General features: G+C 41.9%; 1 protein-coding gene across 7 annotated transcripts; it reads right to left on the reverse strand.

Annotated features, from left to right (window-relative positions):
- Positions 1-8358: 8358 nt before the first annotated feature.
- mrtfab (myocardin related transcription factor Ab) lies at positions 8359-46303 on the reverse strand. 7 transcript variants are annotated; one of them, XM_042397433.1, is made up of 18 exons: positions 46121-46303; positions 24925-24990; positions 20301-20356; positions 19605-19680; positions 18679-18840; positions 17420-17583; positions 17170-17310; positions 16900-16968; positions 16139-16323; positions 14359-14530; positions 13431-13826; positions 12316-13335; positions 11927-12133; positions 11749-11841; positions 11207-11347; positions 10981-11073; positions 9982-10042; positions 8359-9874 (listed from the first exon to the last, which is right to left on the reverse strand). In XM_042397433.1, the coding sequence occupies exons 1-18, from the start codon at positions 46242-46244 to the stop codon at positions 9288-9290; spliced, it is 3813 nt and encodes a 1270-aa protein (XP_042253367.1). In that variant the 5' UTR covers positions 46245-46303; the 3' UTR covers positions 8359-9287. The 7 variants fall into 7 exon arrangements, with proteins under 7 accessions (XP_042253367.1, XP_042253366.1, XP_042253361.1 ...); XM_042397432.1 differs by having other exon boundaries at positions 9982-10045; XM_042397427.1 differs by lacking the exon at positions 46121-46303 and adding an exon at positions 31030-31708 and having other exon boundaries at positions 16900-16971.
- Positions 46304-52530: the final 6227 nt, after the last annotated feature.

Consider the following 52530-nt stretch of genomic DNA (forward strand, 5'->3'; position numbering starts at 1 on the left):
TACTAGTCCAATGATAAATTGGTGCATACTCTTTTAGAGATCAGGCACGTTCAGTCTCTCACTGGAACAAGGACAAACTCTCTGTGCATCAAGCATCCTATGGATGAAGTAATGTACCATCTTGTCGTGTACATTTGCAATGCTAAGCAGCAGCCAGGTGAGTGGCAGTCGCAGTAGTTATTTTAATAAGGAGCAGCTATTTCAGTAAGTCCTCCAGCAGGCTTCTTTCTCTGGAGTTAATCACACTGAACAACACAGCTCCTCCTTCCTCTCTCCTCTCTGGGGCCTCCACTGGTTCTGCCGTTTCTTCTGGCTTCACTCTCGTCTTCTCCCTCCCTCGCTCTCACTGCTGCTCCTTGTTTTTATTTATATCTACATCTGTATCGCCTTCCCCTCATCTCGTTTACATCTCTCACCCCTCTCTGCGTTCCCAGTTAATCACCCAGAGTCTCACAGGGATGTTGGGGCTGAATGTCATTATATTGGGTGTGTTGTAATAATAACCATTACCCACATCACTCCCTGGCCACCAATCCAGTTTCACCCAGAACTGTCTTTTTAAAGATCTGTCCCTCCTCCACTAATCCTGAAACAATCAGTTTTACACAAACATCAGCAGCCAGTAATTAGATTAACTCTGTCCATCATCAGTGCTTTGAACCTATTTATGCAGCAGCAATTTTGAACACATGACGTGAGGAACTTACAGTCCAAATATCAAATATAACAAATATCAGTGATGAAATATTTATCATTCAAATATTTTTAAACATAAAGGATAATTCCATTTACAACATGGGTCTAATAGTTTTGTAGTTTTGCTTATCGATTCTATTGGTTAAGACTCCAAATGTCATTTTTATTCATCAGTTCCTACTGAAATGTGTCAATTTCAACATTTTTGAAATAAAACTTCATAAAACATAAAACTGACGACCCTTGAAGGTAACATTTTATTACTCAAAGTGAAGATGACTGCACACTAAGCTCCAATGATTTTATAATAAGACCAACATGATTGGGGTGAATATATGAACATTTTTATGTTACATTTTCAGTATTTTGTTGCTTATGACACTCTGCATGATCTTCACCATTACTCAAAAAGACCAGCCACTAGCTCCAAAAGGCCACCAGATAATACAGCACAACCTGTGTGTATGTGTGCGTTTTGGTGGGTGGGTGAAGAGGGCTTGTCTCCTTGAGACACTGTGTGTCTTGAGTTTTGTGATTTGAAAGTCAGCCATCAACAGAAACTCCAACCTCATCAAGTGAAAATGAAAAGATGTGAGAATCACCCACTCTGTTTGATTGACAGATGATATTGAAGATATCTTCCCCACTTTTACAATAGAATAATATTCAATTTTATTGTCCATCAAGGTGGAAAATTGTCATTGGCATCTGGCAGTTCATTCATACAGCATAAAAAAAAAGTGCACATACACACACATCCTTTGAAGACGTCCTGTACCGCTACTGTACCCACAATCCCACTAATACCACTGTACTAATTAATGTAACTGACTTCCAGTACAATCGGTCTGATCACGTCTCTGTTCTCTCACTCTTATCAAGTGTCTGTACTAAAGTTTCGCTCCAATTAAACTGAGATCTCTGGGCTGTTTGGATTGAACCAGTCAATTAATTGACGCTTCCATTGTGATGAACCTACTTTCATATTGTCCTCTCATTATGTCCATTCAGCGTTATGCACTGATTCCATATCAGTTCGCTGACACAGTGTCCCTCTGGGTTTGTGTGTAAATGTACTGTGTGGAGGAGAGCGTATTTCAGTTCTTAAAAGTATTGTACTGTTGAACTGAAACGTGAAATACCAACCATGTAATTCATTATTTGAATGATATTTCATTGATAAATTTAGATTTTACATTTGCTCATTCATTATGAATTTGTTTGCCATATATGTATCTGATATGTTTCTCTATTTTTGTGGACAAACTGATCAAACTTCTGTAGAAAAACCACTTGTCCCATATCAACGATTTGACCCAATTAGCTCCAATGGACACAGGCAACATGTGTCAAACTGTCTGACACCTCCTCTATGCTAATGAAGATCTATTGATCTGGAGTAGAATTAACAGAGCAGACGATTGTTAACTAGACATTCATGCTTCATCGTTCAGAGTCAAATATCTTTTTCCACACACAAACCTCTTCTGCAGTCTGTGATTCATCTGAAATAGAAAATGTATCCAGAATATTCCACTTTCTTTAAAAAAAAGAGTTAAACCAACATATCATTACTCTCCCTCCCTCCTCTCAAACATCTGTGGAGTTCAGTATAAATACCCCTAAACCAGGCCAACGTTACGTAACTCTGCCTCACACAGTTTAGCTGTCCCAAGGTTATGTTAAAAGACACAGACCTCGACTGGTCAGCTGTGAGCGCAGCCTGGCTACTCAGATCCCACCCAATTAGTCATGTCGATTTCATTCTTATTACAGAATGGAGTAAAATCCAGTTATTTTCTGTTGTCGAGTTTGATTTAGAATTTAAAATACATTTTAGATTTCAAAAATGTAGCTCAAGAAAAAAAAAAAAACATCAAATAGACTTTTTTATTGTTAATGCTGTTTTTGCATCTATTTTTACAGCAATCCTTTGGCCTCAGGGCAACAAACCAGCACACGCATCTCTTAACAATGACACAACATGGAGAAAATGTTGGTGCTCTAACCTTTTTATGTCAAACAAGCAGGGTGCAGGATGCTTTAAAGAGCTCATCTGCTGCTTGACTTCACTAATTGTTGTAGTTTGTCACACTGATGAAGGCACTCACATTACAATGAAATTACTTAAAAAACAGCTTGTTTATTCGTGACTTTAAATGAAAACAAAGCTTTTGCATACAGAAATATGCAACAGGTGCGTCAGAGGGAAGCACAATTTGAATAAAAATGAGAAAAACTCCTGCACACTGCTGGAATATTTATTAGTTTACGACATTTTGGTTCAACCTTCATCAAGTATATTGACATATGGTAAATGCTAAATCGGATGAGCCAGAGGGGCGAACTCTTGCGAATGCGGTTAGGGTTAGGGTTAAGGTTAGGGTTAAGGTTAGGGTTAAATTAAGGTTAAGGTTAGCATACAAATCTCGTGAGAGTTTCACAAATTGTCCCTCTGGCCTATCCGATCTAGCACCAACCTTGCCATATCTGATATTAATACACCTGAAACATTGTAAACTGATAAATATTCCGAGATAGTGTGTGGGAGTTTTTCTCATTTTCATTCAATTTATGCTTGACTTTAAAATCTTGAATGAAAATATTGATTGAAATGACTGCAGCTGTGCCAGCGACTTTAAAAAACCATGTGTGAGAAGCAGTTTATAGCAACAAGCTAAGCTATTTTTTTCCAATATGACATGAAAGCAGCACCAGTTTTAACTCTGCAAAGTCTATTTTTTTATGTTGACTGTCTGAAGTGAACAATGCCCCCAAGGACAGCTTATGTTATACCTCCCCCTATACAGTTCACACACCACATCACACAACTGCCACAAATTGCCATCACCACTTAGTAGGTGGTTGTAATTAGGTAACTGAGTGGATCAGAGGAATCCACACTCAGTCAGCGAGCTCAGAGTGACTGTTTTGACTGCTCTGTTTGCACGTCCTCCTCTGCGACTGTCTCGCTGTCTCTCTGTTTTGCCCACGTACCTCTTGTCTTTCAAACAAACAGGTGTAGAACAAAACACCGCTGCTATTCTCTCAGTGCTCATCTCCCTCTTTGCCTCCCACTTCCTTCCCTGATCCCCCCTCAGTCTCCCCCCGCCTGTGCAAATGTCAGCCTTCACATCCTCTGCTATCAAAGGCTCCGCAGTCTCAGCAGGATCCACCCAAACCTGACTTCTCCTCTCACATCATACAACTTCACACCAAAAGGAGACGGAGGCACGACGAGAAACCTTCGCTCTCCCCTGAAACACCGAAAGGTTCAGCTGAACAAACACATTGGTTTTGTGCAACTTTTCTCTCAATAATGCTGCAGCCCAGAATCTGAACCTACAAGCAAGATTAACACATGATACACACATCACGCTTCACCTTCCATCATCTCTACATTTTGTAACACATAAACGTTAACAAAGGACAAACTATTGTCACTGTGAATATCAAAGTCATGATAGCCCAAAAACCGACATCTGACAAAGTAACAACGCACAGGGAGTTTAAATCTAAAACCTTTAGTGTCTTCAGTTACTAGATCAGTTGATGAGTCATAAGGAGTGTTATTCAGCCTGAGAAAATGGTTGTATAATCTGGTTCTGGAAGAGCTTTACTATAACTGAGACAGATTTGTAATGGAAATCCTGTTGCAAACTGGGGGGCTTGGAGTTTGAAAGGTGTGAGTGTTTACCAGCCAAGGAGGGTCTAACAATAAGTGTGTTTTCATACTTGTGCTGTTTAATCTGGTTGATTCGGAGTCTGGTTGGTTTTCTGCCTTGGTGAGATTTGTTTTGGCACATCTGAACACAGTAATCACACTCGGCGGCAGACCAAAACAACTGTACCGAAACCCTTTGAGAAGGTGGTCTTGGTCCAGTCCCAAATGAACTCTGGAGCGGTTTGTTTGTGGTGGGAACGTGATCCGACCTCGATCCAAACCAACTGGCGTACTCTGCAAGTTTGAGGTTAACGGCTCTGTAATTAGAAGCTATCATTGAGGTTTCAGGTCAAATTTCAGCTTTGGTTCTGAGAAATGACGCTTTGTTCCCAAGTTTCTTGAGAAATAGTTTACTTGACCGCAAGCTTTAGCAAGTCCACTAGAATCAGAGACATAACTGTTAAATTAGCAAGTCTAACCACAAACCTGTTAGCATTTATTTGGTGAATTGCAGGTCACGAAATCTCTGAGTTAAACCTGGGATAAATTAACCTGTATTGTATTTCTATGTAATACTTGGCCCCAGATTGTCTGTGTGCTCATTTTTATTAATCAAAAATAACTTAACGAAAATGAACCATGTAAGCACAAGACTGTCTGAAAACCCTGTTTTTTTACAAACAGGGTGGTCTCATGTCAAGGCATGTCATGTCAGTTGATAGTGTGCTTTAGTGGTCCATGCAATGCACCCAATCAAATTCTTTAATTGATTAAATGACCACAAGGAGTTCACACAGTGTACTTGGGGTTTTTGGGGCCGCAAGGGGTTCCCAGTTGCCCGCTTTGCCTGTTTAGTTATCCAGTGTCTAGGTTAGATATACAGTCACTGCTGCAGCAACATATAAATGACTGTATTTCGAAGTGTAGTTAGAATCTGCCTCACGTTTGAAATATTTTAATCCTGTTGAAACTACAGTCATATGTATACACTGTATAGATAACCCAGACATATAACAATTTTTACTTTACAACATAATTTACCCTGGTTTTTGATGTACAAGTCACAAAATGAGTGCTCACTGGTAGAAGTAGAGGTAGAAGAAGAAAATCACCACAGATCACTAATCTGGATCCATGTCTGGATCAGTAAAAGTCTTCCCCAGTAACCTCTTTGACACCCATGACATGATTTCATAGCTATGATGGCGGTCAGTGTGAGCAGAGGGGTGCCACTTTTCTTTCATTCTTGCAGCCTTCACATTTTGGTGATAAAATTTTTCCGTGCACGTGTGATTAAAAATCCTGCGTGACTGCTGGCTGCGAGGTGGTGTTCTCCTGTCAGCGGGATGTGGAATACAGAGGAGATCTTTAGCCCTCGTGGCGCTGCGGCCCTTTGGAGCTCACTGTAGTTAATTAGTGGCAAGGCCTCGGGACTTTTATCTGCTCTGTGTATAGGACTGCACTGGGGAACTGCTGTGACCTGTGTGTCTGTGTTTGAAGTGCGTTTGTAAGAGTGTGCTGAGCTGGTTACATGTTTGCGTGCTGTGCATTGAAAATCTGTGTGTGTGTGCGTGTGTGTATGTTGGATTCAGTGTGTTCGAGAGCTACAGAAGGCTCATCAGGCTCTTTGAGAGATGATAAGGGCCTGGCTGAGTGACGCTTGAAGAACTGGAAAGAGGACGTGAACGAGTCAAACAAGGCATTAGAGCTCGATTCAGTCCGGTGGCGTAAAGAAAGGGAAGAGGAGGAGATGAAGGAGAGGTCACTTCACTCTCTCTGTTCAAAACAAGAGCTCCCTAATTACTAACACTTTTCTCCTTAATTCTGCTCTATTGAGGCTTCTGTGGGTAGAAATTAGTCTCTCTTCACTGATGGTTTTCTCCCTGTAAGAGACGCCCTCGTTTGAGTCCAACCCTACATTTACCTGTGATTTTCTTGCTATTAAACTCTGCTGCACCTGCATAGAACAACTAAACATGACAACCTGGTTAATGTTTTGCCACTTATCTGCAAGAAAACAACAAAAAAAGACAGTTTCCAGAATTGGACCGTACACCAGTAGCTGTTTTGAAAAGTGTTTATATGATAGCATTGGGGTTTAGGTTTCTGTCTTTATTATTATAATGAAGAAAACACCATGTGTGATTCTCTCCTTTTCTGCTGCTCTCCCATTTTGTGATTTATGTTAATATGATGAGTGGAACTTTAAAAAAAAAACTTGAAAAAAAGTAAACCTTGCTGCATTTTGCACTAACAAACCAACTACCCCGCAAAAAAATATATCAGTGAAGTAAACTGTGTGCATTTACTCACCCTTGAGTCTCTGTTTCATTCTCTGAGTTAGAGGTTAAGCGTTAAACGTTTCATCTTGAAACCAGTAAATAACATTCTGCAGTTCTGGTGTGAAAAAAAGAAAGATTAAATATTGCAGTACAACAACAGTGAGAGAGGAAACCATGTAAGGTAATAGCATAAATACACACTGTGTGTGTGTCAGGCAGAAGATATCAATTTCTTCCCACAGATTGTTTTACATGACAATTAAGTATAAGAGCTGCCAGTGGAAAGAAAATATCAGTCACAGGTTTTAGTGTAGCTGACACTGAATCACTTTTTGAGGACCATTACTGTGTTGCTGTGTGTTTAGTACAACAGATCACTTTCAAAGTCATTATTACTGTGTACAAATGGAGCATTAATGATGACTAACCAGATAACATAAGACAATCAAAGTGTAAAAGAGTAAACTGACTTGATTTACTTGTTTTACACAGTTTTCTACTTATAAAGACTTACACTGCACTGAGTGATCAGGGAAATTAAAAAAAACAAAAACAAACACCTGACAACTGAAAATTTTAATGTCTGGGACACTCAAACCCCAAACTGGAGAGTCAGACAGACAAGTGGACAGGACTCTCCATACGGCAGGAGCAAACATGTAGAAGTTTATTGGGGGTCGATAGGTCGTAATGCGCAATATCAAACTATCAATACTAGATGGAAATTGTTGCAGTATAAATGGATCATTCACATATATATATTACACCCTACTGTCTTACATCAATTTAATAAAAATAATTCAGACACTTGTATATAATGTGGCTCAGAGGATATTAACACATTGTATGTGGAAGTGCCAGAGGATGACTAATAAACCACAAGTAATTATTACAGATCTAATCGGATATTGTTTCCTTTTATCATTTCCTTTCTGCCACTGACATTGTAAATAATATGGGGGCGCTTTATGCACTACCTGGAAACCAACTTACCCTGCAAACTTTTCTGATGAAGTGATGAAGAAATGTAGTTTATATATGACAGTATGGTGAACTATACATTCCCCTCATATATTAGTTTGTTTTCCTTCTGTTTTGCTTTACTTTTTATGTCCTTATTTCATGTGGAAAATGTGAAAACTTAATTGTAATAAATATCTTCAAGCAATCATGTAGACACATATCAGATTAAAGAGCAAATACTTGAGGAATTTTCCCACATGGCTGAACAAAAATAAAGTTAAAGGTCTCTACAATAAACTATCAAGGACTAAATGCCAACAATAAACTAAAGAAAGGGAAACATTCAGTTTTTGCATGAAGTCCACTGTCAATCAATCTATGTGTTTGGCACTGCCAAAAATCTGTATCATGTTAAGCACAACTAAAATTTGAACTAGAAAACAGCCATGACACTTGTTGGTATCCTTGTTGGCAGCTGATTTCTTTACAATGGCGCCCTCTTGTGACTGTTCCCTTTATCACCAGGATTATTTTTCCACAGATAGTGAAGAGCAGGTTACTAATGATTTGATAAATGATGAAGTTATCAATAATAACACTAATAAAGCAAGCTCAGATTTCTCTTTTTATAAAGTGACTATATTTGGACACTGTATTCATTTTATAATTTCATTTTACTCATTTGTTGCGAACATGTAAAATAAAAACAGACACATCTTTGAGTTTTTATAGTATGTTTATTTTTTAAACTTTTTTTCTTTAAAAAATGACAAGGTCCAAGTGTTTTGGAAGCCCCGCCCTCACCCTATGTTCCCCAGCCGGCCAGCTCGACTCTAAGCAACCAGCAAAGAAAAATAAGTCATATGGACAATTGATAATATACACCCCATATACAGCAATACATAGTGGTCTACCATGTTACCAATAATACGCAACCTCCAATGAGGCTTCAATTCAAACTGTTGCCAATGATATGGTTCATTTCAATAGCAACTCTCAACCAATGACGGTTGTGTTTTTGACTAGTGTGGGCGGGGTTCAGGTTGCCACGGTAAGGCGGCGAGGCCACCGGCAGCTGCCTTTCTTTTTCACACCATCCGTTGACGGCTCAGCTGATCAATAATATAACACAAGGTGGCTTTCAGTCTGCCTCACCAGACAGCGCTAAGATTGACCTGAACGCCCTCTTTAAACCAATCAGATTCAGCATAAGTGCAAAGTTTAGGAGGCACTGGCACACACACGATGCTATCTCGAGAGAAGCCCGAGTTAACGTCATTGACGGCCCCTCCTCGGCTCTCATCTGTCGAACCGTTTCCGAGGGTTGAAATGACGTTGCGGTGAACAACGACCGCCTGTTGATTCACTTTGACCTGGTTAATGCAGGACAGAAAAGACGGGATTTTATCAGCTTGTCTGAACAGTCTGCTGTTTGGATCCCCATAGAATTACAATTCTATGAATTTCATTTCTATGTTTCTTTCTCATTTTCACCTCATCCTGAATAAAGTAACAGCCAGTGAAAGACAGGGCAAACTGTGTGTGTGTATGTGTGTGTGTTTGCATGTGCCAGTGACTCCTGCAGTGGTAGAGACAGCATAGAGAAGGTATCTGTATGTGCATAAAATAAAGACGGAGCCTGTACACAGTGTGAGCGAGCGCGCGTCCCTCAGTGGGCGGGGCTACAGACACGACTCCCAGTGCAGCTGCAGGTCTGTGCTGTCCAGAAAATCGGCCGAGAAGACGCTCGGCGGAGTGTGCGGCGCCAGCGGGGCCAGGCTCGTCCCCCCGTCTCCTACCCCCGCTCCACCTCCTCCTCCTCCTCTCCCTCCTCCGCTGCCCCCGTTCCCTCCGCCTGCGCTCCCCACCATGGAGATATCCAGCCAGTCCATGCTGTCCAGGGTGGGGTCGCCAAAGTCTAGCCCCGTAGAATGGGGGGAGAAGCCCAGGTCGGACGTGTCCATGGGGGAGGGAGGGTGGTCCAGGATGCTGGCGGTGCTCAGCATTTGGCTGTGGAGGTCGTCGATCAGCGTCAGGCCGCCGTCCGGCTCCACGCCCAGCAGCGGGGCGCCGGTGGTGCTCTCCAAGAAGTCTTCCAGGCGTCCGCTGCCTGTGCAGGGCTCTCCTATGGAAGGCTGGGGGGAGATTAGGGGAGAGGTGGGGGTGGGAGGGGAAAGGTGGAGTGGGGACGGGGGAGAAGATGGGGAGGGCGGGTCAGAGTGGAGCGGGGCGAGGGAAGGGTCGGGGTTGGCCTTGAAGCCGGGGATTTCTAAATGGAGACGAGAGAGAGAGAAAACAAGAAAATTCTCATCATTACACATAATGACAGACTCATATCGTCCTTATGTCATCAATGTTTGTGTCACAGTTTCTCACCTCCGCTCTTCAGCAGGATGTCAAACAGGTCGTCCATCTGCTGACTGTTCACACCATTCTCCTGCTAACAGAGAGCAACACGGTGTTATCCATCAGCTGACAAGAACACACACACACAGCTTCACTAGACAGAAAACAAAAATTACATCCTAAAACACAACAATTTTAACAGAACTTTAAAACTTGATTTATCGTTTCCTCTAGAAAATGTTAATTTGGTCTGAACAACAGTCCAAACACAAAAACCTTCAGTTTACAACACTAACCAGTAAATATCTACATTTGAGTTAAATCAATTATCAAAATTATTGCCAGCTAATTGATCAATTTACTAATTTCAGCTCTTATTAAAAGTTTCTGGGCCCATTTTGTTGTCTATTTAAGTGGATCACATATTATAGCAGATCTTTACCTCTCCTACGCAAGGTGCAGCATTTTCCTTTAATCTAAAACTTTAAATGGTTCAATTTGGTCACATTTAGAATCTAAAGCCAGGAGAGGAGGAAATGCTTTATGAAGTCTTAACGAACCAGAATACAATATTCAAGCGACAAGTGTGATTTTTACTTTCTCTTGTCTGGAAACACTTGACTGACCAACGTTTCACTTTTTCTACCTCCAGATATGTCACATCTGAATGAAACAAGTTTAAACCCACTCTCTGGGGATCCCCTAAGGCATTATGGAAAACAGTAGACAGTAGCTAAATTAAGAAGTAGAGGTGATAGACTGAGACAAGTCGGCAACACAAAAAAACACACATGAGAAAAGGGAAGAAAATAAAAACCCCTAAATAAAAACAGACTGATGACATTAAACAGCAGCAGACAAATGGAGAGCAGCTTTACAGTCGAGCACTATCACAACACTGCTGTACTCATTTTTACCCAAAATTCATTCAGTAAAACAAATGTGAGGAACTAAGATGGAAAAATGGAGGGACAGACAGAAAAAGGACAATACCAAAGGAAAGACGGAAAGAAAGTCTGGAGGACATACTTTGGAACGCTGAGTAGGAAGGGAGGTGTTGGGTTTGGGAGAGGGAGGGGTAAACAGTGTGTGCCGGTCGTAAGGCGGACACACCTCCTCTCTCTGCCAGGATGGAGTGATGAAGTGATGAAATGAGAAAAGAAAGAGAAACAAGGAGAAAAAAAGGTCAATGAAGTTTAGCAGCAGAGATGAAATGATGATGGGAAACTATCGGCGGCGGAGGCGGTGCTGTTACCTTGAGGGACGAGATTATGTTGCTTTGGCTTTCGCTGTCGGACATGTCGTCGAAGAAAGGCTGCAGATTGGGCGGAGCGGTGACTGACTGGCCGGGTTGTGGAACACCACTGGTGTCCAAGTGCAGTGCTGCCTTCTGTCCCTGAGAGAAGAGAGTGGAAATATTTAGACTTTACGACAGCGGACATCAAACTTGTTGGATACTCAGCTGATTGATCAAGTCTTATTGCTGAATGTCATGGCTCTCATCAGCCCAGTAGATGATTTTAAACTGTGTTAATGGTGACATCTTGTGGAAGAAAGAAGCAACTCCTTGGAAGATGCAGACAGTCCTGCTGCACTTTGTTAAATTACATTCATTAGCAGATGCTATTGTCCAAAGCTCCCTCATTTTACAACTATTTTATAAGAAACGGCAAATATATTTGGTGAGTAGTCAAGTAATAAGTTGGGTAACATGCAAAAACATACACATACACATGCACAATGAACAAAATTAATTAAAATTCATGTTGTATAGTGACATATTCTGAGTTGTCGTACCTTTTTGATTGGCTGGCTCACAGGCTCGGCCTCTTTCTGCTCTTTTGATTGGCTGTCAGTGCTGGGGAGTTTACTAGGAGTCGACTGCAATCTCTGAAAGACGACAACAAGGGTATGACTGATGATGGTCTATCCTGGAGTGGATACATGTTACATCACAGATGAAGTTTGGCTGTACCTGCAGCGTGATGCGTCCGTTGGTTTTGGCCAATGAGGACACTCCGTTCTGTCCGTCCGTGGTGTGACTGGTCAGAGCGATCAAGTAGTGGTTGCCGTTGCTGTCGGTGACCAGTGTCGGCGTTCCGTTGGCCTTGAGGAGGTCTAACGAAATAGCCTGAGTGTGGAACTGAGTGCCGTTCTGTTGGTTGATGAAGACTGGAGTCACCTGGAAACAGAAAGGACAGTTATTTCATCCATTTTACTGTCATTAAAACTTATTAGCATTAGTTATTTCTTGAATGTGTTGATGTTGCGGTTGTATTTCAGTTGATATGTGAAACTGAAATGACAATATAAGATGGCAGATGATGTTGGTGATGAATATGTCTGAGTATTTGTGGTCATTACCTGTTGTGTGGTGACAGCTGGCGTCTGCTGTTTCTGCCTCTGCTGAGCCTTCAGCTGCCTCCTTTGTTGAGTTTGGTTCGCTGCAGGCTTCTGAGTTGCCACTGTCTGATTCTGAATCTGCACCTGAACCTGCTTCAGCTGAACCTGGTTCTTCTGCTGAGCTTGGACCTGCCCTTGTGTTTGCTTCAGCTGGTTCTGCTGCACCAGCTTCTGCTGACTGAGTTTCTGCTGGGCCAGTTTCTGCTGTGCTAACTTCTGCTGGGCCTGGAGCTGCTTCTGTTGGGTTTGCTGTATGATGAGCTGCTGCAGTTGCTGCTGCTGGTGGAGCAAGATTTGAGCTTCTTTCTTCTGCTGTTGTTGTTTTTGAGGGTTTGACTTGACCTCTGCCACTTTCTGCAGCTGCGTTTGACTCTGCTGCAGCTGTTTCTGTTGTTCGGCTTGTTGGACTTGCAGCCGATGAATCTGCTGCAGCCTGAGCAGAGTCTCCTGAGAGCACTGCATGGGTTGGGCCAGTTTTTTTATCTGGGCCTCCTCTGTTACTCCCTCCATCCCCTCCTCAGACTCCAACTCCTTCTTCACCTTCACCACGAGGCCGTTGGGGAGCGTAGGGGGCTGAATGGCTGAGGCTTTTATCAGAGTTTGATGTTTAACCTCTGGGGATGTCGTTCTGCTCTTCTCACTTCCTTCTTTCTCCACCACTATTCCACCCGCCATCTTGCCCTGCTCCAGCTGGGATCTGAGCGTCTCCACCAACCTCTGCTTCTGCCTCAGCATCCGAGTCAACTCCTCGATCTGTTTGTCCTTCTCCTGAAGCATCTGGTCTTTGTCCATGGAGAATGTGTCCATGGCTACCCCAGACAGGGGCTCTGGAGGCTGGCCTGAAGCGGGTGAAGTCCTGGCGAGGCTGCATGAGCTCTGGGTTTCCTCTTTGACCTTGGAGAGTGGCTGTGAGAGCGGAGAGACATTTGGCGGGTGCTGAGGAGAGTGGTGCAGGGTGAGTTGGGTCAGGGGAGAGCTCACCTGAAGGACGAGAAAGTAGGATGTCAGGGAAAAGGCTTGAGGGAAGGAACATTTCATTTAACAACAACCAAAAAAGGTTAAGATGTAGATCTCACCATCTCTCCAAACATGTCTCCATTACAGCTGGTTTCATCTGGACTCATCCCCGCTAACGACCGCTCAGATGGAGTCGGCGACACAGGCGGGCTGGAGTTGGTGCTGCCGAAACGCATGACTCGCCCTGGAACAGTCTGAGCCAATGTGGAAAAAGCTACCTTAAACCCGCCCTCTCCTGATTGGTGTTCAGAGGTGGTAGTTGTGGTTGGAGAGGATGTGTTTGTGTTAGCAACTGAGACCACACCCTGCTGGCTGGGCTGCGATATGCCATTTTTCAAAACCGCTGCGGTGGAGCCATTTTGTTCTTGATAGTTACGAAGCCTCTCAATGAGATCATTCTTGGTGCCTGACACGGTCAAACCACGTAATTTCAGTTCCTGCTTTAACTCAGCGACCTGTAGGATGAGAAACCACACCAGCACTCATACAACAGATAATGACTCAAAGTGAAAAAGAACAAAACAATAGATATGTGAGGGACAAAAAAGTATCAAATTCAGTGGAACATCCTTTAGCCTGACTTTTAAAAAGGTCATATAAGTGGTGTGAAGGGACAGCAAAGCATGACATCATATTTTGAGAATAAACAAATGATGTAATTTTCCCTCATTCAGCAGTTCCTTCATTTTTTGAAATGATAAAATTACCTCACTTGTGGGCGATTTTTAAGTTCACTTATTCTCAAACTTTGAACTTACGTGTCAAAACATGCTTGATCATTTGTATTAGTCAGTGAGAAAGTTTTAAATAAACACAGAGGACCTGATCTCATTCATTAAATGGCATTAAAACAAGTAGCTAACATGACCTCCATTAAAAAGATATTAGTTTTAAAAAAATATTCTGATTAAATTTAGTTTCCAATGGTGTAGCAGATGTGCTACGAGGTTCTATATTTATGACACTGGGTAAAGTTGTTTAAATTACTTTGAACTCATCCAGGTTGGCTGGCAGAGTGCTTGGTTTGACTCCTCCCACTGCCGTTTGGCTCTGCCGAGCAGTCCCGCTCTGATTGGTGGGGGCTGAGGTGGTCGTCGTGGGAACACTGCGGGAGGGGGAAGGGCCGGAGTTGGTTGTGGGAGGCTGCTCGGTTGGTGGCCTGAAGGGAGACAAAAAACAGCTGTATGTAGTATTTCTCTGACAGAGCAGGAATATTTAACAGAGGCCGTATCACAGATTCATGCAAATGCAGAAGTGCAAATTAATAGTTTATTTGGCTTAATTAATGGTTTCGGTGGATTTTTACACTTTCAATTATATCACACTTTTATTTCCATAACCTGATTGCTTGTAATCCTTCAAAATCAACTACCTGTCAAGTGCTAATCACCAATCATTTGCTCGTTGTTTTATTGCATCAATAAATTGTTATTCAAAAACTAAGTATATGTCGTAAGTCACACATTTTACTGTCAAGACACACCTGTTGCTCTGGGATTTACTTTAATTTTAAAATACTAGTGCAGTGCCTGTTCAAAACATGCCTGCTCAGAATGGGCAAACTGCTTGGCCTCCGGCCGCTACTTCAACACAGAAAAATTAATACAGTTGATGTGAGGTGTGAATGAGTATATACACCAACAACATGACAACATGAAAGAAACTAACATTTTATTATACACAGATGTTATAAATAATAAATACTCATAGTAAATAAATGTTCTTTTCTCATTTCAAGTAGCCTAAAATGAGGGCTGCATTTAAAACTAAAATAAAGTGGATCGGTCATATTGGTCTCTTAGATCGTTTATTTTCTGTGCCTTCAGCTCGGATTTGAGTGGGTATGTTTGCTCCAAAAATTTGTGCTGTCTCTGTTGTGGTGCTTCACAATCGCCACAGTCTCGGAACATAAGAGACAAACTGGTTTTGAACTGCCTGAAAGTATTTTCTTCGTTTTACATGTGTAACCACAGTCATTGTGTATTGGGCTCTGACTGCTTCCAAAATGTGGGTGACCTACGTTCAACGATGTGCCTGAATGCCTCCTGTGCAGACACTCACTTACTGCTGCTCTGCTTAACCTGCTGCTAATGCTACGCTTTCTGTCTAGGCACAGGGTAAGATTGTCTATCTATTCTTGATTAAAATCTCTGTTCACTGTATACTTTTCTCTTTTTAGAGCACTTTTCTCTGACTCGTGTCATGCCTCGTCTCTGGTCTCTGTGACATGCTGGAGGTGCCCTGTGCAGGGGCAGGACTCTGCTGTCAGTCAGCAGAGTCCTGCCCCTGCACAGAGCGGAGTGGCTCACTGATCGCTGGTTTATTCAAAGTTTATTAATATTAAACATATTACATGTTCAAATTGCACCAAATTCGACACTGCACTCCCTTGGGTCCCCAGTCATACACCTACAAAGTGTGGAGTTGATCAATTGAACTGTTCAAGAGATATGCGAAGGACATACATACAGTACAGAGATTCCTTCCTTTAGTAGACAGATTACTTCTACTTGGAGCTCTAGGCTCAAAATATTCATCCAAAACCCACTAATGTGGAAAGAACAAGCCACAGCAGAAAGGTTTGGAGAAGACAGTAAGTCATAATGAAAACCGCTACAAGCTGTGCTGCAGAAATGATTTTCATGTGAACCACACTACGTGTTTAATATAGGGAAGAAAAAGGAGGGTGTTCCGTTAAAACCACTGCAATCAGTCATCCTCACTTCCACATCATACACACACATACGCGGTCATGCTTGATACTCACTTGGGAGGGGCGGGCAGGATGGTGTGGTAGTTGTAGTGCTGCTGTTGCTGGCTGAGGATCTGCAGCTGCAGGAAGAGCTGCTGCTGATGGAGGAGCTTCGCATAGGATGAGTCCATCTGAGGCGGACGCTCCTTGTCTGCCTTCTGGTCCGGAGGGATGTACTGGTGGTACTTGAGCTTCTTCACCTTCACCAAGACAACAAAGACAGTTAAAGGACAATTCCACCGTTTAGTACTTGCACACTAATGGATAACATCAATGTCTGACATCTCTGCTTCATCTAGGTCTACTTCAAGTGTCAAGAATTACCATGAGAAAAATGGAGAGCCTAATAGTAAAAGCATAACTACAGCACCTATTCCAAGAAAAGGCAACTATATTCTTGTGTTTTGAGGATACTGCGGTTGACGGAATTGGTATCTCTTCCTCTTCTACTATAGATATCTCCTTGTATGACTGTTATATGTCAAAAACTTGAATTTTGACGTATACAGAGCCCCCCTGCTCTGTGAATCTAAAGGAACCAAAACCACAGCCCTTTAAAAACGGCTCTTCCACATCTGATGAGTCACTTTAAATGAACTCCAGCTCCTTGGCAAAATCTGACAAACACAATCTTCATTCTCAAAAACTGAACTGCAGTCATAAATCACTCTAAAAATGATGTGCTGACAGCTACATCTTCATATTTATTTATACTTCTATTTAGTTTCCTGTGTCAGTGCCTGTTATAATGAAAATGAAACAAAGAGCTTGCTGACCTTGGGTTTGCTGTCCTTTGGTTTCTTAGGTCTCTGTTGAGGGCGGTCTGAACTCGTCTTAGCCTGAGACTGCTGACAGAAACCGTGAGAAATGGGGTCGGGGAGGAGGCGGTAACGAAATGAGGAGAAGAGGGAGGGTTAGACAGTTATAGCTGCTCCACAAATAGAGATTAAGGTCAGATTTAGTCAAAGTCGTCAAAATCTGCAGAATGTTCAGCTCGAAACAAGCTAATGGTTGAAAACACAGTGAAATAACTTGCGTTCCTTCACCTTGATATGTCCAGTAGAGGGGCGGGAATTTGCTGGCGTCCCTGTTGTCCCATTTGTCGCTTTTGGGAGCGGGGAGGAGTCTGACCCATTCACCTGGGGAGGAGGTGGTGGAGGTGGTGGAGGAGGGGGCTGCGTAAGGAACTGAGATAATACAGTATTACTCTGGTTAGTGGTGTGATCATGTTTATAATCACTTTTTGTATTGTTGGAATAATTTCAAGTACAAGTCACTCTCATTCTGCAATGGTACCTGTGTGGGGGAAATGTCCCCATTCTGGGTGAGTCCGTCAGTGGGGGACAGCTGTGGGACAGCACTCAGGGGAGAGTCGTGATTGGTTAGCTGGTCTGGTGACAGTGCATCACTGCTGTCTTCATCTAAAGATGAACTCTCTCCCCCAGCTCCCTTTGGAGAATCTGTGACAGACCAGAATACATACATATATGAATACATCATAATGATATTCACAATCAGAATATGAACCAGCTTAGAAGAAATAAGGCAGTAACTGTGGCATCTTTAGGTGGTCCTACTCTCTGGCCAGTAAAAGACTGACAATAGCTTGTGAATTTGGAAATTCTCACAGTCAGAGTAGCCAGAGGGCCGACCTGTTCATTTCCTGGCCTCATCATGCTGTGTAACACAGTCAAAAAGAAAACTGCTAAAAGGAAATGACTAATTATAGAGAAGTTACACAACACTGTATGTTTCAAAAGACAACTATGTCCAAACATACTGTAGTTGTTGTCCATCCAGTGAGATGATGCAACTGACAGCTGCTAAGCAATGTGCGTGTCATGTGCTTATACACTCACTCTTACAATACTGCATTACAATTTTGTGGAGATACCTGGATGTTGTAATTTCTCAGCTTAAGGTGTGTTCCCACTGAACCTTAATTAAATTTTAGAGGTGACGCAACTGGACACGAGGGCAACTCAGTGATAGAGGGGAACAGATTGCAACCTCAATGCAGTAAACACCTGCGTTCATCCCTGAGCTGTATGGCTCCAATAGATTCAGCAAACATTTGTCAATAAAGTCAACAATTTACTTTGTGTTCAGTCTTAATGCATTTTAAGAAGTCCAGTGTTTTGGTGTTTATAAGTTTAGCTTCATGAATCATACTGCTTGCTTGCGAGTGTTGGTGAATGTTGTCTAAGTGCGTGCGTGTCTCTGCACCAGCATACTTGTTTGAATGTTATAAATGAAGTGTTTTCTTTGCACTGTGTTGTTTTTGCTTCATCTTTACTCTACTGTGTCTCTTTAAATGATTCAATCTGAATAAATGACACTGTTTGAACGTAGGTGCATGTGCAGTATGTGTATTTACATGTGACTGTGCCATGTGTTCATATGCTTTTTGTGTGTGTCTTTACTGACACAACTGTGTACTTATTAGAACGTCCTTATTGAATTTGTCTTTATGTTTTACATATTTCAAAAACACAACAACAGTGTATCGAGATGTATGCAACTGTTTGAATGTTAGGGGGTGTGTGTGTAGTTACCCAGCGGTGAGTGCTGCAGAGGGCAGCTGACAGACAGGATGTTCTTGTGAACCAGTTCGATGGGACCCGGTCGGTGGGAGATCTTGTCGTTGAGGTCGTCGGCCAGTCGAGCTCGCTTCAGCTGCAGCTGCTTGGCCTGCAGGGAGGGCTCTGCAGACGTCTCTGTAGAGGACACAGCAGGATAACATGTAGTCAAACACCCATTGTGACCATATAGATGTACAGCAAAATCAAGATCAGGTTAAGTGGTTTGCGTTCACAGAGTGTTAACATTGCAATGCAACATGTAATCCATTTGAGTATTTTCAGCTGATCCACAAAACAGGAAGTTGGCTTTCTGAAGTACACAGATAATGAGTTTTAAGTCCTGTTTTACCACTTCCTACTTTTGAATTTAAACTCAATATAATTAAAAGAAACCCCAAAAGCAAACCTGCTGCTACCTCAAACTTTGAATGGATAATTATACAAGAAAACAAATAAAGATTATGAAGCATGAAAATACATGACGCAAATAAACATGCCACTAAATGAAGACCTTACACTGCAACAGTTTTCTAAAAACCTGCAGATACCACTGCAGAGCGCTGGTAAGATAGAAACATACTTGTTCTAAATTGATGTTTGTGGCCAAATCAAGTTAATGAGTTTTATAGTGCTGTGTGTGCTATAATACTTTGTTCAGTGCTGTGAAATTATAACAAATTAAAGTTTAACTCAGTGCCCGTATGTATATGAAGGAGGAACTGTGCAATAAATCTTATAACATGGAGCCGGTTCCGTTTTGTTTACCGTATGGTTCCTTTTTAAGTCAAGTTTCATGTATTTTTACGTCACCTTCATTCCCTTATGATATCTCTAAAGAAATGACTTTGAGACTAACGAAGCTGTTCTACCTATTGTGCTTGAAATGATTCAAAACTCACCCTCCAGAATGTGCATCCTAACCAGCTCAGAGCGCTCCGGACGACACCGGATCTTCCTCTTCAGATAGTCCTCAGTCTGGGCGCGACACAAGAGACGGAGGAGGATCAGGCCAGATAGAGAGAAAACATTTGCTATATTGCAATGACCTACTCTGCCATTGTACATCCTTTTTGTTGCATCAAGTGTTAAACCAGTTCTGTGACTTCATTCTTATTTCATTGCTTTGTGTAGCTGCCCCCTTTTTTACCGTTTGTTGGCAGTGATGGCTCTTGTTGCTCATGCTAACTATGCTATAACTAAAAAAACATCTATGAACCAGGTTATTGGTTAAATTACTATTCCAAAACATAAATTAGCTACTTAGTATATTAGACCAGATGAGGATCATTAATTTAAATCTTCACTCAGCAAATTTGCACGTTGGCAGCTCCAGATGGCAGCGAAAGGTGCGTAAATCTGACTAACTCTTTCCATCCCTTTAGGTTTTTGTGGCTTCATACCTAAAGAGTGAGACCTTACTACAGTTTATATTGCACACCGAGTTTCGATTTATAACTTCCTGTCTGCAGATAAGCGCAACAGTAGAATTCAGTCTGAAATACTGCTTTGTTATTCATGCTGTTTATACTTATGCCGTTTAGCCCAAAGCAAATCCTTTAAGAAAGCAGGAGATTCACAGTACTTAAGACACTCACCCTTGCTCGCTCCAGACTCCTCCTCTGTTCGTGAAAGGCTGCTGGGCTCTTCAGTGCTGCATCAACGGAGGGATGAAGAGAGGGGGGAAAAAAAAGAGAGACATAAATGTGACTCACACAGACTCTGATGGGACTTGTGATGCTCCTTTCAGCGAGTGACAATGTGAGAACAGATGCAGCAGTAGAAGAAGACAGACTCAAAGCAGAAGTGGCTGTGAAACGAGAAGGTCAAGAGTGTTATTCTCAACCACATACTCTGACGACTGCTCGGTAGGCCGCTGCAGCATGCAGCATATGCAGGAATGAGGCAGTGCAGTGGGAGCCACATGCATTATCAGAGAGGAAATAATAAATGCAACTGTTTTTCCTTGACCTGTAGCTGTTCATGTTTTCATTGTGCTCACTGTGGCTTTCACACTGAAGCAACTGCAGGAAGTGTTGAGCTGCAATCAGTGGTGGTGACTTAGCTTAGGTAAGGTGGGTTGTACGGAAACAGGTACTCAGTCAACCCACATGGACACACATGACTGTAACCATGACAAAGCTTTTCCTGACCCTTACTCAGCACTTTTATTAGCCAAACCTTAACAACACCTCCCTCCTCTTGGTGCTGAGCTGGTCGCGTTACTTCATACAGTTTTTCTATCTATTCCCTCTCTTGTTGATCGAGGTTAGAAGTTGGTTTGAACTTATGTTTGGACATTTCTTGCAGCTTTTCAGCCAAGATTAAGGTGGAGAAGCACTAATTAAAGTTTAGGTGAATCCCTACCCTCCAAAAACATAGAACCTGCCTGACTTAACCCCATGTCGACCCAGGAAAACCCTGGTTCCTTTTATATTTTAATTTTCAAACGGTGGAGATTTCTAAAGACTTCCGGATGCTTTGTCCTGTGTACGTCAGTAAACAACGGTATTTCACAGAAGAAAAACCTCACTATGTGCTATAGTTTTATTTTCATTTCAAAACAGACGACGTGACTTTAACAGTGAATTTCTGGTGTCATAGACAGCAGACAGCCCAAACTATTTTAAAGGCCGACTGTCTGCGGAAAGTCTGATAGATGGACTGTGGCTGGAAGTCTGAGGGGACATCAATTCTTGATGACCAGTAGTCTGGAGCGGATCTTTAAAAAGTAGCGAGAGAACAGAGGAGACTGTAGACTGATGGATAGACTGCTGCGCGCAAACAAAATCTACATTCATCACGGCACTCAACCATGACCGTCTCTTATGTATTTACTTATGTGTGAGCAGAATCATGTATTTATATATTTTTAGAAAGACTTAAGAGAAGCTCAGATCCTGTAATCTGGAGAAACAGGCAAAAAATAAATTCAGTTCACAACAAACAACGTTCCAAAATTTGGATTATCATTTTAAATCTTAAAATTTTGGTTTATATAATTTTTTTAAATGTTGAATGACACAAGGTAAAATGTGTAACAGGTTTTATTTCATCTTCTTTCTCATAATTTTAAAATAAAATTTTTTGATTGATTTGCACTTTTTTAAAACACAATTATAAGAGGAAAACAAATGTTAAAGACAATAACAAACTGTATTGTCTTTAACATTTAGAAACATTTTAATGTCGAGGTGAGGCTTTAGTAAAGCTAAACAGACATGTTCAGAGATGTTCACTCTCTATTTGGGGAAGGATATTGGGAGGACAGCGGCAGTTACGATGATGTAAGATAGCAATCGTCTGATTGGTCAATAGCTGATGAAATCCCTGCCAAGGGTGTGTGAGTGTGGATGCTTTGGCCACAGTGGGTGTCAGCTGTACATGTGCCAAAGATGACTGGGTGGGGGAAGGCATTCCTAATGTCACAACTCTTTGAGGTTCAGAGAGGACCTACATACCAGTTGTGATATAACCAAGCGGCCAAAATCATAACACAACGGCACAAAACTGAAAACTGCTCAGCTGATCCTGAACATCTGCTGAAACTAAATAACTTGAGATTTATTATTGTGATTTTATACCTGGTGAATGGAGTAAGTTTCTACAAAAATGCACATTTTAACTGCTCAATGTTTTTATAAAGCAATTGTTCATCTAGGGCGTCAACAAATCCTACAGTTTCCCCTGTCACTGCGGTGACAGAATGGTTCATTCTAACTTGAAAATGCTCTTCTGAACAACAGATGAATTTGGAAAACACCGGTCTCATGTTGTTATGTCTGTGGGAAAAAATGAGCGTTTCTTAAAAACTGACCTATAATTGTCAGCTTGTCAATTTCTCAAAAGTACTTCCACTTCGCAGTATGTTAAGTCACCAAATTCCTCTGTCGCCACTGACTCACTCTGTCATTGTCTATAGTGTGTGTCAGTGCAGTCATCTCATAATATTGCTATTGTTGACATTTCTGCACCAGTATCAAAACATAATCCAATTAAGGGTCTCAATACAACACCCAAGGAACTAGTTAATAACAGCTAGCCTTTATTTCATGCAATTGACAGAAACAGACACTTGTACTGAGTGTTAAGCTGAATTGACACATACAGTCCAAGACAACAGAACGGCATCAACTGTCTGGACACTTTTTAAAACGATCTATTGATTTAACGATGCGTCTTACTGTTACTTATTGTTTGACACCCTTAAACAAACTAAAATGATGGGAGAATTAATCTGAATGTGCTCGGTGGGATGGAGAATGTTTAGCATATACACAGCATTTTCAAATCCATCTGCATGAATGACCTGATACTGCACCTGACACTGACCCAACAGTCCTTACATAACAACGCAGGTGTTTATCAAGAAACTGTGTGGTCAAATTTATCAGCCAGCAGCACAGACATACAATAAAATGTTCTTTTGAGTCATTACATTGTACGATTGTAAAAAAAACATGGGTGACCTCCTGACACAAAAGCTTTCTCTTTACTTTATTATTTTATTCCCATTATACATCTATTTATCCAGCTGCGTTTCTTCAGGCAGAGGTCAAGTGCCTTGCTGAAGGACACCTACACAGAACTTACTGAGAGATAGAGGCTGGAAAATTACTCATTCACACCACCTACAGTATCAAAACCAGTGTGATACCACAGAGGGAACTGGTCCCTCATCATGGTCAGCTTTCTCTACGTCCGTTGTTGACAAGAAGTCACAGTCATCTGCAGTCTTCCTATGGGTAATTTACCACGACCGCTTCACTGCTCTTCCAGCTAACTTGCCACCTCATGAGCCAAAATACCCTACTATTTGTTTCACTCTCCCTCCTCTCGTTGCTCCTCATGCAGTTCATATGATCTTTACGGCCCAATAATTCAACAGGGGGGCTTGACGGCTGAACAGCCTTTGCTCTACCTTGCAGAGTCTCCTGGGAACAGTCAAAATAAGGGCTGTTTGTAAAATCCTGTGTTCCAGGAAGACGTCACCCTGGCAGCACATACCATCTTTGATGGATCTCTTATAAACCCCTGCTTTATTTTGTCTCCGTGTCATGACAGTTCTATTTAATTTAATTTAATTCTACCAGTATATGCTGATCCCAGTCCAGCTAACTGCCTGGCATGAGGCCCTGTTGCATAAGCAGGACAAATTTACGGTAGCTACTAAATGGCTGAAAGTAAAACTTCATGCCACCCACTAAAACAAGCCATTAGTCTGAGTGTCCACTCTAGTACGTTCTTTCATGCCTAACCCATTTATGCAAGTGTCCTAGCCAGGTTAGAAATATTAAGTGCCTTTTAGTGAACAGACATGCTAACTAATTCATCCAGGTTTAGATATTAACACCAGCCAACAGTAGTGGTGGTGTACAAGCAGAGTGTGAGTTAAAAACTGCTGAGAATGTACTGACATCAAGCCTGAATGAGGCCTAACATCCACCTTGTCAGATATCCTACCTCACTGTGAACATCTTCTTCTATTCTACAGTCACTTGGTCAAAAAACATTAACTACCATACAGCCTGTATGAGGCTGAACGCTGGGTGCTTAACGAGGAAAAAAAGAAAAAAGTATCTCCGCCTCTTTTAAGTGCGGAAGTCTGAAACAGGAAGTAGATACAGAAGAAGAGGAAGCTGTCCTATTTGATAACACAAAGTGGTGCAAAGACACCACTAAATATGACACATGCACCCATATGCTGATAATACATGTAGATAAGAGCTGACATTTTCAGAGAGCGACGGAGGGAAAAAGCTGAGGCTGATTCTTGTTCTTTGTAAACATATTTTAATATCCTACACAGACAGACGGATACAATTTAGCCACATATCCTGTTAGCAGATGTGGATAATCAGATACGTTATTGTGTAGGCCCGTTTAGCATGTGAATCAATCGACCGTACACATACAGTATAGTTCAGGATTATGTGATGATCTAATTAATCTCTATCAGGGTCCGATGTGCTGTCTGAAGCTTCGGCGTCAGGAAAGGGTTAACGCTTTGACCTCGGCTCAAAGGCACAGAAACACTGCTCTAGTTGTCTGCATCTATAAAGTGCCTGTAAGTAAAAAAAACCTTCAGGTGAATCTGGATCAGCTTGAGCTTTCTCTATAGTGTGTGTGTGTGTGTGTGGGTGTGTAATGAATTAGATTATCAAGTGCACTGCTGTCTGTTGAAGCAACAATACCATCTGTACATGTATATATATTACTTACGTGGCATGATCCCTTGGCTGACCAGTTCCTCTCGTGTGCGTCTCTGCTGGAGTTTGAGTTGGAGGACTGCATGGAGACAGAGGAGAAGAGAGAGTCAGTGCCGGCTGGTGAACAGAAAAAAAAACAAAAAACCCTGCAGCGATGGAGCTTTACAGCCTCTTTATAGTTTCTTTATGTCCACTGATCAGCAGTCCATCCTCCACATTTAGATAAATAAACCTGTACGGGCAGCCAGATGCATTTGGACTGGCATGAAGAGGACCTGCACTCTCTGGCACTCAATTCATCCTCACCATTTCCCCCTTTCTGCCGTGCTTTTTTTTTTGAAGCTACAGTGGAGGCGGGTACAAGAAGGGCGTGAGCAGACTAGTACTACACACTTCCTGTTTCTAGACTTTTTTTTTTTGTTTTTAATTTCAGTGTGAAGATGTGTGTAAAAAAACAGTTTATTAAAAAATAAATGAGGGAGACGACACAAATCAACAAAGGAAGTAAAAAAAAAGAAAAAAAAGAATGTGGAGTTGAGAAAGACCAGCATCGATATGAGGATAGATGAGGGAGAAAAAAAAAAAAAAGCGCATATGGGCTGATTGCGCCGTCATCTCAAAACAGGAAGTACTTGTTACATAACACAGAGGCTGGCAGGGAGAGTGTCAAGGAACACAACGCGGGACAAAAAGGAGCTGGACCATGTCTGACCTTTCTGCACATACAAAGTTTCAGCTGTTATGAACTGTGGAGCCTTGTTGTATCTTTTAGAATCTAACTTGCCTTTGGCTGAAAGCTTATTAGCCCTCATTCTTGCACCATAATCACAACTGAATGCTATATTAGATATCAGTTAATGATGCATTAACAACTTGGTGAGACCCAGATGAAGAATTGGAGAGGAATAAAAAATTCAATTTGTGCAGCTTCGGGATCAAGTGAGTGCATTGTATTTCATCATTGTGCAATGGCCTTTGCTGTGGTATCGGTTTCATTGCAACACAATGATAATTTAGGGAAGTGAGCTGGACCCTTTAGTTAGTCACGACGACTATAAACACATCAGTGTCACAGGTTTGTCACTGCAGACACTTGTTTGTGGTATGACAGCTTTTAGATAAATACAGATACATAACTGATAGTGCGCTTTACTTCCACTTCGCTTCTTAGCAAGACCTGTTTTTTTATTTTAAAACTGATGTCGCAGACATTTACTGTCTGTCTTGTTTTTATACTTCACAGAAATTGATAAAATCAGAGGAAGGACCTAGTATGTTATTACACCAAATACTATTTTCACCAACAGACGTACAGCTCAGCTAAACTCAGCTGAGAGTCTTGTTTTATAAGTACCAGCTGTCCCTGCTAAAAGGGTATGTGTATGTGTGTGTGTGTGTGTGTGTGTGTGTGTGTGTGTGTGTGTGAGTGTGTGTGTGTGTGTGTGTATATGAAGTGGAACACACCACTGAGGCTTCCCAAGCATTTCTGGCCGGGGTTGTGTCTGCTACTTTGAGGACAAGCAGCACCTGTTCCTTCCTACTAACAAAAGTGACATCATTGGTGCTCGACAGGCCAGCTAACAGGTTAGCTGCGCCGCGTAGCTGCTGCTCTGTTATGACAAACAATCCAGGCCTGGACAGCAGCACCGAGAGTCCCATGAATTAATGTCAGAGCCTGTGCAACTAAATGTCATTCCTTGGCTCTAAATCCTAGCTGGCAATCCCAGCTCCCCTCTGTTATATCCACAAGCGTGTATATGCGCTGCGTCTTGGGAGATCAGGCGAGCACTAGAGACTCCCCTCTGGAAGCAATAACATGTCAGTTCACACTCGGCCGTGTAGACACAAAGACCTAAACACAGCAACGCCAGTGCGTGTACTGTGTATGTTGCACCCGTGCCTCGGCTAACAGATACGTTTTCCCTAAGCACCAAACACTTGGGGAGACTCACGTGTTGCCTGAACATGCACACACACACACACACACACAAACACAAAAACACACACTGACCGTGCCATGGCCGAGTGCAGGATAAGAAGCCGCACCGCTCTTCCAGGGAAGAGGTTTATTCTGGGAGAGAGAATCTTACACTTTCCCTCTATCACAGCCTCACATCTCCCTGCTCCCTCCTCGTTCTCCACACACACACACACACACACACACACACACACACACACACACACACACACACACACACACACACACACACACACACACACACACACACACACACTCCAGTTAACTAAGTTATTCTTTGTAGTACTCTCTCTTTCTCATTCCTCTCTTTATCCCTCATCTCTGGCACTAAGTCAACTGGAAGTCCGAGCGTTGGCTGTTTAGTTCAGTGGTCACGGTGCCTTGTAATGGCCTTTATCACCCTTTTATCAACAAAGTCAGTAAAGAATTTAGTATAGAACTCAACTTAAAAGGACAATGTGTCAGCCGTCGTTAAAACCTCTTTGTCGCTGGTTTGAAATAGATTGCTGCAGACGTCTCACGATGACACCTCAAATTTGCTGGTGATCGTTTGAAAAGTGTGAAAAGCAGCATTGGTGTTAAACTGTGGGCTGATGTGGGGAAGCAGATATGAATCATGTTTCATAGGAGAAAAACTAAATCATTGAATAACCGAATGAAAAACAAATATGGAGGCCAGGAATAATTAATTCTGCGTTTTTCTCAGAAGTGTGAGTGAGAGTTTTAGTATCAGTAATGCGTTTACATGAACTTTATGCATTTCTTTTTAAGCATTTCCTTAATAGAGGTTAAGGATAAAGAGAAACCAGGTTAACAGAGTTCGACTTCTGCTGGATGAAACAAATATCTTGACCATATATATATATATATATATGTGTGTAACTGTGTTTGTACAGGGAATGTTACGTGCGCAGGTTAAAGGCTTCAGGCAGGAAAAGTACCGCCGTGGCAACAATGCGTCAGATTAAAAGGAAAGATCACTGCAATCAAATAATTAATTCAATAGTCAGACTAAAACTGAAACAGAAATACATTCAAGTCAGTTTTCCGAGCTGTACGGTAAACTATTTATAAAATCCACAAACATGCACACTCATAGAGAAATACTGAGTATAGTAAAGGTTTTGGGAAGAATCTGATTACCGACAAGCTGCGAGTTATCTTGTATTTTACAGTAAACAGGTTATTGCAGTGCGTGTAAACACGTTCCCTGATTTCTCACTGTAACCTGGTGTGTATGTACACATAGTCAGTGTTGATGCTTATATTTGCAAACTGTGAAAAGCTGAATGCCTTCATGTTACGGAGATGAGGGATTAAATCAGGTTTGAGGGCCATTTCGGGTTAATTTAAGAAAAGGATAAAAAGGCAGGGCATGTTTTATTGGGATACTAGGCCACAGCCAAAACTGGCCTCCGCAGTCATAAAAAAGTTAGAGCGAGAGAGCACGGAGGGAGAGAGGCACAAAGACGGCAGAGACGCCTACATTTACAGCTTTTAGATGAAGCGGAGGGAACAATAGCGAACCACACTACTTAATCAATCAAGCCAGTGATCTTTTGGTAACAGGATGCCGTCTCTAACCTCTGCACCAACCTGCTGGCCCGAGAAAGTCACACCGAAAGTCACAGATAATATAAAGCTAGAGAAAGGCAGCAAAACACAGTTTCAGTTTCAGAAAGAAAATCCTCTTTTCACATCTTAAATTCTTAATTTAAAGATTTGGGTGTGTGTGAGCCTACATCTTAAAATGATTTGAATATCTTCAAGTAAATCATTGACCAACATGCCATTGATATTTCTAACCTAATAAATAAATAACATAAATAATCATTGATGTCTCAACTGCAACTGATAAAGTGTCTGATGATCAAATAACGATGAAGTAATCCTCTCAGATGAGCTCAGTAGTTAAACACAGCCGTCTCACAGCTATAAATCATGAGCTACTACAGTAAAAACCTTTAGTTAGGGGATTCTGTGTGCGCGCACTGACAGAAAGGTCACATACATGATAGTCAACTTCTACAGAAGACCTTTGAAAAAGTAAAATTAGCGGGGGGGAGAGGGATCCGAAGGGTTAGGTTTAGGGTTAGAGAGGCGTCGGATAGGAAGAAGGAAGAGGTCGGTGAGGTTTTGCCAAGATCTTGGCGGCCAACTGGGCTAATCCTGCTCCGCTCATGTGTCGTTAGATCTGATTAAACATGTCTGAGTGCCGTCACTGTCCCAAAAGACTCCCCCACACCTGGCACTGCTAAGCCTACACACACACACACACACCGACTATAGCGACACACATGAAGGCTGAACGCTCCGTGCTCACACAGGGTGAGAAAGTCGGCAAATGAAGACGGAACCAGACGAGCTAGTACTGCCACATACAAATAATTACCCCCCTCCCCTCCCCAGCATGAGTCTCACAGACGCTCTCAACAAAAGGTTACACTTGGCATTGACGTTGGAAATTTGGAAAGCCTGTTGATGCTCTCCTATATGAGCTCATCATTTGCGCACAGTAGCGCAGTTCGATTGCATCTGTTGAACAGAGAGATAAATGCAGCAACTGACCGCAGCAAATGTTTCACATGAGTGGAAATGGAAAGAGGCTAGAGGGCACGAACAATGCAAGGTTACTGCCATTCGCACCTTGGAATCACTCCCGCTGCCTTCGCACTGCCGCACTGTGCTGAAAGCCAGATGACAACAAGAAGAGGTGTGATGAATACTAATCATCTTAAAGTTCAAGGAACAGGAGTCAAGATTTTTAAAGCTTCGAGCGGTTCTTGTCACTCACGCTTTCTTTCAGATTCGAGACATGCCTCCTTTGAAGGATTTAGCAAAAGTCTGTTGTTAGCCAAAAGCAGATCTGGAATAATATATTTCAACTGACAGCTTCATCTTTCGTCTGTAGTCAGTAATCTATGACTAACCCTTGCCTGTAATGCCTGTAATGACGGTAATAAACAAACTAAAGCTTACTTTACTGTTCTACTCACTCAAAACTGATATTTTGGGCTGTATCCCCAGTTTCTGATCTCATGTCATTGTTGGCTGCCTTGTTTTTTACCATTTTTGTGGATATGGACAGTATTTGTTTTAGATCTGAAACATTTAGTCGACGGACGGAAAATGAATCGGCAACCATCGGCACCAAAAAAGTCGAACGTTTGCTTCTTGAGTTAGAGAATTATTATTCTGTTTTGATATCACTGTGAACTGAATGTTTTTGGTACAGAAGACGACATTTGAGGACGTCATCTCGAGCTCTGGGAAACTAACTTTATAGACCAAACAATGAATCGATTAATCAAGAAAATAATTGGCAGATTTTCCTTTGTTTTTTTCTGAAATGTACAAATAACATCAAGATCTAAAGACTCTTGAAAAGATAAAATCAGCTACTTCCAGGCTGAAAATGTCATTTTATAAATATTAAATATTTGCTGGTGGCTCCAGTTGGGTCATAACTTAAAGGTAACATATGGAGTTTTTGACCACTAGCAGCGCTATAGAGCAATGTTTTGATGTGTGGCTCCCAGCTTTGTTTGTTATTGTGCATGCACATGAGCATGCAGGGTGACACCATACACAGTCCTGCTGATGGTTTTACACTATTTGGCTGATCTAAAGGGGGGGCAGAAATGCACCAAGACAGGCAGTAATGTGCCAGAAAAGTCAGGGAAGATTTTTTTTTTTTTAACATTTTCCAAAAATGGGCTTTGGAAGAGTTTTTATGAAGAGGGAAATGCATTCAACATGTTCAGCCAGCCTCAAGGACACACACGATGCATTCTGGTGAGTAAACATTAATTTGTTTAGTTGCAGGGAAACTCCACAGGGCTCCTTTAATATTACGGCAACATGCTATGTGACTTCAGCATCATAGGCTGTAGTCCCCCGCACTTCCTTAATATAACATAGTGGTCATGTTTACTCTGTTGAAAGGGTTTATTAGAGAGACCATCCACTTCCTTCCGTCTTTAAAATGAAACAAAATCGCTTATTTTTAGCAGAGCCCAATTAATTATTCATACGAAGCCATAAAGTACTGTTATGAAGCTGTAGACTGAGGCACACAAACACAAATCATATCAGATATCTTGTGTCTCTACTGACTGTGTGTAGCTCCGGATCGCCCACCTTCTTTCAGGCTGTGATAGACAAGTCTGTCATGATCCATCTTCAGTCCTGCCTTCTCCATGTCTTCTCCCATTGGAGGAGAGCCCCCGGGGGAGGGTTCAAAGGACAGGCAATGGTTGGTGTCCAGCATTATCATTCAGAATGGAGATCAATTAGATGGTAAACATTGAACTTCTCATTCAAAAGTGGTCCTCCTCCCAAATACCAAATGTTGGCTGTTTTGGCTCAAGAGGGGAGGGAGGAAGAGTCCTCGATGTGTCAAAACTGCACCAGCTGTCCCTTCAGTTAGCTGTCCTCTCTTTCCAACGGAAGGACGCGAATCAAATGTTGTAGAAGACTCCCATACAAGTCGAAGATAATCTCCTTTTAAAACAAAGACGACTAGGAAAAAAAAAAACGCCGCTACTGCCTCTCCTCTCCTCTCCCAATACCTCTCTCTCCTCTGTATCAGGATAATCGATTGGTCTGTCTCAGCTTCTCTCGCTTTCTCTACTTCCTCCTACTCTCTCCTTTCCTTTGCAGTGGCAGCCGGCGAGTCACGACAGCGTTGCTCTGCGAAGGTTTCCCGGAGAGACGGGAGGGGAGGAAGAAATCCACAGGGCGAGTCGTGGATGAAAAAGCGCAAGAGAGCCGAGGGAGTGAGCTGAAAAGAGGCCAGTGGCGGAGGAAGAGAGGACAGCAGTGAGCTCAGCGGAGAGTGCCCAGTGAGACTGCTCTGGTTGCAGCTCCTCCTGAATCTCGCAGACACACACACACACACACACACACACACACACACACACACACACACACACACACACACACACACACACACACACACACACACACAAGCAGGGAGTGTTGCCGATAAAGTTCTCCTGCTCAGCTGTTGCCATTCATTCACTGTTACAGGCTGAGGGGGGCTGCCACATGCAGACCTCCACCCTGTTAAACACAAACACAACCTATAGACCAAAATCACAGCGACATCAATGAGACAATCAGTTCTTTAACGCTGTCGGAACAACTCCTGCTACACAGCCTCGCTCTCAAAAAACGGTGACTCAGTCAATCTATAAACAGTTTACTGAACAAGTAGAAACGGCAGTTACTGTTTTCAGTTATGACCTCATCCTGCGTTATCGACCTTTGTCAAGGATGCTCTAGCTTAATCTGATCCCGGCACGAATCACAAGCCATGACTTTTAGAGGGACTGATTGATACCCAATCACCACTGTGATCCTGAAATGTTTTTTTTTTGTTGTTTTATTTATTTATTTATTTTTTACACAGACTGCCCTTGAGGAAAGGCAGTGCACTCATACAGGGATTTAAAGCTGACGCACCGTAATCCCATCAACAAAAAAAAAAACTCTTTTGCAGTCCAGTCCCACCACCAAACTCTCTCTGGCTCCTGCAGAATGCTGATGGTAAACGCCGTCGCTGGCCGCAGCCCCCCCTCCCCATCCCCCTCCCCCTCCCCCCCTTCTCTGTTTTAAATAGCAGGGCCAGCTGGCCATAAGGGGGCTATATTCAGCTTGGTATCACCTGTGCACTCACAGGGTAAGGTTACTTTGAGGCACACACATGCAAACTTTAAGCCCCATTTTCTCGGACTAAATCAATTTTTCATGAGGCATGACACAAGGGGAGATACATTACTTTCATACCTTCCATTTCACTGTATATATATATATATATATATATATATATATACACAGCACAGAGAGGAGTCGGCCTATTAATAAAACAATGGCCAAACATCCGATATGAAAACTCAGCACGCTGTGTGACAACATGGCTGCTCAGTACAGTCCGCCTCTCTCATACAGGTGACACAGACGCGACCACAGAAAAGTCAGACGACACCTTGAACAAACGGTGGCTGCTGTCTACAATAACTGTCTGTTATGAGTGTATGATTAAAGTCCACCTGCTGGCATGATTCACAGTCTGGGCAGGAAACACACAGATGACAACACATACTGGGATTAGGATGTTGCTGTGTGGGTTGAGCTGATCTCAGTGACACACACGCCCCGCGTCATAAAGTCACACGCGGCGCACCAGAAACGTTGGTTTATTTTCATCTTCAACGGCTCCAAATTCAAAAATCCTTCAGCGGGTTTAATGTCGGTTTTCTTCTAATTCCGGGGGAGCTTCTGTGTGTTTACATCTCCACTGGATTTTTCCCCACAGACTCTGTTTCTGTATCACAGAACACAAAAGGGCCATAATTCCCACAGCGATAATGACATCATGCGTAGATGACAATTCACAGCTTAATTGTAACATATAAAACGGGTGTGGTGTGATGACTGTCATTATTATCTTGACTGTAGAGTTTTTATGGTTTTAGAGCTCAATGGCCCCGGTGTGTGGGAAGAAAAGCTATGTCGTTTCTGATAACAAAACCGTACCCGGCTAAGAAGTTTATGTACAGACTACAGAGATAAGAAACTAGTAGATTACGTATGAATTATTGATTTAATTTACTGACAGTTTAACAGATAAAAAAAGGCATCGAGACAATTATTAATTATAGCAGGCCTGATTGCCGGGAAGGATGCCAATGTTTCAAATGTATAGCAGCACTACCGCTATGGGACGTTTTTGCATACTGTTTGAAGACTAGTCACTACTATTACACTGGGTAGTGATTTTAGCCTTTAGCAAGAGAAATTAGCTGTCATAGTTGTGGATTCAGTTGAACATTCCACTGAAGCTATTTGGCCTTGGACATCCTTATCTGGAGCTTTCTTTATCCTTCGCTGAAAAACGTTTCTGGGAATGAAAAAAAAAAAAGGAAAACACTTCTTTTTGTGCAAGCAGACAGGATATAATTACTGTATGGAGTTCTTGCTAAAATAATGACTCAGAGGTTTCCTGTGGATGTGTAAATGAATAGAAAACCCCCCCACAGCTTCCAGTCAGTCAGTATAACCCAGACCACTGGGAGCACGGAGACCTGAAATTGTTGTTTTCCTCTGAAATGGCATGTAAACATACTGGATTTTAGTACTGAGCTTGATTTGGAAGAAATCAATTCAAACCCAATTCTTCTCAGAAAAGTAGACGGCAAACACACATGCAATACAGAAAAATTAAATCAAGATAGACATACCTTAAAAATTCAATTCAAGGACTTCAGTAAAGGTGAAAAAACTAAAAAAAAAATCTAGACTAGCCCCGAATAAAAAGCTGCCACCACTGTACAGTTAAGGATTAAAATGAAATGACATTGTCTCCTCATGCATTGTCATTTCTTCACAATCAAAACATACTACACAATAATTTAGGAGGTTATAGAAATACTGGATGAGAATGTCCACTACTTTGCTGAGGCATCCCAAACATCAACACCACTATTCTGTAGCCGACCGCTTTTAAAAACACAACATGACATGATGCTTTGTTACCCTTAAAAACGGGTTGAAATGAAGAAGATAAACTGACTGCAGCTTCAACTAATGTTTGAACTTTTGTACTCTGATAGTGAGACATCGTGACCTGCTCGGGACACAGAGCGTTATGTCCTTAGGTCATGACCAGCCCCAAAACAATTACCCCACCGCATTCCATTAACCTTCCCGCAAGCAAGTAGTAGTTTCCGAAAAAAACCTCATCCAATCATCTAATCACCACTAACAAACTAGACCGGGCAGGCCTGGTTCAGGTGAAGCGCATTTACAGCCTGGAGGCAACATTCTCAGAAACCAAACAGTCTGACGGAGACATTTCTGTCCATGAACGGGACAGGGTCTTGTTTTCCTGTTGGCTATAAAGGACACTCTGTCCATTTTACACATCAGTGTATAACTTCTACTCTCATACTGGTGCAGTGACTTTGAATATGGATTTCACATAAATAATTACACAACTGATTCCATATGACGAGGCCAAGTCAGCGATTGCCGGCAGCTTCAACTTCTTTGATTTGTTCTGGCAGCTTGTCAATAACAACACGTTATAACAACTGCTGTGTGTTGTCATTGTCAGTGCACACGTCTTGTGCAAAAAGACATTCTATTAAATTTCTGCATGCTCTATGAACACCCATTGAGTCCTCCTCCTCAAGAAGATAGATAGAAGCAGCTATCTAATATCAATCAAGTCACTAAAGGAAGTTTTTGAATGTGATTCACAGATTCAAAGTTAATTCATATGTGACCGGTCTATTACGAAGGATTCTCTAGTGGTGTCTTCTACTGTGAGTCGCACTACTGAAGAAGACAGATAAATAAGAAGCTCTCCTACTGTATGTGCACTTTGATAACATCTTTTTAAAAAGAAAGGGAGAAGTCTTTTCACTAGGGCTGGGCTATCAAACCGCAATCCTTTTTGCACTAATCGCCGCAGAGTGCCAAATTTCGAAAGTTGGCAGTGAATGCTTGGCTGATTCTTAGGCATGTTTTCATTTGTTGTTTGATCAGATATTTATTTTCCTTTCTAACTTTTTGGACATTAAGCTGTTTTTTTAGGCAGAGTTCCTTGTTTAACGCTGATCTATTTTCCATATTTTTTTATGGAAAAATAAGATATTTCTATTCCCCAAACTAAGGAGTCAGGAATGGTATGGTGTTGTTCACTGCACTGAAACACAGATAACAGATTCTCACAATACCCACTTGTACTCTTCCATTTGTATTATCAAGTTTTTCTGCATTTCATACTGGTGATCTTCAAGTCACAAGTAAGTTTACCAACAAGTACAAAAAAAACAACAAAAAAACAGATGCGGCAAACCTGACCTGCCAAGAAACCAAGCGGGCCGAACGTCAGTGTACTGCAGGTCACACCGGCCATTAACATTCCAGCAAGGAAAACAGAAGGTGTTTTTTCCTTTTACTTCCTGGTGCCCCCCCCCTCATCCCCCCCACCCCCCGTCCACCCTCCCACCCCACCCGGTCTGCTGTGGAATTTACCAGCACTGTTTGCATTTGGCTTTGACTCAACACTGACATCGAGCTGGGGATTTCTTAGTGTTGATCCACTGATATTTTTGAACTGTGAAAAAAAAAAAAAAAACACAGCCTGAGGAGTCTGGTTAATGATGTCAGAAACAAGATGCTCACACTGAGGAGACTGGGAGCTGCATGGTAGCATGGTAGCCATGTGTGTAATCATGAAGAAAGGATGTGGAATCTGGCACGAAACCCTAATGTAAACGGGGGGGACTATAGCGAAGCTGCACTTAATCATTTACTCTACTGTGTTTGCACAGGAAGGAAGTGACTGCCAGAAGCTCGTAAGCCAACTCTTCATGTGTTTACACATGAAACAATCATACCAGTCTTTTCGGGATATCGGACAAATAATCCCTTGCTGACCTAATGCTGCACTTGAGTTTCATTCTCAAAAGGAATGAAGTCTTATTCTCTTTTCAGCTGTCAGAGTTAAAGAATAGCTTGAAAGACAGAGGTCTGTTTTGCAATGAACAGATTACTTAAGGGGCGGGGGGGGGGGGGGATTGTACAAAGGCAAACAAATCTGGAGGCGCACACAACCAAATAGTCAACTTTTACTTTAAAGCTAAGTAAGGGGAAATTTAAGGTTGATATAACAAGCACATCATGACCAGCTGTACCATTAGCACTGTGGGAAATTAAAGCCTTCTGAATGCTGGTAAAAAAGTTTGTTGTGGGTCTAAGTGCTCTCTGAACGTCTCTTAAACACTCAAAGCTTCTCTGTTGACCAGCCTGCAGCAGCACTCTTCACCTTGTCACGTCTTGTCAATAAAAAGTAGTCCAACTGAGGTCTAATTGTGTACTGTTGAAGGAGAGAGAGAGAGAGAGGCATCTATAAAAGCACAAGTGCTGAATGAAAAATAAAAGGCAGAAGCCAGTTGGCAGCTGTTAACATCTGGTAACATGAACCTTCACTGTAAACCAGAAAAGCTGGAAAGAGGGAAAAACAGAGTACCAGAACCCAGAGAAGGGTGTTCCCTGACCAGTGATGACGGCTTTGTCACAGACTCTTACATAACCTGCACATCTGAAAATGATTTTTATTGTAACGAACCCCCTAACCTCCTGCCCTACTTACAGAGGAAACACAGCTTTCTTTTCTCTTTCACGACTGGTTTGCATTTCGCTCCTAAAAAACAACGGACTGCTGGGCAGACTGGCAGGGAAGACGAGCGGCCGGAGCCAATTAGCACGACAGAGAGAAAAGAGAAATAAAGACAACAATCGCACGGGGGTTGAAGTGAGGGTGAGAGCATGTGTGCAGCATGTGAGTGTCTGACAGAGAGTGTCTGTTTTTTTGGCCTGGGTTTGAGAAATTCTCTCTGATAGTGTATGTGTGTGTGTTCTTGCCCAGTGTTTTCCTTCAGGTTGGGGTGTTTTATAGGCCTCTTCTTCCTGCCTTCCCCTCCCCTTCTTCATTCTCTTATTGCATATAACATCTAATAAAAGCCTGGCTGTTAATTTGCTTCACCCACCAAAATGACAGGGTTTTTATTAGACACCGACCTTTAATGTCGAGTGTTTAAGTGAGCTGCTGACGCTAAATGACGTGTACATGGAACAGAATTTCATAAGGGGGGGGAGAAAAGTGTTGCTTCCTTCTCTATTTACAAAAAAATTGATTCAAAAATGAGGTCAGGCCAGCTTAATGTTTTCAAGTTATTGTGCCCACCTTTGTTACTTATCTCTGATTCCAGGAAGGTAGTTTGTCGTCTGTGGTGTTTGCAGATCTGGTTTATTGCTGATAAAAAAAAAATCTTTCACTTTCTGATGCGTCTTACTGATAACGTCTCCAACTGACAAACAGCCCAAACAATAACCACATAAAAGACACGACTTGAAAGTTGAATTGTTCTCCACCGCCGTAAAAAATCCTTCAGAGAGAGAGAGAGAGAGAGTACGAGAATGTGAAAACAAAGGCAGAGGCAATCGAGTGGCCGTGACAAGTCTGAAATGATCATGAGTATTTTTAATACAAGCAGAAACAGCTGTGTTCTTTAGTGTGGTCTGAGAGTGGGAACACTGGTGGCCATGTGCTGGCGGTGAGGGAGTAACAGACTGGTGAGACAGGAGACGAGCCCTCTGAGCTTTCCCTGGAATCTCTGGAGTCTGGTGACGCTGTTGATGCCGTCTACTGTTATCAGCAAACTTTCAAAGTGTTTATTCAAACGCTAAGACTCGGCATGTTGTTAAATTAGCTTAATATTTGACTTTATTGTACTTGTGGCCTTGTCACATCATAAAATATCAGTGACTCCTTGTGTTTCATATACAGCCCAGATAACAAACGCCTTGAAAAACATTGATTTCATCTCGTGTCGTCATCAACTCTTGAATTTTCTTTGGCGCATGGCTCATCGTCTGAGTCACCAGAATTAAACAACAAGAGTCCCGTCAGTTAACGGTGACGTGTGCTACGTTCATCAGCCAGCATTAATTAGACCACACCTAGTCCCATTTGTCACAGGCTAATGGCTGCTCTGTTCTTCAAAAAAACCACAGCTAATTGAGTTGTCGACAAGGAGCAAACTAAACCGACTCGAGCATATATGTCCCGCAGCAGCAGGTTTGTACCTGTAACTGTGTGTGTGTGTGTGTGTGTGTGTGTGTGTGTGTGTGTGTGTGTGTAAGTACACCTCTGAAACCCAAACTCACATATTTGAAAAGTAGAGGGTTTGTAGTGGATAATGTTGGGTAAAGCTCATTTTAAAATGACTATGGCTTGCCATATAATGCAATACAAGACTATTGCTGTGATTCTCATTAATCTCATTAATACTAAGCCCATTTCGATTACAACATGCCACATTAATTATCAGGTTTTTCTACACACAACACTGATTAAAAACGTGTGTATTTGAGTGTGTAGTTCCAGCTGTGTCCGAACCACACACCACAACATAGGGACATTTATAAATGTCAGTATACAAAGCTGTATGTAATATGATATAAGTGTGTGAGAGTGTGTGTATTTATATAATAGCTTGTTGTTTGTGTATATATATATATATATATATATATATATATATATATATATATATATATACACATTTGCTGGGAAATGTGTGTTTGCATGCTCAGCTGCTCCATGCTGCATGTTTTCAGATTGAAGCGCATGTTATAAGATACGTGTGTGTGTGTGTGTGTGTGTGTGTGTGTGTGTGTGTTTAAAAAGATTTCTCAAGCTACATGAGTGGGCTTGTACCTGTGGGTGTGCAATCACCGAGCAGAGCTACGAATCAGTGTGAGTGTGCTTAGCTGATAAAGCGCTTTTCTTTAGCTGGAGGCTACAGATGTGAGCGAGGCTGTTTAGCTATGCTCTCTCTCTCTCTCTCTCTTCTCATTATCTAACAGGAATTTACTGGATCACAAATCAAAGATGTGAGTGTGTTAGTGCTTGTTGAAATACCGCGCTGTCAGGCCACACTGGGGAAATGGAAGGCTACCAAAGCCTGTAAGTGCACGTCCAGGTCCAGGTCCAGGTCTCAACAGTGACACGAGTTGCGGAGAGTGTGTGTGTTTGTGTGTGTGTGTGTATGTACTGGTGAGTCATGCACAATCAGTGGGTGTGTGCGTGGTGTGCTGGACACATTTAAGATTTAAGCATTTTCGCAAAACTTGTCTCAGTTGCATAAATATGATCCTGCCTGTATGTTTATCAGACTAAAAGCTGTTTACATTGATGACAAACTACGACGTTTGCTCTCCTGTTGTTTAGATTCAGCCAGTTTCATTATGTTACTGGAAAGGTAAGATTTCTCCTGCAGTTTAATTTGCTCCAACATGCAGGCATTCACTAAATACACTTTATAATTCTTACAAGGAAATGTGCGAGTTACCAAGAAAACATGCTGCTGTAATTTTAAAAAAATGTTAAGTGATCTCTTTTGTTTTTGTGTTCCAGTCCATTTTCATTCCTTTTTAATTGGACACTTTTTTTTTTAATGTTTTTGACTTTCTTGGGAATATCTAGATTATCTAATGCTAGTACACAGTCAGTGGCAGAGAGGCGAGGAGACATGCAGCTGGACTGTGTTTGCTGCAGCTGTGTGTTTGGATCAGATTGAAACACAGCCCCTCCTTCCTTCCTTCTTTCTTTCTTTCCCCCCGTTTCCACTTCTCCAATCCTTTTTTTACAGCCTTATTTTTCAATCCCGTCTCCTCTCATATTACATTTCTTCATTCTCTCCACGCTTATTCCTCCTCTTTCTTGCTATCTATCAGTCTATCTATCTAATTCTTCTCTCCCTCCTCCTACTCTCAGCCTGACAGAGTGCTATGAGGCCTCTGCTGCTGGCAGCCTCCCAATCTGTTACATAACAGTACCCACAGCCTCCCTGAATCACTGCTGGGCTAGGCTAACCTCAGCCAAGCAACATATCTAGCTACCCCAGTGTTTCCCCTACCGTTGCCTTGCGCTAATGGCACAACATCAGAGTGTAGGCTACGGCCCATCTATTGTCATTATGAGAGGGTGGGGAGGAATAGAGACGTGATCTGTATCTCTCTTTGTTTACAAGTCTGGATGATGTAGTCGGCCAAAAAGAGAACCTCACTGATGGAATTTCGACTACCCTGCTCCTCTCCCCCAACATTTAGCAGCACAGTCTGTATCCCTGCTCTTTCTGTTTTTGAAGAAAGGTATCCAAGTCATGCTTTAATTTCTCTTAAATCCTGAACTCCGGATGGCAACAAAGCTGTAACTCCTGGGTTTTATCTTGTTTCAAAGACTAACACCCTTATCCTAGTCCCAATAGTGCAGATAGCTTCTTCTTCTGTGACAAGAAAGTATAATGGTCAGAAGAAGGACTCCCTGTCTCTGAAAACACTGAAGTCTGGATTTTAACTTGCCTGTGTGCCACTGCATTGCTGGTGTATTAATCAGTTAAACCAGATGGAGCAAAAAGCCTGCAGACTCTCAGACCACAGTGAGACATGCTAGAAAATCGCTGTGTAAGCTTCTTTAAGACAGTGCGGGCACAGAGAAAACACTGTCTCATCGCATATATCATTTAAAATACCAGTCTTAAACACTAGCAGACGTAGTCCGTGCCATGATCTGGAACAATCTGTTCTGACTGAATTGGTCATCTCCAGTGAAATCTGGAGCAGAGTCTGTGACGCCTCTAACCTACTTTTTCCACCCCGGCTCCAGCCCCTGTGTTGTCTGTTGTTCCTCACATAACTTCTCCAGCCCTGTCTGGACCCTGGTCCCTGGCCTGTAAGTCAGTCCTCTGAGGTAGTAGCTTGGCTGGACATTTGAAAGTTGCTGGCAGTGAGACGGAGGCGTGGAGGGAGGGGATGGTCATTTTTCTGAGAAGAGCCCCAATACATCAACCACACCTTTCGACTCAGGAGCGTCCCCATAAACCTGGCCTCACAGCCCTGCCTGCTCCTTTTATACCAGAAACCCTCTGAGTCAAAGTAGTAAATGACAGCATGCAGGCTTTACATCATTGGCTAATTTGAACACATCTTTTAATTGAGTTTTTTCTTTGTTGCTGTGGTTAATATCTACAGTCCTGCCTTGTTATGTAAGCTTCCAAAAAAAATTGATAAAAACGATCAGTTTCCAACCATTAATACTAACAGCTTTGGTTGACAGTAATGATATGTGTCCACGGAAAAAAAATGTGAAAGTTAGTACATTTTTACAGCTGTGGATGCAGTGTAGGCATTCCCATATAAACACCAACACTTAAGACTGCACTGTCAACACACTGCAAGCTCTCTCACCACACCTGTAGTCAACAAATACAACTTGAGACAGACTTAACACATGACTTTCAATCATTGTCATTGTTATCTGAAGACAAACAAAACACCAGAAAGCAGTAGACAGAAATTGGCATTACCTGAATGGATAGTCATATCCCTCTGTACCATGCTGAGGGGAAGCTTCACCCTCCCGGCAAGATTAGCAGTTCATACTCCCGACACAAGCAGAGTGAATAGTGTGAGGAAACAACAGCGGTAGAAGGTTGAAGAGAAGTCCAGCCACAGAAAAGCCACATTAAAAAAACACACGTTTTTTTTTCCTCTCACCGGCAGCTGCTACTCCACAAGTTGCAGTACACCTCACATTCCCTTTCTCTGGACTGTCTGTCTACAAGTGTGTGCACGCCCCGACTGAGAGGGCGTGTGTGTAGGTCTGTGTCTCTGTCCCTTATTGCTCCTTGGATATCAACAAGGTCCACCCATGGGCTCCAGTCTCCCCATGGCAACACCTTTTTTTTCCCCCTTTGTGCGCCCGTACTTTTTTTTTTTTTTTTTTGGAGCGCTTTTAAAAAAAAATACAAAAACTTACTGCCACTCTTCTGCACTCTCTCAGCCAGTTTGGAAGTAAAAAATTGGAAAAGAACAAAAACGAGCTGGTGCCAAGCCTCACCTCCTCCAGAACAAGTAACACACCCCCTCCTTTCTTGCTTTCCATTTTCCCTCGCTTTCCTTCTGTTCCCTCACTGAATAGTTATGCAATACTGCCATTTCAGACATGACCTCCCCCTCCTCTTTTATTCCCCTTCCTCCTTCTTCTGCCGCTGCTGCTGCTGCAGCCCACACTTCCACGCTCAAACTAGCTTCTTCACTTCAAACTTTTGAATGATCTCAATCACTTTATCAGAGCGTAACCAGCTTTGTTTACTGTCCTGAACCGGAGTTGAATCTCTCACACTCACAAACACACACACACACACACACTCGTGCACTAGCGCGCACAACCTAAACATCTGTCTCACGACCTCAACATCTGTCTCTGATCCTCATCCTGCAAAACATGTCACCGCTCTCTATATATACACACACATGCGTTAAACAATAAATCTTCCTGTGCTCGTCCATTACAGAGGAAGGAACCTTGTGCAATAAACAGATTGCATAACCTGGTAGAAGATATGAGGGTCTGATAAGTGTTACTATGTGGGCATTCCATTCTGTTTCACTGCCACTAGTCCATGCATATAGAAATGCACATGCAGTCACATGCAATGCATGTCTCCAGTGCTCTGAAAGCATCTCCATGCTAGAATAGCTTGCAGGAGTTCCTGCAGCAACATGTCTGCTTCTGGCTAGCAGAATGAAGTGTAAAGAATAGGCCAACAAGAGCAGGGGTTGTTTAAATTTGGGAGTGGTGGCCTGAGGCTGTGTGTGAAAGTGTGTGTCTTTGTATGTTTCTGTGAGGTAAACATGGTCTTGTGACTACTTGTCACAGGACAATTCTTAAACATTTCTTACATGATGTAAACATTGCTTGAAATATTGCTTGTGTTACATAAAGTTTCCTCTGATTATCTCTTATTATCTCCATTGCACTCAATGGTTTAATCAGGCTGTTCCATGCTTCAACATATTTTTTCCACCCGAGAATTGTAATAAATGAGTTATTGTGCATTATTCTCTGAGGTGGTAAATCATTTACTAATCAAACCCAGCCTAACCTTCCTCTCATGACAAATCAACAGCGGGTCAACCAACTTTCTCGAGCAAACCGGGCCGCCAACGCCCAGCTCGGAACAATGGCCAATGTGGCTGACTCTTCTGATATGGCAAGGTGTGTGTATGTGTGTTACACTGTTCCAGGGCTGAACAATACTCTGATATATCTGCTTATCTAACTGATTGTGTATGACTTGGTTGCAGAAACATTACAAATCTTTGTTAGATTGAAGACATTAATTGCACATGCCAAAGTGCACCTAATTTTCTGTGCAGGCAATTGTACGTCTTGATTTTGATTTAACTTTATCAAAACTGAGGGTGCATTCCCACCACACATGTTTAGAGTGGTTTAGTAGAACTTGGTCAGGTGAGAAAGATGCTATCTGATCTCATGTGGGATTTAATAGATGCACCGAGCCAACTGTAATTTCCAAGTCTTGATCCTTTGGATTTTAAGCCTCAGTCACACATAGTTCCTGGTAAATTACTGGGATAACCTTTCAGGCACTGCTAGTGACTCGCTGTTCACACATGCAGCTACAACATTCAGGAACATTTCCGTCTTGCGCCTTTTCACACGTGCCACGGCAAAGCTGGAATAGATGGAGCGAGGGACAGTCCAGCAGATGGCGGTAATGCAACACTTATGGATGCCAACCGCCATGAAACTCGACAGAAGACGAGGGCGAAACTCACAAAACTCAGATCAAACTTTCAAAGGCAGTCCCGATCAAATATGAATAAAGATGACGTTACTGCATTGCCTCATATGTTTCCAGAAACATATTTTAGTCTACTGTTTAGCCGTAATATGAGAAAGTTTGTGACGCAGCCGCCATGTTGACAACAGATGGGCCAAAACCAAGCACCACCCATATCGCAGTATGTCACCCACACATTGAGTCGTAACCCTTTACGTGCTTTTCCCTGCAATGTTACTACTTTCATTCACAACACAGCTGTACTTGCATTTTCCCTGAAACGTTACTAGGTCTTGAGATGGGAAATTGGTGGTACAGATTTCCCTGAACTTCCATCCTTGCTCCCATTCACACGTGACCCCATGCAGGAAATGTTCCTGAACATTTCAGGAATAGACTGCATGTGTGAAAGGGGCTTTAGATGTGGTGACAGGAAACAACCTTGAAGCGTGTTTTATGGGTATAAGACAGATATTGTCACGTGCCAGCCTGCAGCTGCTGGTTCTTGGAAATCCCAGCGTAATAACATGAACCATTGACCACAATAACTGCAATCTGAACTGCTGCCTAGGGCTGCAAATAATGACTATTTTAATTGTTGATTAATCTGACAATTATAGAGCTTAATTGTTCTGCCTGTTAAATGTCAGAAAATAGTGGAAAAAATCCCATTGCAGTTCCCAAGAACTTAGGGTGATGTCGTACAATTGTCTGACTGGCCTTGTCTTGTAAATGAAATATCTTTGAGGTTTTCACTTTTAGTTTATTTGTATAGCACCTTTCAATAGCAAGGCAATCCAAAGTGTTTTACATAGTAGGCTATAGGCCTATACAAAAGGCATACGTTGATATAAAAGAGAGGAAAAAAAAGAAAGAAAAGTGACAAATTCACACATTTGAAAAGGCAGAATCAGTTCATATTTGACCTTTCAGTCTGAAAAATGAATTTCATTTAAAAGCTCTGTTTCACTTGTAGTTTGGCAGTTTGAATCTACACAAACCAAATACATTAATGCAGAAAAATCAACTTTTCCATTATGATTCAAACCAGAGGAAACTGTTACATATCTCACTGCACAGAGTGAGTCAAACTCTCTAAGAGTCAAGAGCTTTAAGGGAACTCCAGCTAAAGCAAAAGGCCTACAGAGTCTTAAATCGACAGTCTGAATCAGGGGACAACCATGGTGTGCACTGCCAGAGGCCCGCACTCTAATCTACTGTAACAGGAGGTCGGCACAGTGGAGCAAGCCAATTAGATCCAGCAGCTTCTTTACTCCCTTCTTTCTAATGACTTCACTGCACAGTCTTGTACATAGACACACACACACACACACACACAATTTCACATGAGCACCTTAATCCCCACAGCGTCTCTCTCGCCTCTGTACACCCTCTGTGGTGAGGTACTTCACTCCACTACACTGACAAATGAACAAGATGTATAGACACATCTGACATTTAACTTCTGCCTCGCAGAGAAGTGTTTCTTCCACTTTCTACTTAGCCCCGACTTATGTAACATGTTCTCCGTGCACACGTTTTTAGCTGGGAGAAATTTATATTGGAAATAGGCCACCTCTGTGAAGGATGAGTAGTGCTAAGCCAAAATATTCACTTTGGCTGGAAGCAAGAGCATTGGCCTACAATGTCTGTTGAGCGATGGGCCACTGTTTCCTGAACATTCACCCAGCAGCTCAGACAAAAAAAAAAAAAAAAAACAACTGTTCCCACAGCCAAGAAAAACCATGTACAGTTGTTTATATTACTTTAAGGGAGGATTTTACAACTCTGGGAAGTTACCAGGTCGGTAATAATTTATTACACAGACGCTTGTGACGTAAACAGCTGCATTAACAGCTCGCACGTATTATCTATGTGTTTGCTGAATTACTCAATGTGCGACGGCTTCTCTGACCAATCCATCCAGAACAAAACAGCAAAAAATGTGAGAGCGAAGTACAGGCCGTTGACAGAACAAAAAAAGCGTGTATGCTTCACTGTCTCACCATTCTTGCGCTCCTGTAGAGGCAGCAGGTTGGGAGCGGGTTGAAGGGACAGCTCCTGAAGCTCAGTAGTCACTGCCTCGCTCTGCGGGCTCGGGGCCGTGCCCGGCGCCCCGCTGACTTCCATACTGCCAAGACTCGGCCCCTCCCCTTTCTGTGGGTGTAGCGTTGCCAGGGTGACGGAGAGACCTGCGGCAAAAATATGAAATTAAAAGTTTAATGTCTCATGAAAAGATTAAATAAGATATAAAAGACAACTTTTCTTAATTTAAAAGATGTTATTTTCGCTGGTTCTCTGCTCAAAGTATAAAACCGCACATGCATTCTAGATTTTACATGACATGAGGGATTCGCCACTATAAATTGGACAGATCCCTCATGTTTATATCCTAGAACAGTTTTTGCCTCATTGTGTGACTTCAAGTTCATTTGATTAAAAATACACAAAATCAACCATCACCATTTTTTCATCTATCTGCGAGGTATGACTAAGTGTGAATAAAGAAAGTGCTGCTATGTGAACTTGTGTGCTGTTTTCAGAAAATGAAGACATCAGATCATCTTCAATGGAGTTTGTAGAGTATTCAACAAAGCCATGTAATAAAAAATAAAAAGAAATGGTACCCAAGGCACTTTTACAGGCAACAAGTCAAAAAGCTAGTCCCAGGCCACTGAGCACTTCTCTTTTCCTCTCCGTCTGCCTTTTACTCTATTTGTCTTTTTCTGTCGTTCTGTCTCCCTCACACATATAAACAACTGGGGAAAGAGGAATGACGCGAGGCTGTAGGCTAGGAGGTTAACTCAGCCATCAGGGAAGAATTTGCATGTTTGAGCTTTTACAACTGTTGCTGTGGCCGCTGCTTTAAAAGGACAGAACTCTGTTTATGGACTTTTTTTTTTTTTAAAACCTCAGTAGAGTTTCCACAGTTCACCAATATTACAACTAACTCTCAGAGGAAATATTTCATAAAGGAGCAATACATGTTTTTAGCAAAAAAATAATGAGCATTTTATAGAGACTGAAGTTCTCCATCAGTTTAGATTATGCTACTTGGTTACAAGTACAAGTGACAACACAGACTCTAGTTTATGTATGCAAAATCACACATAAACAGTTCACAGCAACCAACTGTGTTCCACTGTCATATATGTCAAACAAAAACTTATTTGATTAGTTTTACATCATAGCTTGCTCAGAACAGGCCCTTTTCACAGCAGACCTGTTGACTGATTATAGCAGGAAAAGCACAGGTGTTACTAATAACATTAACAAGGGCTCTGCTGTCCCAGTAAGCTGTGACAGTGTGACAGACTGAAACCAAAGCAGCTAAATGGATTTCAGTCATTAATTTACTAGTCCACCTGTGCTTTTTCAAATGTGAAAATGTCCTCAGTGAAAAGAGCCCATTATTATTTGGGACGACAGTGAATTGCTGAGCAATAACATGATGAGATCATATCATCGTGATATGATTTCGCTGTAATTTGATTCCCTTTAATATTGAATTATCACTCAGCCCTATTTATGTGACATTAAAATGACACCAACTGTGTCATAATGTTGACGTGTGCTGAAGTTTGACTCTGAGTTGTGTTTACAGTGATGAGTGGCTGCTGGGGAGGATCATTTGAAAAAAACAAAACCGTTGCATTTCACATTAGCAGCTATGTTTGTAATCCAAACTGGTTAAACCTGAGGTGAAGCTAAGCCTTAAAATTAACCTGCCCAACATTATAATACTCTGCAGGGATATATTTCCATGGTAACTAATGTATTTAAACTTGCTTTGTGAAACAGTCTGTGAAACTGCGAAACACAGGGACTAAACAGGCCCGGTAACTTGGGCAGCACATTGCTAATGGTTGTTTACAAAGGCAGACGCACTGCTGCGTTGTGTGTTGATCTCTCCTCTTGCCCTCTCTGCAAATATGTGTTTTCTAGCCGTGGGGTTCTGATGGGGGTTCTGCCATTACTGCACAGCGGGCCTGAAAACAATGAGGCAGTGTTGTCTGAGATGTCACTCTTCTCTCTCACAATCAAATGCCAGCGCACACATGTCTGAATAGTGGCACACTAACCACATGACACACTAAACGTTCACTTGATCTTGTTCAGGCATCGGGGTATCTGCCAGTTTTATCATGTTAAAATGCAAAACTTTTAAGACCTTTTGCGATGCTTGTTAGAATAAAGAATAAGTGAATTAAAACAGAGAATATCTGCAGACATATTAGAATAAAGGTTAATGGGCTCGTGCTAGATTTAAAAGGCAGGACTTAGGACTTAAGCAGGGTTTCTCAGTCTTTTCTACTTTGTTTTGATACAAGTACAAATACAGCATCAGAGTTTTGGTATCAATACCAAATGACTACCCTGTTTACATATCAAGCAACCCTACATGTGACCAAGCCCAAAGCTGAGAAACTCTTGACTCTGAGTGTTATATTTTTTTATGTTTATTCAAAATCAATTTAAGCTTTAAAGTACACATGATTTAAGAGGTTTTTCAGGATGTTGGATTCATTTGGGCAAATCTCAAAGGGACACATCAGTTTGATTTAGAGGAACATCACATTCTCCCTCTCACACTGGATCTCATCTGAACTTGTTCCAAAATATCACTTCTTTCTCCTGATGGTTTCTTTAACTTTCTCTTCCAATTACAAACACGAGCACCGCCACACTACTAGCCAGAACGGCATGAAATCTTGTCACTACCATTACGTGTGGGTCAAATGTGATTTGCTGCATGATATATTCCAACATGTGGCAATCGTCAAAATACTCCGTAGGCTAAGTGAAACTGATCGTGATGTAAAATCATTTCATCCTAGTGTGGCCCTTGATGTCCTCCGGTCACGGTCATGACAGCATCAGCTAATATATTTGCTGATTTAACTAAGAGCTATAGCCCAGTAGCAAAAGCATGCAGAGTTTTGAAATCACAATCTCGACCCCGGCTGAGAGAAACAAACTGAGAAATTGGTTTAGAGAAGGAAGTGAGTAACATGACAATGAAATTCAGTGGTCAGGCCGCCACAATATGACAAAACCTTTCTATGACAAGTTACTAAATACTTTAAGAAACACAAATAATACATTACTAACATCTAGAAAAACAGCATATGTTTAGCATGATTTGGCAGTTATATAATATGTGCAGTGGCTTTAAGACAACATGTGATCTCTGTCTTTGTGCAACACATCACTTTGAGATGCATATCTGCTGACAACACGTTGTGTGAATGTACGTGCAGCTTTATGTCTCAGCGCTGAATGAAATGATGCCTCAATAGTCTAGCCAGGACTCAGAACATAGTGACCTGGATATCAAGCGTTAAACAGCCAACAAATTCAATAAGAAAGGCTCTCAGGAGATGCTCAGCGCAACATCAGTTGCTTCATCCTTCCTTACCCAACAGAGAGGCTGTTCAAACACGCAGCATGTGTTGGTCTGGTGCAATGCATTTAAAAGAGACAGTATGTACTTCAAGCATTCTTCTCTACACGCCCACACTAGCCTCCCAGATACAGTATCTATCACACTTACACTGGTACACATCCTATGAGAGCCAAGCTTTTTTTTCCCCTCACCATCACGCACACACGCGCGCGCGCACACACACACAGGAAAACCAATATCAAGAATGTCAACACATTTTCAGCAGACAGCGGCAAAAAGAAAGGATGTGGTTCCTACCTGGCCTGTCATAAACAAGGCCAGATGTTGCTTGTGACTCACCTGTGTTACTAAATCATGAACTGGCGTTTTCCCATCTTTAGCAGGACAGAGCTTTGAACGATTCTGTTGAGGAAAACAAAACAAAAGCTTCAGCAGAGAGCAACTGTTATCTCTATGCCTGCCAAACCCATTTTTCTGTTCTGGTCCATTACTCTACGGATTATGATGCTGAGCAGGAAACAGTAGTTATACCAGTGTTAGCAGGGCATGTGTAGTCAATAAAAAAGCTTTTAAAAGAATCGCGAGCACTGGCAATATGGTATAAACGCTTCCACGTTGCAAGAGGCCTTTTCCACAGATGTCATGGGGCAGCAGCACCCTTCAGCTGTCACTGTCCAAAACAGACAAGACATGCTAAGCTATTGTTAGCTTGTCTGGGTGGGAGTTAACCCAAACTGTCCAAACGCAAACCGCACACAAACGACACAGTGGACGTGAAATGACTCCAGCTACAGAATTGCGCACTTACCGGCTAATACTGTCTACATAAGAAACCTTTTCGCAAGCTGCAGACAGTCAGACAACAAAGTTAGCTGGCTATAGTTAGCATGCTAAACTAGCCAGGCATTCCCGCTAACTCCTAGCTAACATTTCCTGTCTTTCTAGCAAATGTTGTGCTCTGTTTCATTGAGCGTTGTGTATTTAAGCTTACTTATCATGCTCGCCACTTGTGTGTTGTTATCTGTAAGGATAAACGGCTTTGGGCATCCCACCACCACTTCCGAATCACAAAGGAAACTTTGACCGGAAAACACCTCCTCTGCGTGGGACGAGAGAGAGCTACTTCCTTCACATCACCTTTCCATCAAGTTGATTTTTACTCTTCTGTGTCATGTCCGTGTATGTTACATACCACACTGCCTCCGTTATAATGTATATGGCATTTAACTTTAATTAAAAGGAACGGAGAGAAGTTAATTAATAACGTAATAGACATCCAAGACATCAAAGTCTGTGCCGCCATCTAGTGTTAAATTACGTGTACTGCAGAAGGTAAGACATACAGCCTGTAACATACCTGCCAACACTTCCGATTTTCGTGGGAGTCTCCCCGTTTTTAACCCTTTCTCCTGCTGTGCTCCCGATTTTTCCCGTTAATCTCCCCATTCCATACTGATACAAATCACATAAATGTTTCTCAGTGTCTGTGTGGGATATGTGTCGTGGTACCTGGCAACCCAACCCAGACGCAGAAGTGAGCATGCGCAAACGACCCTGCCTGACTCAATCAGAATCAGAATAATCTTTATTGGCTAAGTACGTTCAGATATACAAGGAATTTGACTCCGGTTTAGTGGCTCTCAATGAACTTACACAAAAATAACGACACAACAATCTTCAGAAATATACAGAAGGAATGACTATATTCATGTGAAACCGTTTCTGTGAACTGTAAACGCATACAAATAGTGCAAAGAAGTGCAAGGAGTGATGAGATGAATATTGAATGGTTAAAAAAAGGGACATGTTATCTTATATACATGTAGGCTAGTTGGTGGTTATGTGCAGTATATTCAGCCTGTTCAAATATACAGTAATGAGTAAAATGTATTATGCATTTGTATTTTGGCTAAAATAAATATGTATAATTTGTAGGTACAGTGGGTATTATAGTGTACCAGGGTTATTGCACAGTGCCACAGTGAGTTAACTGTTCATGAGTGTGACAGAGACGAGAAAGAAATTGTTCCTGTCTGTTGGTTTTGGTGTACAGTGTTCTGTAGCACCTACCAAAGGGGAGAAGCTGCAACAGGTTATGTCCAGGATGTGAGGAGTCTGTAGTGATTTTCCCCCGCCCGTTTCATCACTCTGGGAGTGTACAGGTCCTGGATGGAGGGCATGTTGGCACCAATGATCTTTTGTCCTGTTTGGTGGCTGATCCAAATCAGATGGTGATGGATGTGCAGAGAATAGACTCGATAACAGTAGTATAAAACTGGATCAGCAGCTCCAGAGGCAGGTTGTATTTCCTGAGCTGGTGCAGGATGTACATCCTCTGTTCGGCCTTTTTGATGACTGTGTTGATGTTTGACTCCCACTTCAGGTCCTGGGAGATTGTATAACCCAGAAATCTGAAGGTTTCCAATGAAATAATGACATGAAAAGAAACTTGATCATTTACAGTATGTTACGACCGGACACAATAAAATAAAGAGCCAAACTTGTTCATTTCTTACTTGTAAACACATTACCTAGATGAGCACCATGTATTTCCTTTCTTTTGACTTCAAAATGCTGTAGCCTTTTTGTTTCACGTGTATTGTATCATCTGTTGTAAACTGTGATTTACTATTTTACGCTTTCCATCATTAAAGCACTGACTATTTTTTTCTGATAAAACGATGAAATGTAGAAGTGACTGAAATATCTAGTGTTGGGTGTCTCTTTGTTGAATTGTATGATTCCTGTAAACAAGTAACACATTTTCTACATTTGTACATGTTCATTTGACCTATTAATAAGTTATGAAGTCATTTCAAGGAATATGTTGCTAAGAATGTTAGTTACAAATCAGTTCCTTTCTAGGAATTTATTGGGTATATACGTATGTATAATCTTTCTAAGAAAATTACCACATTGTTACTATTATTATCATCATTTGGTAACCATTTTCTTTTGTAATACGACAATGACTAAAACCTTTTTTCTGCTGTAGGACAAAACTTAACT

The sequence above is a fragment of the Thunnus maccoyii genome, chromosome 20 (assembly GCF_910596095.1).
Source record: "Thunnus maccoyii chromosome 20, fThuMac1.1, whole genome shotgun sequence".
NCBI lineage: Eukaryota > Metazoa > Chordata > Actinopteri > Scombriformes > Scombridae > Thunnus > Thunnus maccoyii.

Excerpts from the sequence above, each read along its gene's own strand:
- mrtfab (XM_042397426.1), bottom strand. The coding sequence starts at position 31,165 with ATGATAATGCTGGACACCAACCATTGCCTGTCCTTTGAACCCTCCCCC. Across the intron at positions 24,991-31,029 it reads CTATCACAGCCTGAAAGAAG|TCCTCCAACTCAAACTCCAG; the intron begins GTGGGCGATCCG and ends GTCTCCATGCAG. Across the intron at positions 19,681-20,300 it reads GGAGTCTGGAGCGAGCAAGG|ACTGAGGACTATCTGAAGAG; the intron begins GTGAGTGTCTTA and ends TGTCGCGCCCAG.